Here is a 72,089-nt window from a genome sequence, read left to right on the forward strand (position 1 = left end):
TCGATCATCTATCTGCGCAAGACAGAAGATATTGGTATCAATTCATAATCCTGTTATATCTCGATCCTTTACTTGATCAGAGCATTGGAGTCATTAAGATTTGCTAGGACTTAGAATTTGGGTCAAACCATGTAAACTTCATTTAAATATGGTTCTATCAACTCGTGATCCCAATTATTCTGGACCCTTGAATGGCCTGTAATCTTATATTCTCATAAAGGACAAGTCTAGGCGGCCCTTTACGCTTCTGCTGTGCCACTCTGATCATCTAAGCTTAATGCAAAAATTTTCAGGATCGGGGTCTTTTACGTGAAATCTAATTTTTTACTAAATCTATTCTAGGATTTCAATTCTAGTTCCAATATGCTAACGCTAAGATTGAAAATCTAACAAAATTTTTTTTATAACTTTGCCTCTAGTCAATTCTAAGTACGAAAATTTTTGAGAGATACCGTCTCTAGTTGAAGAGATGTATTAATGAGTTCGATTTATCATTCCTATGTATGATTCTTAAGCTTATGGGGTTTTAAGTTTGTCCTAAGGTACAATATGGTGGGCAAGGAATTTCCTACAATGCCAAGTCTGTTTCATTTACTAAATGTTGTGACAATGTTCATTCTATCTAAGGAAAATTTTGGAGAGGTATGAACTTCTAAGTTCCTAAAGATCATTCTTTAGGAGTCAAGTCCAAGGAAGGTTCTTGTCAGGTCCTATTTATATTATAGTGTGTATTTATTCTCCCAAGATACCTAGGTTTAGTTTCTAATTTCAATCAACTAATCTGAAAAATTCAAGGGAACCTATGTTCATTTATAAGTCTTACAATCATTCAGACAAGTCTACATGGAGCTTAGAATATCAAGTTTCCACGTCCTCAATTTCTCCTAGCTATAAGGAGATTTCACCTAAGTTCAAATAGTTGTTCTAATAATTTTTAAGGGGACCTAAGTTTGGGTTTCTATATTCACAATCATTCTTCTAAATCTAAGGGAAGTTCACCTAAGTTCAAATTTCTAATTTCAAACATCCTAACTTCAGACATTTAAAGTTTGTATAAGGTCATTTCCCAAGGACAAGTTTGCCCAAACTATGCTCTGATACCACCTGTAATGCCCCGTGTTTTTAGGACCCAAGTATATGACACGTTTCCCAAAAACCCGAGTGTTAACCTTAAAGGATGGTCAAATTCACATATATATATATTTTTCCTTATCAGAGTATGCAAATGAGCGTAAAGTAGATAAATCAACATAAGGGAATTTCATTATCATTCAATTATACAAGCAGCCCATAATGACTTATACAACCCAATGTCTCAACATTAACGATTACAAGATTTGTATACATAAGAAATAACAGAAAGCATATAAATGTAAGCCGCATGACCACACAACTCCTCTTAATAATACAGTCGTGCATTCATGGCACCTGTGCACAGCTCCTCATCAAGTCTGAACATATATATCATCTGGGCCACCTGTTCTACCTGTACGGTTGTATATTTGATGGATGAGTAGCCAGCTCAGTGTGAATTTCCCTCAAGATCACACACCGCCGCATTAGGTAAGCATTGTTATAAAACAACATAGTAATTAAAACAATACATGCTGCAATCTTTTTAAATGCATGGATGCATGAATGCACATCGGCCTGGGGATGTACATCCAGCCGGACTTAGGCTCGTCACCCATGCAAATCATCGACCTAGGAAAATCATCCAGTCGATAGGGGTCGATAGTCGGTGGTCTGGGAGCTAGCGAAATGATACCCCGAAGATCCTAAGGGCACGTGCTACAGCATCCAGATTAACGACCTGTCATCGCCAACATGCTATGGATGCATGATTAGCCAAACCGTTATTAGTTCAGTTACAATCAACCAATTGAGGTAAGCTCAAGGTCACTATAGGGAGTTCAGAGCCCAGCGTAGGCCGACAGCTCGGGTATAGTGTCCCAATACCACCATCCCCGGTTCATGAGGCTACCACCTTGGGATGCTTAATGGAAAACCGCCGACTAGTGGTCAGTCATGTTACAACATATGGGGCTTGCCATCGCATGGTTACATAGTATAAAAACATCGATCCCATATAGAGAAAATACCAGGATAAGGACACATGAGGTGATATCAAAGCAAAACACATAAGGCAAATATCAAAATAAGCCACATAGGGCGAGTATCAAAATAATGCTATAAAAGACCATCCTTAAAAACTGTTGGATACAATAACCCTAGATGGTAGGCCCACATCACTGGTTAATTTAAACCACCATTCAATAACCACTAAGCCGAAGGTCCATTACTATCACAACCAGTCAGGTTACATCCTAAGTATGGGTGTACACATATAGGTGGGGGTTTCCCACTGGTGTACCAATTCAAGTTCCATAAGCAATCCACAAATAATCCATAAGCATGAATAAATATGCAGGATAAATATTAAGCATGTAATATAACAATTTAATTTCAACAATTAACACATGTGACCATGAAATAGATATATTAATTATAAGTTAAAATAAAAACTATAACTTAAGCTAATAGGAAAATGGAAAGGTCAAGGGGAAGAATCATTACCTTATACTTTGAACTGCCTACCAGTGTTGCTAGAGAATGCGTGTTTCCTTATAATCAAACCCTATCATGAATTGTAAAGTTATACACTTAGGTCCAAGCTTACATGCTAATTAGGATTAGGGTTTTAACTTAGGATTTGGATCACTTAGGTTTAAGGTTTCACCCTACGGTTTAGGCTTATGCTAGATTTTTAGGTTTTGTTTATAGGATTTGAACTCTTATTTGTATGGTCATGGATGATATTACCAAAGGGAATAATAAGTGAATAAGATTAGTCAAATAAATTGGTTATTAATTTAGAAATATTAACCATGGCTACTATTATATTAAATTACCTAACAACAGCCACGATGGATCATATTGCTAATAATTCCAAAACAATTAGTAATATTAACAATATCCTTAACATTTAGCCAATGTGGCACTAATAGTCATTCTAATGAAAATAAATAGTTTGTTCTAGAGTTAATAATAATATTTTAAGAATGACAAGGTGAAATTTTAACTTTTTAATAATGAAGATTTTTATATGAATCAACTAATACCCATATGAATAATCTTCTAGTGATAAATCATATCTAATTTTAATAACCCAAAAAAAATGGTAATAACAATAGCTATGATAATTAAAATAAATTAAATCTGGACAAAAAGATGTGGGCTCAACTAGTCAACTCAGTTCGAGTCGAGTTGACTCGGTTCGACACAACCGCCCATCTACTCTCCTTCTCTCTTTCTTCTTTCCCTTTTTCTATCTCTCCTTTTTCTTTTTCTTTTTTCTTTTTTTTTCCTTCCCTTCTTCCTTTCTTCCATGCTGGAAATCGAGCTACAATGCCTGAACAACAAGCCCGACTCGGTCAGCGCCTCAACTCAACCCGCATGAATCGAGTGGACTCAGAGGGTGCAACCACCGACTGCCCTCCCTCTCTTCTTCACTTTTTTCTTTATTTTCTTCCTCTCTTTCCTTCTCCTACCAATTGAGACGTCCAACAGCAGATGTTAGGCCCGACCTGACTCAAGTCTGATAGGGTCGGGTTAGAGCGGTGCGGTGCAACGGCCGCACCCCACCATCCTCGCCTTCTTCTTTCTTTCCTCTCCTTCTTCTCTTTTCGTTCCTTTCTCTCCCTCTTCTATTTCCTTCCTCTCTTTTCTCCTTCCGCTGATCTACAGACCTGATTCCATCCCAACTCAAGACGACCTGGAGCAGCTCCCAACGAGGAAGAAGAAGCTGCCATTAATGGCAGATCTCAAACGGAAGCTCTTCCTCCAATCGGCTCCTTTCAGATGGTCCATATGGATCCTAGAGAGCTTAAGGTTAGGCTTTTTCGAAGCTCTAGGGCGATTTGATTGGTGGGTTCGTCGGAGGGGGGGAAACGGCTGTTTTCTAAGTTTTTTCGAAAATGAGAGAAGCTCCCATTGTATTCGCGATCCTAACCTTCTTTATAACACTTTCCTAAGCCTCTCAGCACCATCAGATGAGCCACGAATGGCCCAGATTGATTCCACTGACTGGCTTCTCAAAACAGCTGGTGCAATGGTGGTTTTAGCCACTGCTTTTCTCCCCTGGTTTTGAGGAACTGACGCCCTCAGTTGGACGGCTAAGATTCACCTTGAATGGACGCCTGAGATCAGAGGAATCCTCCTCACTCGGATCGCTTAGCTGGAAAAGAGACGGCTTCCATTCTTGGAATTTTTGTGTTTTTGGGCTCACTTGCGGCGAGGTTCGTGTGCTTGTATATGCGTGAAATAGCATGAAACTTAGGGGTTTTGGTCTAACATCGGTCCTCTGTCAGATGGACAGTCAAATTGTCCCAATGGGGCTAGATGGTGGGCCACCAATCCAAACGGACGAACGTCTGCCCATCCGCTATCTAAACCGAAGAGAGAGAGAGAGAGAGAGAGATCTCAGTTCGAGAGAGGGCGTGGGTCAGCGCTGGTCGGCCTGTCTGGCACGTCTGATGCACACCAGGTGCACTACACCATGGTGTATGTGCACAGCAACATAGGGCCCATAATGATGTTCACGATAAATTTACTCCATTCATTAGTCTCGGAGGCTCCACCAAGGGATCTTGGCCGTTGATCAGACTGATCTATGGTCTAGGTGGGCCATATGGGTCGATTCCTAACTCTAACAGTGGATTCTCGTCGATCTAATGGTTGGATTGTTCTGAAATGGAATGTCAATGGCTAAAATAGTCCCTGGAATTTACCAGACGATTGGGTCCACATGTTGTAGGGACATGGTGGTGGAAACCACAGTCACTTTCGATTTCTGCATGTTTCTTCACGTTGCTGTTCAAAATAAGTGGGGTCCACCTGTGATGATCTTTCAGAGAATCCATATCATTCACCACTTTTGTATCTCTATGTTAGGACACGTGATCAAATATGAGATGATTTGGTTAGTCGAGTAAGTTGTACAGTGTATCCAATAGCAACCAACACTCACTGTTAAACCCCATGCATGAGAGACATAGCTTGCTGTGAAAATTTGAATGAATTGAGTTATTTTGTGTGAAGTCTACTTTACTACTTGTAGTTGTATGATCTACTCTGTTTATTGTGCCCTACTAAGATTAAGGTCCAAAAATGGGGCAGATCTGTTGATCGGGTGGGCCATACTATCTGATCAAGCATCAATGGTGGCATGTAGTGGCATTCACTATTTACGAACTCATCATCCATTTCTCAAACGGCATCTGATGCCCGTTATGTCGAAATGCGTCGTTCGAATGTCTTGAAATTTGGCGAACATGCATCATTTTTCGTGCTCTTTCCTGTGATCCAGTTTGGGTCCTGATCTCCCGAGGATGAATAAGATATTCTTTTAATGGCTAATATACTTCAAAATTCTAAAATAATATTTGTACACCTCTAATCAACAAGTTACCAGGCAGTTTGGACTTAGAACCTAAGATCTTCATGATAATCGGTTTACCGTGATGTTCTTGTGGCCCATTTGGCAGATCTGAATATGACTGAGGGTCAGATGACTAGCTAAAAATAAGGAAACTTGATGGTTAGCACTCTTACTATGTATGTAGGTGGGTAAACGGTCAGTTTCATAAACGGATAATATGTAAAGCGGGTTTCAGGAGGATTAGGGGTAAAGCATGTGTATCGTCGGATTAGAGTATCTTATTCACATGTGTAGGTTTCTCAGATTATAATTGTAATGGTGGGTTAAGCATGTTCATATGGTTTGAACAAGATGAACGGATTAGAATCTTGGTCTGATAAGTATACGGACGGATGTAGGGATCAAGTAACTAAATTAATGTGATCTAAGGGCTGAAATTTGACGTGTGCAGTTAATTTATGATAATTAGGCCTGCTATAAAGTTTCACACGAAACGGATGATGAGAACCTTATGAGTTGGAATTCACGGTATAGGTTGATGGCATTTTCGTAATTATTGCTGATCTAAGATTTTTTGTGAAATCTAATGATTGTATGTGGTTCTATGCCCATTTCTAAACAATCCTTACAAAAGAACTTATATTCAAATCGTTATGGATAAAGAGTTATTCACCGATTTAGTCAAGGGAAGGTACGTATATCAGACCACATGATCAGCGGTCAGATGACTTGATTTATGGATGAAGATCATTCTTAATCGGTTAGATTGATGTTAGAGGATAGATGTAGGGTTAGGTTAGCTAGTAGGTTAAATTTACGGTAACACTTGAGGACTTTCAATACTCGGTATTAAAAAGTTCGGGGTGTTACAGAGAGAGAGAGTTGACTTGGTGGTTGCTTGACTTAGGGAGAAAGAAGCATTGATTGATTGATTAATTGATTTGAGTGATTAATCGATGGGACATGTTATAGAGATTCTCTTGGGATTGCAAACATGTGGCGTTTTTCTTCGAAATAAACGTCGGCCCACATCTCCCTGCTAGGGTATCGGATCGGTATGCAAGACGCGGCGTTAGAACCGCGGCGACAGTGCGATCACAATGGTAAAAGTTTCAGATTAAGCCGACTCAAATCTATAGAATACGACTCAGGGTCGCACGCAAACGTTGATTATAGGCTGCAGGTTGTCGAAATTCGACGGGAAGGATCGCGACCGAAAGTTTCCCTATTTGTCTGGAGGGCTCTCCATGGAGCGGTTCTTGTGGACATGCACATTAAGGAGAAAGGGATTAGCTTAGCATCTTGCTGTGATTGCTGCCTCCTCCATTCTAACCACCAGCTCACTGAGGAATCGCTAGACCACCTAACATCTGGGGGTCTCACCATGGAGGTTTGGTCTTTCTTTAGAGTTCATTTTAGCATCCCCATTCTACCAAACCAGTCCATGTCTTCTTAGGCGAACCATTGGTGGAGTATGGCCAGATCATCTAACGCCTTCCAGCTACTACGCAGTTTCCTTCCATGTTTAATCTTTTGGGAGCTATTGCTGGCTAGGAACAGCTCCAGGTTTGAGGATAGGCTGGTAAGTGGGGCTCGCATGATTAGCTAGGTGACCCGTTAGATGCAAATTATCGGCCCTTCTCTTCCTAATCCACATAGAGTTAATCCATATCGTCATCAGTCATTGCAGTTGCTTGGTATCAAGTGCGTCCCCACTCAAAGCAGGAAACCAGAATTTGTTAAATGGTCCAAGCTAGATGTTGGCTAGGTAAAAATCAATGTGGATGGATCAGCCAGGGGTAACCCGGGCCAATCTGGTGGTGGGGGGATTTGCAGAGGTAGCAACGGGGACTTCATATTCACTTTTGCCTCGAACTATGGGATAGGAACTAACTTCATTGCTGAAGCACAGCGTTTGCGGACGGGTTGGGTCTGGCAGTCTCGAAGGGCTATTCCCACATTGTTGTGGAAAGTGACTCAAGGAGCTTGGTATATCTGCTCAACAAAGACGGTACCTCGGGCTGGGCCCATTGGTACCTATGGATAAAAATCTTCTACCTCAAGAAGCAGGCCTCCCTAAGGATCTCCTTCAGGCCCAGAGAAGCCAATGGTGTAGCAAATGGGTTGGTCAAATTGGTTAGTGGTGTCATCGGCCGCACAAAATTTCAAACACTTGCTGTTCTCCTGCCCCTTGTTCGGGATTCTTATTTCCTCGACAGGGTGGGGCTTGACACAGTTAGGTTGGTTTAATATCACATGAGGATTATTTATGTAAGTATTTGAGGGATTGCTCCGTCATAGGATAGGTGAGGCCTTCACCATTTTTGTGAGTCCTAGCTGAATTACTTGTACTTTCCACACATGAATATATTAAAGCTTTTTTTTATTAAAAAAAAAAAAAAAAGATGTTGCATGTTGTTTCTTAAGGAAAATAAAATAAAACTTTAAACCCATTTAATTAATTACATGGAGGTTATATGTATACACTACCTGCATAAAATTAAAAAAATAAAAATAAAAATTGGAGTCATTATATTCTACCCCCTTAAATAAAAAAAAAAAAAATCATCCTCAAAATTTACCAGAGGTACATCATCGAAGAGGTAGGGGAAGTTTTCTTGAATCTCTCATTCTTATTCCCATGATGCTTCATCAGCTCCATGATAAGTCCATAAAACTTCTACGAGCGGCACGATCTTGGTGTGTAAAACATGTTCCTTACACTCCAATGTGCGTACAGGCCTTTCCATATAAGCTGTTTCTTCAAATAACTCAAGATCTTGCCAATCTATGACATGTGAAGCATACCTTTCACACTTCCCTAACATCAAAAAATGAAAAATGTTGTGGACACTTGCAAGTTGTAGAGGTAACGTGAGCCATTAAGCGACTTCTCCAATTTGCTCCTACACCTCAAAAAGTCCAGTATAGCGAGGTGCAAGCTTTCCCTTCTTTCCGAAGTGCATAAGTCCTTTCAAAGGAGAGACTTTCATAAATATGCGGTGTCGTACAAAGAACTCCAAATCGCACCTTATGTTATTTGCATAACTCTTATATCGGTTTTGTGCGGCTTGGAGGTGCTTCCTTATAATTTCTATCTTTCCCGTGGCCTCGTGAACAATATCTGGCCTAATCAATCTCTTTTCACCAACTTATGTCCTACAATTAAGCGCACATCATTAACTTCCATATAAAGCTTCGTATGGTGTCATCCTTATGCTTGCCTAATAACATTGTTGTAGGTAAACTAAATGAAATGCATATTATGTCACAAGTTTCCTTAAAATCAAGAGTGCATGCACACAACATATCTTCGACTATTTGATTCACCCGCTCTGCATGTTCATTGGATTATAGATGGTAAGTTGTATGTATACCATTGTTCTTACTCAGTGTAACCGAGATCTTTTAGCCACTCATCCCATGGGTATGTACAATTTAATAGACAAAGCTAGCTACTTTTTCAAATCATCCATTTTTATTTTTATTTTTGGTGCACATTGTGGATAAAAAGAAAGAAAGAAAGAAAGAAAATAGGGAAAAAAAAAATGTCCTCTAATGTTTGCTAGTTCTTCGAGATGACAAGACCCACCCGTCTTACATTTCATTGCCGTGTGGAATAAGCGTGGAATAATGTGATGATAATGAAACTTTAGCTGTTTGTTATAATTTATGAACTTGGTATGAAAAGGACAAATGATGACACTCAATAGACAAGTAAGAAAGAAATAAAAAAGTACGTTGGACGTTTTGCATGACTAAATGGTATCACTTGCTTGACCCGCCGTTGGTTGTTGCTTGCTTGACCCGGTGGGATGAGTGATATTCAAGACCTTGGAATGAATGAACATTGATTGTGGACCATTCTCAATATCTCCTAACAGTCCTGTAATTTTAGACAGCTTTAACCAACAAACTTTGGCAATCAAGAGGCATCATCATCATGATCTGATCGTGTTAAGCAACAATACCCATAATTTTCATTTTTTGGAAAATAGCATAAATCTTATGGTGATGTTGAGATTTTTACGCTAGCATTTAAGAGAGCATTGGGAAATTAAATCATGTTGGGCCCACATTTAGTGGCCACTAGCAAAGTCATGCAAATGTATTGTGACCCATGTTTGATGCAGAAGTGCTTCTCTCTAAGAAAATTTGATTGATGGTGTTCGGAAGATAAAGATGGGCAGTGGGGCACTTGATGCCACCTCTCTTTAATCGTCACCACCAATGATATCCGTTCATCGTTTATATAATCAGCTGATAGTGAACAAAAACAAAAAAACAAAAAAAAACAAAAAAAAACTTGATCAAAACACTTTGGAAATATGACAAAGTTCATCCCATCCATCTAGAAAGCCTAAGCCAAACTTCCACATCACATTATGGATACAGGGGGGAAGTGGGCCCCACTCTGTCATGCACCTCACATGCCTCCACCGTAGATCGATGGGCCCCACTGTATACATTTCTTGGCCCAACATAAAATATCAAGTCAGTCAATTTATCATGTGAGCCATGGTACACGAAACAGATGGACAGCAAAAGATCATCTATATGCTTCCATGCATATGCATGCATTTATTTGTTTCAGCAAGTGCACTTGCTCTCCGCACTCAATGCAAACGTGGAAAAAAAAAAAGGCACTCATGTGAGAACGGAACCACTCACTGGGCCATTCTCACGGTGAAGATGCCTTGACTCAAAGAACCGGTATGAAAAGGAGAAATGAGGACCAAAAAACAAAAAAAGTACATGGGACCCTTTTGCATGAAAAAATGATGTCACTTGCTTGACCCACGAATGGTTGTTGCTTGCTTGACCCGGTGGGATGAGAGTTATATTCAAGACCGAAGAATAAATGAACATTGATTGTGGACCATTCTCAGAATTTCTCCTTGACTGTCCTATACGTTTAGACAGCTTTAACCAATAAACTTTCACAATCGAGAGTCATCATCATCATGCAAGGCAACAATAGCCTCAAATTTTCTTTTCTTGAAAATAAATTACTTCTTTTGGTTATGTTGAGATTGTTAAGCTAGGATTTCAGAGAGCATTTGGAATTAAATCATGTTGACAGGCTTCATCACACTACAACAAATGAGAGCTTCAGCGGTGCTCAAAAGCGCCGCTATAAGTCTCACAAAGCGCCGGCGATTCCATTAGTGGCACAAGCGCCAATAAATGAGTATGTCGCTAAAAGTATTGGCAGCGCTAAGTAACTTCTATCGGCGCCTTTCTGAGCGCCGATAATTGTCCATTTTCCGACGCGAAAAAGCGCCGCTAAAAATCACTTAGAGCGCCGGTAAAAATGGTTTGTGGACACTTTTTCCTGCGAAAAAGCGCCGTAAGATTTCTACACAAGCGCAGGTAGATGCCTTTGTATGGATTTGTGAGGCCCTAGCATGCCAGTAATTTTTTTTTATTATATATAATTCAATCAAAACCTGTATTTTTTAAATATTTGAAACATAAAAATGATGCAATACAAATAAAACTGAATGTTAAACAAAATTTATATTACCACACAATAAAAAAAAAAATATTACAATAAATGGTCTTGAATATAAATAAATAAATAAAAACAAATCCTCTATATGGTCTTACTCCTAGCACGAGTGGCGTCAAAAGGCTGAAGTGATTTGAACTCTGGATTGCCCCACTTGTATGCAACGAGAAGAGTGGATCACCGACCATTAGCCCTTTGAAAATTGCTCCTATGATAGCCAAAACCAGGCTAGTCCTTAGCTGCTCCATGGAAGTTGGTTTTTCGGCGCTTTACGTGGCTTCCCATCAATGGCATAACCATGGTTACAATGTTACTCTACTTATAGTGTGGGGTCTATAAAAGAAAAAAAAATTATTAAAAATTGTCTTGGGACAAGAGAACAAGATAAATACAGTTCTACATAATTTTCAAAAGACCCAAAAAGAAAAAATTAAAAAAAAAAAAAAGAAAGATTACCTTGGATTGTGAAAAAGACCCACTTTGTTTGCATACAAAGGGCTTATACTTGTGATTTGATCCATCTGCTTCCACTTTTGTACTAGAAAAGATGAACAAAACCATCAAAGCAGCTCCCACCAATTTCACTAAAGGGCTAAAAGCTTTCCACCAAAGAACCAAATGGTTCTAAGTCATTCAAATAGTATTAGAATTACATGATGTTAGGCTGGTCGAAAAATAAATTTATTAGACTTTCAACTGGAGCCAATTTAATGATGTTCTTACATTGTTTTACACCCCCAAAAGCATAGGGCTGACACCATTTTCCCTCAGAAAGATTTAATCTACCGAGCATGTATCGAAGTTAGGTTGACACTTCTCATTTACGAAAATAAAAATAGATGGAAGGAAAAGGAAACATATTCAACATCACCGCATCAATCAATACATGGTAAACAAGGATTTCAAGTGATTAATGTCAAACAGTAAGCATGCCATCAATAGAACCATACCTATTACTTCCATCTAAAGCAGAAGCCGCCATGGCATGCCTCATATCAGAACCTGTGAATCTGTGAGGTCTCGCTGGCAATAGCATACAAAATAATGAGAAAATTAAACATGACCATTGATATCCCTCTTGCCAAATGAGAAGACTCACTGCTATCGCTGTTTCAATATAAACATGATGCCCTCCATTTATCACGGCTTTAAAGACCATTTGGAAGTTTGGTGAAATAAGGATTTGTTCTACTATTCCAGCAGAACAAATCTGCCATCTGTTTTCCATGGAGAAGGAAATGGGAACAATGTTAGCCTCCCATTTACCAACCTTACCACTCTAGATTGTAAGTGCTAATAGTTGCTACAACTTGCAGCTAGGATGGAGCATATCCACCTCACCATAAATGGGGAACTTCCAGATGCACCTACCATTAGTTCAGATAGTAGGAACAGAAAACCCATTGCAAGGGTTGGGCTCAACAAGCCCAGATCAAGACTCTCTTCTTTATAAGAAGACCAACACCAAAGAGTGAAAGAACTACAAAAGAAAAGAAAAGAAACGAAATGCAAATGGAACTATATTACCTGCCAACGTGAAATGGGTAACTTCATGCTCAGGTTGTTTAGAGTTCCATTAGCTACAAACAGGTTACCCTCACTGTTTTCGAAATCAATCGGATTGACTTTGTGGGGCATAGTGGAAGACCCAATCTCGCCAGCCTTGGTTATCTGTACAACAGATCCACCACAGGAACAACATACTCACATTTTAGACAGAATAAGACTTCAAAGAAAGCAAAGAAAAGGAGATCCAAGTGAGACTTTTGAAGAGGAGCTTTGCACAACACGTGGTGCAATACAAGAGATCCAGGCCCTTCATCAGGTAGGGCCTATCATGAAACATGCAGTGGCCAACCAATAGGCTGGTCCACTCATCAGGTGGGCCACACATCATACTGAAGATAAACCTATACTATTCAAGAGGATCTTTGTAGAACACATTCCAAGATCTCGGTGCATGGCAGCAAGGTTCTGCCTGATCCTTGCATCAAGTCTACAAATCTGCAGGAATTTCAGTTTACTACAACTGAATATCAGAAAAATGAAATGAAGAATATAGAGAAAGTTTCTTCTTCTTCTTCTTCTTCTTTTCTTTTGCATTGTCTTGAATACACTAAGTAATGTTGTCTTGGAGTAGCTAACTATTCTGTTTGTTGACGTTAAATACCTAAAATGGGGAATGAGTAAAACTCAATTGGGGCACATGTGACATATGTGGGAAACTTCAGCAAAGCTTGGAAATTTGTGCGCATTTACTGCTTTCACTAGCTAAGACCAATCATTGTTTCTGCTGAGACCTGTCCTCGTACAAAAGGTCTGCAAGATCTGGAAATCTGTCTCATGAAAGCAGAAAAAAAGAAGAGGAGAAGCTAAAATATAGTGAGAATCAGCAAACAAAATGCAAAGGAGCTAAAAGACCCTGGTTACAAGTTCCAAAACCCAATTTCAGGTTCAAGATGATGAGACTGAACCATGCACCAAAAAAATCTTCATCTAAGAGATGATTGTCTATAAAGATGAATTGGATCCAGGGACTCTCACTTCTTGCCAAGGAACTGCCCCATACGAGCTTCCCATTGGCCGCATTTGTGCAGTTAAATAATGATGGAAATCTGGACAAAAAGAATATTCACTGGTATTAAAAAAAGCATCAAATAACATATTCACTGTAAGCAGAAAAATAATTACTAAAATATGCTCCACACATTGTAAACTTCAACTTTGCACATGAAGGTATAACATAATCAAGGGCAACTGATTGAAGTATAAGGAAACATAGTACGCATCCATCCAAGATAATGCAACATAAGCATTACCTGCATAATAACAACTCTTCAACACAAGGAATAAAAAAACATAATAAACTTCCAGTTCTTTGCTGGCACCAATGAAGTGTCTGCATTGAAACCAAAGGTACTTCATGGGATTTTAAAATTTTAAAGATGATATACAACAACCCATTTGGTGAAGCAAGGACTCATCTTCAAAGAAAATTCCCCATGAAAACATGCACATGAAACACAAAGCTTCTTTATTTTTTTCAAGTTAACAGCACATACGCACACAAACATGCAAGGCAACCATATCTCACCTGAACATGAGATTGTGAGTATCCACCATAGCTGCTGACTTTACTTTGCTAAACACTCCCTGCAACGAAAAAAAAAATGTAATAAAATGACTTAGTGAAGAGAAAACGGATACAAACTATAGTAGGTCCACAAAAGATCATATTGGGGTGGTCTACCTGATGCACAGCTTAGATGTAGCACATGTATGCCACATTCTCATGTGTTGGAATGTCTGTTGTCTATTGAATTAGCAAACCTTTACAAGAAGGGTGTAGCCATGAAAGATGAAAGCTCACCTTTCCTCCAAAATGGAAGACGAGCAAAGAGAACAACAGTTGGAATTCCCACAATGTAGAAAGCTCCAAGGTTAATGAGAGCACTGGTCTTTTGCCACCCTCATCCTATAGCAGTTCCTAAATGATTGAAGAATTTATAACAGCATGTGACTAATTCAAATTGAGAATCTTCACAAACATGAAAGTGAAAATGACTAAAATCTACTATAAACATGATTGTCATGAGCATAAATCTAGAACTCACTAAGTTGACACATTTGAATTCCCACATTGATGATCAAAGTTTGAAATTCCAATGGGAATACAGAAGCAGTTGGAAGCTGAAAACTTCAACAATGCTTCCAAAGCATCACCCAAAAAGAACATTCAATTTTGGCCTCTATCATGTACTAAGACTCCAATCTAGTATTGTGCTAGGTTGCCTCATTGAGAAACCATCAAAGTTTAATTTCCACCACCCAATCAATGGGTAAAACCACTTGACAAAATTGCACAACAAAAAGCAAGAAGGCCCATCTCAAGCAAAATTAGAGAAATAAAATGAATATCACCTCCTTATGTTGCTTCCTATACATGGTCCAGGAAAGCTTTGACAGCTTCAGCTGGTTGTGGAAGTACCTCTTGCATTTTGAATTTGCAAACAACAGTTAAGGTAGATCCCAAATTAGAAAAGGTGAGAGCAAAAGTGAGATACAGGCATTTGAATGAAATATATAGAATACAAGCTACCATATTGTGATATGCTACATTTTGAAAGGTACTGTTTGCAGGCAAGTACAATCCAATACAAAATACACATTAATATACTCATAATGTGTGCATCTTTTTTTTTCTTTTTAATGGTACAGAAATCAGAAAACCCAAAGCCAATTTAACTTTGCCTGGTCCGAACAGAGAAACCAAACATGTCATTTGCTGCAAAGCTCTTCGTAGGATGATACTTGAAAAGAATCTATAATGACAAAAAAAAACATACATCATCCACATGTTTTATTAGCCAGGCATGCCTGCTCCACAAATGCATCAACATATTTTCATGGCGACAGTTCACCTACAAGATTAATGTAAAGAGGTCATATCTAGAGGTCGTATCCCCTTTGAGAAGGATGAGTATTTCATGTTGTGACGAACAAAAAAGAATGCAGGTTAAACAAACCAAGAGCCAAATATATATTATCTAATCCCCTTAAAATCTTGAATAGTACAAGTATCTGAAGCAAATGGTTTCACACCCAAACTCACAAGTATCTGATGCAGATGGATTTGTAGCCACAGTGGCATGTTTGGATGCTCAATTATATTGTATTGAGATAAATAAAGAGTGAATTTCCAAATTGGCATGGCACCATTCTAATTCATAGTAATGGTGGAAGCCCAAGTTGCAATTCCATGCAATTCGAGTTGTGTACCAAATAATTTTAAAGGTCATAGCAGCAGATATGGGGCCCAGTTCCACAATGTTCAGTTCCTTCTTTATCAGCTTGATTTATTGCAATGCAGTTATATATATATATATAACTAGCCATTTCTCAGACGAACATCATACATATTCTACTATGAAATGGTTGGTTTTTCTGAGCAAAAACAAGTATTGCCCTTTTATGCACAAAAAAATAAAAATAAAAACAAACAAATAAACAAACAAACACAATACAATCAAAGTAACAAAAAAGAGGGATGAAAAGGAAAAACAGAGACAATCATAGATCCAGAAAACATCAAGTACCCTGATTATATTTCCACGCCTGAGGAGCAGAACAACCTAATTTTCAAGGTAGAATCGTGGGCCCTGGAATACGATCTAATCAGTGTGGTCCACTGGATGCAGAATCCGGACCTCTCATGCATGTGCCCACGTGCAGATGGGTAGGGCGCTGTGTGCGTATGGAGAATGCAAATTCAAATGAAAAAAAAAAAAAAAAAACCATTTTCTCATTCTAATCTTCCAAAATGCAGACCCTATCTATATATATATGAAGGTTTTAGCTAATACCTTTGAACTTGTGAATCAGATCAACACCATCAACAACCCTGATTTGAGAATCTGCAGATGTAATAAGCACTTCTAAATTAGGGATTAGACCATGCAAATCCCTAAAAATGGATTCGACAATGCAAATCCCTAAAAATGGATTCTACAACGCAAATCCCTAATTAGGGATTTGTATTTAACAAAACATATTCCTAATCAAGTATTTTAAAATAGATTATACCTGAGAATCTGAGATTCACCAGCAGCAGAAGACCGAACTGCACCAGAGTGTAGAAAACAGATCCAAAACCCTATGAAACAAGAGAGTAGCAGATCTAGATACTACGGAGAGATCCCAAAGCAGCCGTGAGAGAGAAAGAGGAGAGAGAGAAGGAGAAAGTCGTGGAGTTGCAGAGAGAGAGAGAGAGAGAGAGAGAGAGAGAGAGAGAGAGAGAGAGACGGGTAGGAAATAGGAGATTAGTGGAGTTGCAGAGAGAGAGAGAGAGAGAGAGAGAGAGAGAGAGAGAGATGTGAGAGAGTTTTTTTTTTTTTAATATGGTATAAGAGAGAGAGAGAGAGAGAGAGAGAGAGAGAGAGAGAGATATGTGAGAGAGTTTTTTTTTTTTTAATATGGTACGATATCCGTCGTTGGGTCTTCATTACCGCCGATAAACGTGCAGCGTAAATGCCGTTTATACCACTTTTTGTTGTAGTGTCATCATGCAAGGCAACAATATCCTGCCGCGTGCTACTGATTTCTCAGTTTTGTTGTCTGTTTTTAGCTTTTATATGATAGGCTTGCCCTGGGGATTATTCTCCCCCGGGTAGCCTGAAATGAGGTGTGTTGGTTGTTCATGGTTTTTCAATTTTTGTGCGTCCCGATATCTTTTTGTTGGGGCCCATATGAAATTGCTGTAAATTTTCATGGTGTTGGTATGATAGAAATGGGCAGTGGGACACTTTATGCCAACTTTCTTGAATGGTCACTATCAATGATTCCGGTTCTTTTCTTCACTTAAGTAATCAGTTGATCATGAACAATAAGGTAAAAAAGTGTGTGTGTGTGTATGTATATATATATATATATATATATCACTGTTTGGAAATAGGGCAAAGTTCATCCCATTCATCTAGAAGGCCCAAGCCTTCCCCATCACATCATGGATAAGGGGAAGCGGGCCCACCATGTCATGCACCTCACATGCCTCCACCATAGATCGGTGGGCCCCACTGTATATATGCCTTGGCCCAAAGGAAATATCAAATCAGTCAATGTATCATGTGGGCCATGGTACACGAAACAAACGGATGGCAAAAGATCATCTCTATGCTTGCATGCATGCATTCATTTGTTCCAACAAGTGCACTTTTTCTCGAAACTCAATGCACGAGTGAAGAAAAAGGTTCGCATGTGAGATTGGAACTGCTTAATAGGCCATCCGCATCTTAAGATGCCTTGACTCAAAGAATCGGCCCACATTTGTATACACAATGTGGTGACCATAAATCCTTCACATCTTGGCTCACGTCTGGGCCTGATTTGTCAGACAAGGGCGAATATAAAGTTGTGACCGCCTGATGAAAGGTTCTCATCTTTGTTAGGCTGGCTGCTCATCAGATAATCATGATGGCGCAGATGCGTTGCTTAAAAGAATCAGGCCCATCTGAATATCAGAATTCAGGACCCGGATGTGACAGGAAGTTCATATGCTCGGAAGGTAGGTGGTGCGGATTGTGATATTCATTAGAAATCCACCTTGTCCATCAGTCTTTTCAGACCCTGTTAGAACATGAGTCTAAAACGAGGCAGACTTAAAACTACAGTACACTGCACAACAAGAAAAGGTGGGTAGAAAAATGCTCCGTCTGAAACCACCTTGTGTCCACCATAATGGAGGTATTATATCCACATTAGAAGGTAGGGACAGCGATGCCCACTGTTGAAACTTTACTAAGGGCTTACCATAATATTTATTTACCATCTAACATGTTCATAAGGTCACATTAATCATACATATTATAAGTAACAACAGTGGGATTGCATCAAGGATGGCATTGGCCTTAAAAAAATAAATAATAAAAAAAAAAAGTCACATTAATCTAAATAAATGGAAAACACAAATAACAGCATGATCCAAAACTTTTATGTACCCAAGAATTTTTCAATGGTAAACATTTAATCTCCACTGCTTTCTGGTGTGGTCCACCATAGCTTTGGAACTTCGTCATTTTTGGACATGCCTTAAAATTATCTTGGAAAATTGACGGACTGCCTGAATATACAATAACACCAACATCACAGCAGCCCCATAGAACTTGGTGACGTCCACACCCCACATAGAGTTTTCTCGGGCGAGGCTTGGGTGGAACAATGGGTCCATCAAGGTCGGTTGATTCCTATCCATGTGGCCTACTGTAATGTATGTGCCTTACATTCATGCTTTCAATAACTCTTCACATCTCATTTAGGGCATGTCCAAAACATGAAGCAGATATAAATTTCAAGTGGACCACACCACCACAAACAGAGGTCATTTAACAGCCACCGTTAAAAACTTTCTAAGGTCCAATTGACCATCTAACCTGTTAATAAGATCACGCGGAACTCCACGAAATGAAAAAACAAATATCTAACTTGATTCAAAACTTTTGCAGCACACAAGATTTTTAATGATCAGTGGCCGTTGTTTCCTGTGTTGTGGTCCACCTGAAATTTTTATCTGCTTCAATTTTGAGACCATGCCCTATAATAAGCCAGAAAACCAGATGGAGGGCCCTACGGTCAGGTTCGCACCCACACAGTGGTTCTCGGGTCGCAGCTGCCCATCCGCAACGCTATCTCTTCCTTTGATGACTACTCCGGCCTGTTCCAAGCTCGGACATGCGCTGAGGGGCCGCCCTTACGTATAGATTTTATCTACATCGTTTATCCATTTTTTCATATCATTTTAAATTATTAGCCTAAATATAAGGCATCCAAAGCTTAAGTGGACCACACTATGAGGAAGCAGACGTGCTAAGGACGCCCGTCCCTGAAACCATCTTAGCCCACCGTGTTGTTTATTTGCCATCCAACCTGTTGACATGGTCAAATGCACATGGATGAAGTGAAAAACCAAATATCATCTTGATCCGAAACTTCTATGGTCCCCAACAATTTTTCAACGGTAGTGATTTAATCCCCACTGTGTGGTCCACTTGATTGTTGGATCTGTCTAATTTTTTCTCTCACAATTTAGATTGATATTCAGAAATGAATGGACGGTGTGGATGAAGTTAATACATCACGGACGCCGCTCGAAGCCCAGCCAGTCTCGAGATCGTAACAGGCGAGGGTAGTACCTAATCGGCTTCCGGAACAGGCGGGGGTCTCCCATATTCATACGTGCGAGTCGTTAGTAAAAGCTCTTTACTTTAGCTATAAATAGACCCTACGCTTTCTCTTCCTCCACATCCCAAATCCCGATAACCAATGGCTCTCCTCTCTTCTATAAACCCATTGTTCCTCATCCTCTTCCTTCTCCCTTCTCTTGTATTTGCAACCCAACAATGCAACCATCATCACTTCTCTGCTTTGCTCCACCTCAAGCATGGTTTTAACTTCACTGATTCCACCCTCTCTACTCTCCCCTCTTGGAATTCAAACAATACCGATTGCTGCTCTTGGGAAGGCATCACATGTGATGGAGCCACTGGTCACGTGATGAGCCTCGATCTCAGTAGCCTCTATATCTCCGGTCGGATTGATTCTGAAAGTCTCTTTCGTCTTCGGAGCCTGCGGAAGCTCAACCTCGCTTACAATGAGTTTGATGGCTCTACAATCCCTTCTGGTTTTGAGCAGCTCACTAGTTTAACCCATCTCAACCTCTCTCATTTGAGGTTTTATGGCCAAATCCCCCTGGAAATCTCCCGCTTGACCACTTTGGTTTCTCTCGATCTATCTTACAATGGATATTTCGATGGTCCGTACATTGAAAACCTGAAACTCGAAAACCCAAGCATGGGAGCACTCGTCCAAAACCTGTCGAGTCTGAGAGAACTCTATCTCGACAGGGTGGACATCTTAGCGCCAGGTAGTGAGTGGGGCCAGGCCTTATTCTTGCCACTCCCTCGTCTTCGCAAGTTGAGCCTACAAAATTGTGGTCTTTCAGACTCCATCTATTCTTCCGTTTCACAGCTCCATTTCTTATCTGAACTCGACCTCAGCTTTAACAATCTCTCCTCTGCAGTGCCCAGCTTCACTGGGAGGCTCCGCAAGTTGATATTACAAGATTGTGGTCTTTCAGGCTCCATTCATTATCCCCTTTCACAGCTCCATTTCTTATCTGAACTCGACCTCAGCTTTAACAATCTCTCCTCTACAGTGCCCATCTTCCCAAGGAGACTCCGCAGGTTGATCTTAAAAGATTGTGGTCTTTTAGGCTCCATCCGTTCTTCCCTTTCACAGCTCCATTTGTTATCTGAACTCGACCTCAGTGAAAACACTCTCTCCTCTTCAGTGCCCGATGGCATAGGGAACTTCTCTTCCTTGACATCACTCCGCCTTGAAGGTTGTGAATTGTATGGAAAATTCCCCGAGAGCATTTTCCAGCTGCCAACCCTTCAATTCCTTGACATTTCAAACAATCCACTTCTGACCGTCTATTTGCCAGAATTCCCTCAAAACAATACTCTGCAGCAATTGATCCTATCAAGCACGGGATTTTCAGGAAAGTTACCAGATTCGCTCAATAATCTCTTGTTCTTGACTCGATTAGACCTCAGCAGTTGCAACTTGTCTGGATCATTACCATCCTCACTTTGTAACCTTACCAAACTGCAGTACTTGGATCTTTCAAACAACAGATTGTACGGCCCAATTCCTTCCTGTGGAAACCAACTTCAGAATCTCCAAGAGATCATGTTATGGAATAATTTGCTTAATGGGAGCATTCCGTCATCTTTGTTTTCCATCCAATCATTACAAATGTTGGGTCTCTCAATTAATCAATTCAGCGGTCAACTTGGCGAGTTCCACAATGCCTCTTCTTCACAGCTGCAGATCATCTATTTGCAGGACAACAACTTGCAGGGGATGATACCGAGATCTATCTTCCAACTTACAAGGGTTCAAGTACTTGATGTTTCTTCCAACAATTTCAGTGGTGTTGTGCAGATAGGTTTATTTCAAAACCTCAAAAAACTTTACAATCTGGAACTTTCAGATAACAACCTGTCAATCCAGGATGGTGGTGTTAATTCTACATTTGTTTCCACCCCCCAGTTTGCATTGTTGGGGTTGCGGTCTTGTAACATTAGTACATTTCCAAATTTCTTGAGAAATCAAGAACGGTTGGGGGTATTGGACCTTTCTAACAATAAAATTAGTGGTGAAATACCGAAATGGATATGGGAGGTTGGGAATGGGACTTTAAGCTCTTTAAATCTTTCTCACAATGCTCTGCAGGGAATAGAATCACCATCTCCCCATCTTTTGTCAAGTGCCTTGCTTTATCTTGACCTTAGCTCCAACATACTTGAAGGCTCACTTCCCATTCCATCACCCTCCATCGTTTTCTTTTCAGTTTCAAACAATAGCCTCGTTGGAGAAATCCCTCTGTCAGTTTGCAATGCAATATTCCTATTAGTCCTTGATTTATCTGACAATCGCTTCCGTGGTCAGATTCCACCGTGTTTGGGTGAGATTGGCGATGCCCTTATTGTATTAAATCTTCAAGGAAATGCTTTCAATGGACCCTTGCCTCAGACATTTAAAAAGGGATGTAATATACAAACTCTTGATTTTAGTCGAAATCAATTAGAAGGCCAAGTACCAAGGTCTTTAGCTAACTGCAAAATGTTGGAGCTATTAAACCTTGGAAACAATCAGATACAGGACACTTTCCCCTTATGGTTGGAAGCTTTGTCTCAAATGCGCATCCTCGTCTTAAGATCCAATCAATTTCGCGGCACCATTGGGCATCCTCTAACAAATCACTCCTTCCCATTGTTACAAATTCTCGACCTCTCTTCCAATAGCTTCGAGGGTAAGTTGCCATCAAATATGTTCAAGAGCTTGAAGGCAATGATGGAAGAAAACAAATCCCAATCTTCGTTCCTTGGAAAAAAGATCGATGATTCATATTATCAAAATAGAGTGTCTCTAGTCAGTAAAGGGCTGCAAATGGAACTGGTAAAGATCCTTACTGCCTTCACTGTAGTGGATCTCTCAAAGAACAAATTTCACGGAGACATCTCAGAATCAATTGGAGTTCTAAAGTCGCTCCATGTGCTCAATATGTCCAACAACTGTTTAACAGGAAGAATTCCAACATCATTTGAGAACCTAAGGGAATTAGAGTCATTGGATCTCTCACAGAATAAATTGTCAGGAGAGATCCCTTGGCAGCTAATAGAGCTAACATTCCTTGCAGTATTGAATCTTTCGCATAACCTCCTCATTGGAAAGATACCACAAAGTCAACAGTTTCTTACATTTAGCAACGAATCATTCAAAGAGAATTTAGGATTGTGTGGACCTCCACTGTCAAGGAAATGCGAAGATGCAAAGGATACACCGCCGCCCGCTCTGTCAACATTAAAATTGGAAAGGAAATACGATTGGGAATTAATGCGGATTGGATTTGGAGTTGGACATGGAGTAGGAGTGGGAATGCTTTTCTGGACTCTAGCACTTTGGAGGAATGGAAGGAGAGAATTCTATATATTTATTGATAGAATGCTTTCCTTGATTTTTCCTTCCATGGTGTTTTCTAAATAGCAATTAAAAAAGGTTTTTGTTATTTCCTCCTTTTTTGTAATTTGTGTTTGGCTTGATCTATATGATGTATGGCAGTTGTTTCTTGTGTTTGCACCTGCCCTAGTGGCTGTAAAGAACCATTTTCATATTAATAAAATTACAGGTGGTGTGCTCAATATATATATATATATATATATATATATATATATATATATATATATATATATATATATATATATATATATATATATATATATATATAAATTCTTAGCTGTCTTGTTTGTTTTCACATTTTAGCCTACTTCAGCAACATGATAACCTAATTTATGAGGTGGATGATCTAATCAATGTAACCTACCTAGCTAAAAGTCTTTTTCCCCCTTCTGTCTTTCCAATAGTCTGAACAAATGTGGGCTAAGCCAACATTCAGATGAAGAAGAGAGGTGTTTTTCCTATTATATATTTTTATACTCGGTATTCATTAATGATCACACATGTAGAGTTCTTTCACTTTCCCATATCTATGTATGCAGTGTGTAAGCGTAATCACTTGTTACTATGTGGAAATGATCATCTACTCCCATATCACAATAACTTGTAGTTTTCTACTTGTGAGGGGAGACTTCGACAATCTAACTAAGCAAAATGGGTTGTGCATTAGGTTCCAAACATATTTCATAGACCACCATGTAAAAAAACCAACCAATAAGATGATTCATGTCATCAGAACAATAACTATTTAATGGACAATCAACATAATTTAATGAGAAGGTAGGCCGATTCAGCAACGAGCCTTACATTTGTTATGCCCATCATCTATTGCTTAGGGTTCTAAAGAATCAATTTTATCAAAAAATCCTAACCATCCCATCCATGGTTTGGCTATAGATAAATATTAAAAAGAAGTCCCACATATGGATGGATTAGATCATCCAATTGATCTGATTTTCATATTGTAATCCATTTTATGTTTGCTAAAACTAGTAAACACCCAGTACAATTGATTGGACCGTGCAAGTATTGTCACGCCCCAAACTCGGAAACTGGGCTCACAAAATTTTCGATCACCAAATCCGGTGCCAACAGCCTCCGTAGTACCCCATTCTCAGCTCCCGGCACGCACAAACCAGGTTCCAATCCTGAGATCCTACAAGAAGGATTTTTCAGTATGAATTTATTTCGTAACAAGCATAACCATAATCATAACTATAACCCACGAACAATAACCAAGACACCATCACAAAATCCACTATGATCAAAAACTTTAAGGTACAATGTGCATAAAGGAAAATACAATGATAATAATAACGGAAACTCCTGAAGTTCGATTGTACGCTCCTACTCCTACTAAGTTATGGCTGCGTCCTGACATCACCTGCATGCATCAATCGTACATAAGCTTATAGAAATCTTAGAGGGTGGTTAGAGTGTGTGCACAATATAAGCATGCTCAGAATGCAATATCAGATTAATGCAGAATATGCTGGCGAATCCATGAATACTATCAGTCGTACCAAGGCTATACGATGCAAGGCATGAATGATATCGGTTATATCAAGGCCATGCGATGTAAGGCGTGAATGATGTCGGCCATACCAAGGATATGCGATGCGAGATGCAACTCAAGCATAACAATCCTCATCTGAATCCACATATCAATGCAGCTCATCACTAGAGCATCAAATATCAATACAAATCTCACTCCGAAGAATCACTGGGGTCTAGTACACTCTACGCCAGCTTGTCGCCCTTGTCCAAGCACACTAGGTAAGTTGAAGAGACTTCACTATCCACCTACCAATATTGGGCCCGGCTCATCGATAGCGGACCCATTCCTCAAGCTAGTCAAACTCAACCTAGATATTTTCCTCTCACTCAGGTGGGTAAGGTCACACCCATTTCCAACCGACCATGACATAGTGGGATACGTGGCCTACTGGTATGCGGCCCTCGTGTGCTCATGTATCCACTCGGTCTCGACGTTGGAGTCATCCTTTGGTACCATCGAGTTTACGAATTTTCACCTAGGGACATTTATGATGCCCCAATGCTAGTAACAGTATTTTCGGTGTCCAATGCAGCCATCCACGATATGCTTGTGGAGGCTATGACCTTAATGTCACTAGGGCGTAAAGAAATTATATCACACAAATGCGAGATGCATAAATCATACTATCCAGTCATGCACCAATCCTGCGCGTACCACGCACTCATGTGAGCAACTCCTCTTATTAGGGAGTCCCATAGTAATCCGCCTAATGGCATGTGCGATGATCAATCACTCCTCATATCAAGCATACATATGATGTGCATGAGCATGGATCGTGAAGCTATACTAAGCATGTTATATGATGATGATGTACTCTTCTCATAACAAGGATGAGCCTAGACGGTCTACTCATATAAAGAATGGGCCTAACAATCATGGGGGACTAACGGTTTGGGTTAACCCACTAATGAGAGGTGAGAATAGGCCTATCAATGTGCCCTAGGGAGAGTTACAATGTGGACATTTAATCATCATTACTCTTGCAATGTGGACATCAAACCATCATTGCTCCCAAGACATGACCCATCATAATCATCATTACATACATCATGGTTGAATCACACATCACAATGGGCCTTGTATATATCACATTGGGTCTCACACAAAGGCCTCACATACATCTCATTGGGCCACATACAAAGGGCCTCACGTGCATCACATTGGGCCTCACTCATGGGCCTCAAATATATCATAATGGGCCACGTCCTATGGGCCTCGAATACATCACAATGGGTCACAACCCATGGGCCTCAAACACATCACAATGGGCCTCTCATATGGGCTCAATATACATCACATCAAGGTAGGATCCACAGATTATATTTTCATTTTATTATATCTACACCATACATCTATTTTTAGAGATTATTATCGAGCATTACCCAAAAATGAATCATATCAAAAGTTCATCTGAACCATACCACAAATAGAAGTGGAGATAATGATTTCACCATTAGCAATTCACAGGGCCACCATAATGTTAATTTATTTTCCATCCAATCTGTTTATAAGGTCACAAAGGCCTGAGTTAAGAGAAAAAAACAAATTTCATATTGATCCAAGACTTTTGTGACCCCTAACGGTTTCAATGGTGGACGTTCAATCCTCCACTGATTTTTGCAATGTGGTTCACCTGATAGACGGTGTGGATATAGAACATATACATCAGCGGTGGGTCCCACCATCTAGCCATCTGGACGGTGTGGATAAGACCCATACATCTTAGACGGACCCACAGAACTTGCTGACGTTGTTATAGCAGCTATCTTGCTGCTGTAAGGTGGATGAACAGCGTGGATGAAGTCCATACCTCAGGTGGGTCACGTCCAGATGGACGGACGGTAAAACACATAAATCATGTGGGACCCATGTCCCTGTACCGGATGGACGGAGTGGATGTAAAGCACGTACATCATGGTTGGCCCCATGGCAATGGACGGCGTGGAGAAACACATACCCCATGATTAGATCCACGAACTTGCTAATGTCAACAACAGCTACAACTGTTGACGGTGTGGTTACAACGCTACATCATGGTGGGCCCCACCTACCAAATGGATGGATGATTTGAATATAACATATACGTCATGATCCACCGAACTTGCTAACGCTAGACAATAGCTGTCTACTGCTGGCAGCAGACGGACGGTCTAGATATACAATTTATACATTCAAGGTGGGTCCCACGTCGATGAATGGAGTGGATTAAAACCCCTACATCATGGTGGAATCCCACCGTCCCAACAAATGGACGGTGAGGATATACAATACATACTTCAAGAGGACCCACCGTCCCTAGCAGCTGGACGTGTGGACTGCCACATGTGTAGATGGGTCCCACGTCCAAGGCCTGCTGGACGGTGGCATGGATAAAACACATCTATCATGGTGGGTCTACGTGGTGGCCCACCATCGCTGGATCAAGCTGACATTTGTGTTCTCCCTCGTCCAGGCCAGTCAGCAAGGTGGGCCGCTGCTGCTGGACAGTGGGCGGCCCACTGCTGGGTAGGAAGAACATACAATGTACATATCAAGGTGGGTCCACGAGGTGGTCCACTAAGGTTTTGGATCAGCCCATCAAACCAAGTAAAAAAGAGAGAGAATAGTGAGATGGAGGGGCCCCACCACTATGGGCCCCTCAAATACATGCTTCAATACATACATCAAGATGGGTCTCAAATAGGATCCATACCATCAATCAGTAGGCCCCACTTGGTCCATCACAAAAATCATAATCTAATCCAATAAACACCCACCGATTTCGCTCCTTCTTGGCTCCTTGAAATGCTAAGCTCCTAAGCTCTCTCTTTAATGGTAGAAGATAAGGATTGAAGGGTGGAGATGAGAGATTAGGGGGGTAGGAAGTGGGCCTTGATCTTTTCTCTCCTTAGAGCTTCTCTCATGGAAGCTTGGGATGGTAGAGAATAGAATGAGATGAAGAGAGAAGGTGATGGGATGAAAATGATAGGAGGAATGGATGTTGTAAGAACAATGACATGGAGGGTATGGGCTTGGTTGAATTTTGGATGATAGAGGGATGTGTGGAGAGAGAGAGAGAGAGAGAGAGAGAGAGAGAGAGAGAGAGAGAGAGTTGACTTTGAGTAAAGCTTGTGTAAGAGAAGGATGGGTTGTGTACTTGACTTGTAATTGATTGATTGATATGAAAGGTGGTAGAGATTCTCTCGTAATTCGCAATGCGTGACGTTTTCCTCAAAATAAATGCTGGCCCACAACTCCTGGCTTGGGTATCGCATCGGTGCGCAAGTCGTGGCATTGGAACCATGGCGACGGCACGGTCGCTAGGGTACAAGTCTCAGGTCGAGTCGACTCAGATATACGGGATGCGACTTAAGGTTGCACGCAAATGCTATTTACGCATCGCGGATCGTGGGAATTCAACCGGGAGGATCGCGGAAGCTTACAGAACGGTACAGACTAGGTTACGGGCCTTACAAGTATGCTACTACAACATGAAGTCATTGATGAGAATTTGTACCAAGAAAAAAAAAAAGAAGAAAAAAGCAAGGATAGATTCTTATGCTACCATCCACATTCAAGCACTTGACATATGCATGTATGCCACCATTAATCTCAATTACATGTGCCACATGTATCAATGTGCAAATCCATTGTATTTTAGGGTGCTTTACAAATACTGAACAAAATAGTTAATCAAGTAGCCTATTCAAATGGTAACATGACTTAGAGAGTTTACGTGAACACAACTTGGCTTGCATCCGAACAACCCTTTAGGAATTGGAGTTTCTCTTCTAAGGGGTTTGAGTTCGATCCATTACAAATAACTTCCTATTTTTCTGTACTTGTTATATTCTAATAAATCAAATCATTTTAATTGCATTGTTTCTCATATTGAAATCAATCATCCTTAGCTAGTCGTAACTAACAAATCACCGGGTTCACTTGGTGGGTTAGGAATGCCCGACTAATCAATTTGTTTGGTATACTACTCAGAGCTCACATAGCCCATGCCAGATTAATTGTATTTTGGGCTGGAGTATTGAACGTACTTTAAGTAGCTCATTTCATACTTAAGAAACCCATTTATGAACAAGGATTGATTTTACTAAGACTACAAGAAATCTCGGTATCAGCGGCGGACTACCACTGGCAGCCACAACGAACCATCAATGTATATGTAAAATGAGTGGCGTTTTTATTTAGCCGCCAGTGTACGGATAAGCAACCGCTGCTGGAAAAAAATAAAATAGGGCTTTTTCCCTTCCCGAATAGCATCCCCAAATTGCGCCCGCCAAATCTCTCTCCCAAAACCCCTTTTCCCTCTTCTCTCCCAAATCGCCCCATCCCCAAATCACGCGCGCGCCAATATTTCTCTCCCAAAACCCTTCTTCCCTCTTCTCTCCCAAATCGCCCCATCCCCAAATCCCGAAAGTCTCTCTCTCTCCAACGTCCCTCCACTCCGGCCTCTCTACATATGGCTTCCATTTCCATTGCTTGTTGAAGACGTTGAACTCTCAGCCGTTGCCCTCCTTGCTGGAACACGCCAAAGTCCGAGAAGGCCCGCAAGAGGAAGAAGCACCTGCAACAGCCGCAGCAGTATGCTACTCTCTCTCTCTCTCTCTCTCTCTCTCTCTCTCTCTCTCTCTCTCTCCGGGTTTCATTATGTCTGAAATATCTTGCAGAGTGTGATAGATGATACGCTTATACGTCATATATGGTGGAAAAATCTGATCTGCATCTTGCAGGTGGTGGTAGTTTTTGGTTTTGTTCTTTTTTTTTTTGTGAAAACCACTAGGAGTTTTTTTTTTAATTATTATTATTATTTTTTATATAAAGTATAAAGAAAAGGTAATGAAGATGATATTAAAGTTGAACCTTAACAAGTATTTTGCATTATCTGGGGAATTGTAACCCCATTCCTCATGTCCATGTCCAAAATAGAGAGTCACTTTTAGAAAAGGTGAAACACCTTTAGCATTTAGGTGAGGCTGGATGTAGAGGACATTGAAGCTTTTGTCAAAGCTCTTTATCTATGCATTTAGTAATTAGATGTCCGCATTTTATGTAAATTCCATGCCCACAATATGCTCGACTATTTGACTGATACTTTTTTTTTTTTTTTCTTTCTCTATAAAGTTTATGCTAGAGCAGAGTAGGCACTAGCTCAAATAAATAATGAGTTCAATTCGGCTATTGCTCATTGAGCACACATGCCATTTTGAGCTGGTTTGATGGAGAAATCAGAGTGAGCACGCATCCTGAGGTGTATTGTGCCTTTTGCAATAATGTGAACAATTTTAGCACAATTGGCTGGTTTTCAAATGGCTACAGATTGTTGTTTTACCCTACTATCTAATCTAGGCTTTGAGTACTCTTTTGAATTTTTGGAACTATTGATCAAAATGTTAAAGTACTTTTGACTAGGTTCTTCAGGTTTAGAGAAACCCAAGTTAGCTTGCTGCAAGTATTGACTGACTCAATTTGAATTGACTTGATCAAGTGATTTTGCTTATTACAAGTGAATCAAACTTACACCCTTTTTATCTGCAGGAATATTACCCTGTAGAAATTTGATACCCAGTCTGTTTTTCATCACCGAATCCCCCGGTGGCTGGTGAGTCTTATTAGTAAACACCTTCTTAACAAGTGCTGGGATTCGGTGTCTAGGCCAAAATGGGTATGATGGACGAGTTCGAAGCTTCTTTGCAAGTATACTATGGGGATTAGATACTGACATTTCTTTTGAAGTGAATGAAATCAAGGAGTGGATTTGAACTGCCTTAGTTCTTTTATTTTTTATTTTTTATTTTTCTTTTTTGCCTTCTTTTTTTAGGTCCATCAAGTCATTCTTCTATTTTTGCACTGTACTTTTAGAGCTGCTCATTTATTGATGACAAATATGTGTATCAAATGAAAAGCTTGTGGATGACGTGTAATTCATATGTTGGCAACCTTAAAGCTACGATCATTTTTGAATTTGCTTCATGCAGAGATCTGTAGCTTCCATAAGCAGGAGAACAGCCGTCTGATTTTCTCATCTCAAGCAAAGAAGATATTGGTTTCCTCTAATGGTATTGTAGCTTGCCCAGTTTTTTATTTATTTATAATTTTTTTTTTATACACACTGTTATTTTCACATAAGTGAGTAAATGTCAGAACGTAATTTTCATAGTATCCTGCAGGTAGGAATTGGGTTACTAATATTGCAGCAGCTAAGTGGAGTCAATGACATTCTATTTTATGCGAGCAATATTTTCAAAGCTGCTGGTAGGTTTAGTTATCAATATTTTCACCAGTATTGTGCTTTTTTTTTTTTCCAGTTGAATGTGGACAGTTGCTGTTTTTACCTTCTTAGCCATCTTTTTGTAGGCTACTAAATTCCATCTGGTCCATCCCAAGCCTAGGTAGAGGGTTGATGTCAGGTTTGTTGATGGGCATTGAACCTTTGCCAAGCAATCATAAAAAAGATCCCAAATAGCTGGGACAAGGCTATAATGATAATGATAACAATATACCATCTAATTGAGTCCAGATTTGAAATAACAGGATTCTCCTATCAAGGAGATTTTCTTGACATGGCCCATTATGATGATAATGGTGACAATATACCATCTAGAGTACCATAGCATTTTACTCACCACAAATTGAAACCACTTGTTTTGAAATATCTTATCCATTTCTCAGTTTTCAACATGCACAACATAGGCAGTCTGTAACTGTTTCCAATCTGATACGTTCGGTTAGTCTACAATTCAATATTGTCAGAATTTGCTGGCCATTGATTAGTGAGGAGACAGTTCCAACTGAATTGATAGTTCTGCATTTTAACACTTCACAGAGGGAGGGAGAGAGTTAAGGATTTCTTCAAACATGTTCAAGTTGCCACTGTTTGTCTTACTACTTTTCACCATGCCATTTGATTCATCAGCTGGTTAAGGATCTCTTCAAACAAGTTCAAGTCGCCACCGTTTATCTTACTACTTTTCACCATGCCATTTGATTCATTAGCTTGTTTTGAAAGGTTTTTGGAGGTCCATCTTGTATGGATCTGTTCATAAGCTTTGTTTTGTCTTACTTAATGGCTTGTTACTACTTTTCACCATGCCATTTGGTTCATCACAGTTTTTAGTGTTTTCAGAATGCCCTGGGAAAGGAATTGTGGTATTTGGCATGATCATCCAGGTGTATAATCAAATGCTTATAAAAAAAACAACAGCACTAACACAGAGGAGTCTTTTTTGCTGCTCTTCTATGGTGATTTGATGGATTCATGGATTTAAATTTGCTTGCATTTGATTCGATGTTTTAAGGATGCAGGGGCCTATAGTGGTCCTTTTGGTAGTCTTGAATTTTGAAGTTTATCACCTTTCAAAAAAAAAAAAAAAGAACAAGAACGAAAGAAAAGAGAGAGAGAGAGAGAGAGAGAGAGAGAGAGAGAGAGAGAGAGAGAGAGAGAGAGAGAGAGAGAGAGAGAAGTTTATAATGTTATTTTGTGGGGTTTATGTGAGGTTTTGTGGGCCTGATCTATGGCATCCCTAATGAAATGTTAAATAGAAGTGATTGGCGGGGAAGTGAGAAGTTAACAAAAACAAATGCAGCAACTGAACATTGGGTGATAAACAAATGAAAAAGAAGAAGATTTGAATGCAAACATTACTGCAATAGCTACACCATTTCAGATTATGTTTTGTATTTTAAAGTTACCACTAACAAAAAACAGGCATTATGATAAACCAAAGATCTAGGAAATATCATATAGAGGATTAAGAGAAATGAAGACTTGCCAACCATCAGCAAAAACAAGATGTCAAAGACAAATACATAGCTGAATGAAGCCAAAACAAACTTACCATTGCACAAATACATAGCTGAATGATTTTTTTTTATTTTTTGTTTCTTTCATCATAGCTCTCTCTCTTTTTAGAAGTTCATATAAAATCAAAACCATCATGGAATTCAGTTTCTTTTATAAGCTCTTCTTGCTAAAACTTTCTTTTTATCTTTTTTTGGTAGTTCAGATTGAATCAAAACCATATGAGTCTCAATCTACCTCATTTACTTTTTGTGAGCAACCTATGATTATGATAGAATGTGGTGTCAGAAACAACAATTTCTACTATGCTGAAAAATTGGTCAAAGTCTTCACCATCTTGTGGAGTTTCTGATAAACCAGACGGCTGTCCTTTAAATTACTCCATAAAAGAAAACATTGTTCTTGATTAACTAGTTTTTTATCCAAGGATATGGCTAGTTCTATTGTATGAGATTGGGAGCCTACAACTGAATGAATGGCACCATTCCAGTCTATGCACCTGCTTCACCAGAATGGTGGCATCTTAGTAAAGGCACTGGTAAGTGTTAAATATAAACTTGGTTATGAGAAAATATGAGAAATTGTGATCAAAGGGCTCTACCTTGCAAAAAAAAAACAGTTGCATTTGCAGTGTATTTTTCTTTTTTTTTTTTGCAAGGCAAAAGTAAATTAAAGAGTAATTAAGTATAGCACTATGGGCTGGTTGGCAACTTTGCAAGATTTGTTTGATTGCAATATTTACTTAGATTGGAAATGTTCAATTTTAAATATTTAGCTGTCTTTTGGGAACACAATTGGAGCTGAATGGGTCTGTTACTAATCATGTGTGTTTTGGTTTCAGGTTTCTGAGGAGTATAAGCTTGTTCCAGATACACTTTACCTCACGATATATTTCATCGACCAGTTTCTCTCTCAAAACTACATTGAAAGACAAAAGCTCCAGCTGCTTGGTGTTACCTGCATGCTAATTGCCTCGTAAGTTCTCTTTTCATCCCAGATTTTGACGAGATCTTTAAGTTCGAATAAGCATCAAAATTGTAGAATTGAACATTTTCATGGGACGCTTGTTAACAACTGAGACGCTTTTCGAGTTACTTGTTCTATTGTTTGCGTGAATGGTTATGATGAGAAGATATTTTCTTCTGAAATGTGATGGAGTGACCTTAATGCATTGTAAATCCAATGTGAACTTGCTGCTTATTTTATGTTGTTTCTTTCTTTTCGTAGTTTGGAAAAGGATGCAGAGCATAAGGTACATGGAAAAATGAATAAAGAAACAAGAAGCTCCCAAATCTTTACTTTTCTCGTAAAGTTAACTCACTTAAATACCGAAATCATATAATCCCATGCAAACTAGAAAGCTGTCACCATTAAGTTTGACCTAAATGAATTTGCTTAAATATCCATCTGGCTATATTCTTCTTACTCTTTATCAATTTCATCTGAAGTCGTTGAAACCTTCCTGTAATGGAACAGGTCTGAAACCTCTCTATTTTCGTCATTTTAGACTGTTTTTGGGAAATGTTCTGGTTCCATTTCTTTTATACTTTTCTGATTAATATTAGCTTGTATTTTTTGTTCATTTTAATTAAAAGAGCTTCCCAATAAAATGGGTGACTTGAAAAATAAAAACTTGTTATATCCTCTTCATGGAAAGGACAGTTTATTTATTTATGTTGATTTTCTCTTTTATGCGTCTTTTCCTCAATCGAACACCAGAGCAGTCAGTTGAGCTACCATGTAATAGACAAACATGAAATAAGTTTCTTCCATTTGTAGATCAGGGACGGGTGTGGTTCTCTACATAGAGAAGGCATCTTCTCAATCCAGTGTAGTTGGTGTTGTGGAAGTCGTTGTGATCATACAAGTAATTAAAAAAACCCCTAATTTACAGATTTATTGACTGAGTTTCAATCTGCCAGATTTTTGGATTCTTGTCCTAAAGTGAGCATGAGAAACAAATGGACAGAGTGGTTTGAACATGATATGAAAAGAAGGAAAGAGATAAGTGTCTTGAATTACAGTTAATAATTGTATCTAAGTTCATCAGAGATGCATTTACATGAACAGATCAACTGAGTTGTTGAACATCTAATTACAATTTATAGTTGTTAATTCATCAATTGCTTTATTTATAGTTGGTTGGATGATGAATATACTTGCGATTGAGAATAGAAATAAACAACTTACAATATATATATATATATATATATATATATATATATATATATATACCCTGGAGGATTTATTTTTTAAGGGGACATGTTATTATTGTAACTTGGCTTCCTTTGCTAAATGAACGGATGATAATGGAGCTCGTTTAAATTATATTAGGAAGCTTTGTTAGGCCCAGAGTGTATTTTCACTAACCTGTCCGAGTGGCTAAGGAAGATACTTACGGATAAGAGTTGGATTCATCTGCCAAGGTACCCATTTAGAAACCTCTCATTTTAGTTGTTGTGGCTTAGTGGTCAAGATACATTCTTTTGACATATCCTCTAATTTCATTGTCTGATTTAGGGTGAGCGACGCATACTTAAATGGAGCTGCGACGCATCGTCCCTCCCTCTCTCACTCCCAAAACCGACGGCCTCTCTCTCTCTCTCTCTCTCTCTCTCTCTCTCTCTCTCTCTCTCTCCCCGCCCCCCATTCCATCCTCCCAAAACCGACAACCTATATCTCACTTTAAATGCTAGAGGAGAGAGCTCCCCTTTGGAATTGCAGGATCCGACCCAGCAGCATCCAAAACTGCCTGCAGGTTGGCTGGAACACAGCTTTGAGAAGATCCAACTAGTAGGGGATTCCAATTGGATTTGTGCTTTAAAATTTTTATTATTATTTATCATTAGTATTTTTCTTCAATATTCTATTGTCTAGTTTAGCGTCAATGTTTTGTCTGCCTTCTTCTTTTCCTAAATTTATAACTGGATATTGTGATACGTTGGCATTAAGGCTTTAGATGACGACGACAATGAAGGACTGGATTTTGTGACTACTTGAGAATCTACTTTTAGAGATTGTTGAATGATGATGCTGTCACAAGATAGAATTAGGAGGGGGCTTAGATCTTGGAAGGTTGGAAAGGCATATGTATTATCATACATCATTAGGAAGGGTAAGTAGGAAATGCCCAAATGATTTTCAAACTGATATGTATGGCTTCTAATAGAGCTTTGAATCAGGTTTTGATCAGAATTTTTTTTTTTTTTATTATTATTTTTTGGTCTGTTTTTCCTTGTTTTTTACCCTTTGTTTCAGGTTGAGAAGTTTCTAGCGATTTTAGAGGATAATGCTGGTTGATGCTTCAGTTGTTTTAGTATTTCCAAAACAGCTAGAAGAGATAGGTAAAGTAATCATCAATCTTAATTTCCAACTTGTATTACTGTGTCTGCATAAGATTCGAGTATTTCCATGTTTGCACCCAGCATGAAGCTTGTAGTTGGCTGTAAAATATCGATCATGAATAGAGTAATAGATGCTTGCCCCCCTCTATACATGAATCTGCTCCGCTTCCTGTCATATTTTGTGCAACCATATTTCAGATTTTTCTCCAGGTGGAAATTAATTTAGAAGGTTCTCTTGCAAGCACCTTTATTTCTTTCTTTGTTTTAGAGTGCATCCTAGAGACATTTGTATCAGACTGAATTGATGGTAGGATTGAATGTCATTAAAACATCTCAATAGGCCCTGCATGTCAATTTGTATGTTCAGCTTATCCTAGAGACATTTGTATCAGACTATGAATTGAATTGGCTCTAATGATCCTAGCTTTCTTTCACTGTTTGGATTTTTAGAATTTAATGCTAGATGGCATGTATTTTAGATTTGATGGGTTCCATATTAATGAAGATTATAGATGCAAAAACTGGAAAGGAGGAACATGTTACAATTTCTGTTGATGATGGAATTCGACCGAACACATCATTGTCTGATTTAGCAAGGCTCAAACATGCATTTAAGGAGGGTGGATTTCAACAGGTTGTTGAGGTCCATGATTTCAACAGTCTGATTCAAGTAACCATTTAAGGAGGGTGCAAAAATTACCATCACTGAACCCAGACCTGGAGCAACAGAGACTGTGATTATAATATTTGGAACACCTGAGCAGACATGCTGCACAGAGTCTTCTTCAAGCATTTGTACTGAGTGAACAGGGCACTCCTTGACTTGTTGCATTGGACTGGTAAACTTCGAAATTCTGCTGCATCTGACCTGTCTTTGAGTATATATTCAGCTAGAAAGGAACAGTATGATTTGCTCCTTGTTAGCCGCTGATGGAATCACTAGCATCACAACTTCATCATCATCATAGCCTTGTCCCAAATATTTGGGGTCAGCTTTATGTAAGTCCCTAGCCTAGGTTAGTGAACAATCTTTAAAATTTTGTTATGGAAATCTGTACTCATGCATTATTGGAGAATCTGACAAACCTCTACATTCTCAGATTGCATTGAAAAGCACACGAGGGAAAGGAAATGGCTGGTTATACACAAAGGGTTTTTTTGGTTGGAGTACTGTGTTCTAAAGGAGAGGAGAGTAGAGGGAATATCAATGCTCTGATTTTTGGATTGATGGATGCTCTGATTTGAAGTCACTTCTAAAAGGACTACAAGAAATTGGAGTTGTGGAGTATCAATGCTCTGAACAGTATACGTACGTAGCCAACGCCAATTAATTGGAATATGGCTTAGATGACATGAAGGCAATCAATTTGAAATTGAATTTTTTTTTTTTTTACCCATGCACCAATGCATCAGATGGAGCAAAATGCAATCATGACCATCCATCTTCTGGTCTGTACTATATATGGGCCATGGACCAAAAGTTGTCTCAATTGGACAACTGTAAGTATCTGGGGATTGCACTTTTACCCAGTTGCCCATCATTTTGCATCAGTTTTTGCCTGTGACCATTTGTTTGTAGATCAAGAGGGTGGTGCAATTTCTTGGGCTGAGACCCATCGATGCTATGCGCCACCAGATAGATAGATGTTTTGTGTCTTCTATACACCACATGCATAGCGGTGGAAAATAATGCTTACGGCTTTTTTGTTAAATCTAAAGTTTGAAATTTGAATTTAAAGTATGAAAAGCTATTTGGTAACTACCCAAAAGAGAGGCTAAAGTCTAAACATTAAGTATTGAATTTGAAACAATCTGTTTATTAACAAATGTCTGAAATATATTAATTTGATACATTTGCTAATTCTCTAACTGTGGACCCACTATAATTTATTTTCTTTACATTCACACTGTTAATCCATTTTGACAACTCATTTTATGGCATGACCCCAAAAATGAAGTAGACCCAATCTTAGGTGGACTAAACCACATGAAATAGTGGTGATTAACCATTAAAAACTTCTCACGGGCCATGAAAGTTTTGGATCAAGCTGATATTTGTGTTGTCCCTTCCTCCAGGTCTTTGTGACAGTGCTAGCAGGTTGGATGGAAAATAAACATTACTTCCCAAGATGTTCTTAATGGTGGGTATTCAATCCCCATTTTCTCCCTAACGTGGTCCACAAAAGATTATTATTATTTTTTTGGTCCACAAGATTTGTATTTACTTCATTTGTTGGATCTTGATATAAAATTCCTGTGGTGTGGTCCATGAAATATTAGCTCCTTACAACTTCACAAGTGGGTCCATTGTTTCATACCAATTCTAGCTCTTGGTGACCCCATAACTTGGTGACACCAAGACATCATCGAGGTGGTATCTGGCACACCACAAAATCCGCTTCTACTAAAATTAGATGCCGACTCCTACCAAAGGCTTCAACTAGAATTTTGTGATGTCACGGTCCAAAAATTAGGCAAGTCCACTCCATGTAAGGATCACCAAAAGCAAGGGCCCCACACCCTTGGCTTTTTATTATTATTTTTATTTTTCTTACCAATCTTCATTGCTTCAATATAACGAAGGGTTTCTATAATGTTTGACTTGTATTATGTATTTGTCTTTGGTTGTAAGATGCTTATTCAAAGTGGAAGTAACTATATAGAGTGTAGGCTCAGGGGTCCACAATGCTTACATGGATGCATGATCAAAGCTGCTCATTAGGTACAAGCCACTATATGGCTTTCCTTGTGCTGAATTCAGGTCCATCCACATTGAGTTGCATGCTAGTTAATGCTTCTATAAAAATACTCATATTGAGTTGCATGCTATGGTGCTTATGATGCAGTTTTATCCTTGAAGAAAAATGGAAGAAAAATCTATCCACATATTTATAAAATAAAAATAAAAAAATAAAAATTCATAGTTATTTCTCCTCCATCTGCTAGTTACAAGTATTTATTGGTTCCTTTTATTTTATATCAAATTTATTTTTTGGTTATTTTATTTTGTTTTGTAAACTTTTGTCTTTGCATTGGTAACTGAAAGTGGAGCATTGGTATCAGAGGGGGGCTTTGCTGCTTCATATGGGGATTGATATGGACTTTATTCGGTATGGTTGTTTTTGCAGGAAATATTTATGACGGAATATTTAATTTTAGATAGTGTAACTCAAATTATGAGTGTATATACTGTTTTATTACCTGACCTCTATACATGACAAGGTGGTGCTGACAAAGGTCCTCTATATGGCATGAGTTTTTGTTCTTGGGGTGCATTTGAGAAGTCCCGCCTCGAGCGTCGCTGAAGTCCGTTGATTTTTTTTTTTTTTCCTTTTGTTTTTCCTTGTGTCTCAATCTATAAATTTTCTATCTATTATGTAACCTTTCATTCTCAGGCGCCCTGTAGATGAGGCTGGTTGTAAATGATTTACAGGTTGTGTTTGAATGCTAATTTAATCTTGTAAAGGTCTTTTGATTTTGTAGATTTAGCCTAGCAGAATTTTTAATTGTTTCTATTATTTATTCTTTTACACTGTAAATGATTTACCAGCGTTTTAAACAGATTTTAGCGGCGTCTTTTAATCTCTCATTAGCATTGTTACAACTTTTTACCGACGTTTGTTGTTACTTTTAGCGGCGTTTGTTGCAAATTTTACATGCGTTCCTCCTATCTTCCGGTGTTTCGTACAGTTTTGCGGCGCTTTGACATTTTTACCGGCAGTTAGTAGAGTCGCTGGAAATGATAATGAGCGCCGGTAAAGATCTACCTTTAGTAACGGCCGCCAAAAACGCCGCTAAAAATGAATGAACGCCGGTACAGAGCAACGCCCTTTTTGCGGCAGCCGCCAACCGCCGCTAATTCTTATACCGCGGTTTTTTGGACTTTTAGGGGCGGTTCTGGCCGCCGGTAATGCCTATTTTTCTTGTAGTGTAAGAAGATATATATATTATGTTGCTTTAATTAAGAATATAGAAAATACGTAAGTTTTCTTTTCCCTTCCTATCTTCTCTTCTTCTCTATACAATTGCAAGTATAATGCTTAGATTTCATGGTATTTAAGCAACCAATAATAAAAACTTTATCACTTCTTTGACATATAGCAATCATCTTGCAAGCCACATCAGACTCAAAGAATATCCTTTCTTCTTTTCATCCCTAAGTTTCACTATGAAAGAATAAAAGAATAATCTACAATTTCTATACTCTTCTGTTTTTCCAACTTTCTTAGATATTCTATTTTCAAGATTTTTAACATGACCTCTGCTTCCTTGTTATCTACCATTTCTTCAAAAATTACAGTGCATATCTTCTTATTAGCTTAAACTAGCCCATGAAATTTCGATTGCAGTTCTTGAGATGTTCTCACAACAGTCAGAATCCCATGCAAAATCCATGAGCAACAACCAAAATTGTAAGTAGGGAACCACATATATCAGTTAACGCTACAAAACAACGAACCTTTACCGGCGGCCAAAACCGCTTCTTTATATCGGCGCTTGTATATATGTCGGTAGAAGTTTTCCGGCGGTAAGCCATTTTTAACGGCGCTTATCCGAGTGCCGGTAACAGTAGTCTTTGCGGCGCTCTCACCAGTTTACCCGGCACTTTTGCTGGGCACTGGTACTTCTGACAGAAGCGCCGTTAAAAATTTATCCAAGCGCCGGTAAAAATAGCTTCCCAGACACTTTTAAACACGGAAAGGCACCGACAAAGATCTATACAAGCGCTGGTGAAAATTCTTGTACAAATTTGAGTAGCCTCAGCATAGGCCAGTAATTTTTTTTAATTATATATAATTCAATTGAAACCTGTATTTTTTTTTACTATTTGAAACATTAAAAAATGATGCAAAACAATTCAAACTAAATATTAAACAAAATCTATATCACTTCACAATAAAAAATATATATAATATTTTTTACAATAAATTGAAAATGGTCTTAAATAATTTAAAAAATAAATCCTCTATATGGTACTCCTAGCGCAAGTAGCATCAAAAGGCTGAAGTGCTAGTTTGTGGGCCTAAATTTAGGCACAATTGATTAAAATCCTGCACACAAGGAAATAAAAAAAAAAAAAAAATCAAAATAGGGCGGTATATTTATGGAAAACATTAGAAAAATGATGCATTTTCTCTTTCAAAATCCTAATAGATGTTTACGACATACGAAAGAAAATGAGAAACCATGACCAAAAATTAATGCAAACCTGTTAATGTGTGTCACTTACTGACTACATGCCCATGAAGTTTAAGATAGGCTTTGCAGCAAAAATGAGGAGAACAGCTTGTAGAACGCCAAGCACTCCATCGGTAACCAGTGCTGAAGACACTGACGGTATATACCTTCTCTCATACCTACTACCTGCCATATTTTGATTTTCAAAAGCAATGGATGGGTGGTACTCATCCTTGCCAGAATCTAATAGAGCAATGATGAAAGAAAGCATGTTGATTTTCTAGGTGGTTGAATTGAACTAAGAAACTCCAAATGGATGTGAACATGAAAAAATCAATATGAAAGGGATCAAAAGAAAATTCAGACACTTTCTAATTTCATCACTTTATCTGACCTACCATTTCTTCTTATTAAGAACGAGGCTGTATGGATGTTGGCATACCAAGATGTGAAGGCAAGTTTTTCATTTCACTGCTTAAAGGTAAAGCCTCTTCCAGATTTTCATTTCTTCGTTCTTCAGTGCTCATCATCTTACACGCAACATCTTCCTCTGCAACAAATGATGTTGTAACACTAACAAGTGGGAAGATAGCAACCTTGATACTTGATTAAATATAGCAATGGAAACTCCTACGGCAGCAAGCTCCACTGGACCTGCAAAACAAAACAAAATGGCAAGGATACATGACTTATTCTTGCAGGAGTGGTGGTACTGGGGGCCCAATTGATGTTTGCATCAAAATACCCTGTCAATTGTGTTAGCCCCCTCATGTTCACCATAGAACTCAAAAATTAGGCCGATCTAAAATTTAGGTGGGCCACATCACATGGGAAAATCCAGATTGATGAACTGAATTTCTTGCTATTTCACAGAGATCACAAGCAGTGAGCTTCCATACTTGAAAAAGTATCACTCTTTAAGTGACCTGACCTTGGATGTTTGGACAAAATACCAGGAATTGAAATCAAATAAACCTGTGCAGCAACACTATATTCTAGAAACAAGGAGTTGTTGCTCAATGGAGACATCGCCAATCCAATCTGAGAAATAAATGTAATAGATACGCATTAATCACTTTGACAGAAAATGGGAATGGTGATTTAAATAACAAAACTATAAAATAGAGAATATTAACATTTGTAGGATAATCACTTGTGCAAGCATATAACCTGTATCATCATTATCTGCATAAGTCCCAGTATGCATCTCACTCAGATGAGATTATGGAAAATGACCCATATGTGCCATTCTATCATACGTGTGTCAGATCATGAACATCCACAAGGGAGACTAACCACTAAAATGCATTTGCCTCACTGTAACAATGTTTGAAGTTCCAAATGTAAATTGAGCAGCTAACCACAAGAAACATTTTGAAAACTAGAGTGCGAAAATCAAAAGAAAAATAGTCATTGACCAATGCAGATAAGCAACCACAGAAACAATAATATTAACACCCGACATGCTATTAACAATGCTGAAGTAGAACTGAGAAACTTTATTCTGGCATTCCCAATGAGAGTTGTGTGATGCATTAGGATCATGAAACCTTTGAATACGAAAACAAGTAAATATACCTAAAGGGCAGCTATATCATCAATTGATAGGAGTGCTAGAACCTGCACAAAGAGAGATTACAATAGGTTTATGTTGTTCTGCACATCGCAAGATTTAAATAATTCGGGGGCTTCAAAAGACAAGGCTTCATGGAGGACACTAATCTTGGAAAGTACAAGAGAATTTGAGCCTCACTTTTTCAATATTTTCCATCATAACTCCTTTAACTTCTGAAACATGAGCTTTCTCAATCAGAGATGCATCCTATCAATTGATGACAACATTAGCACCAACAAACAGGCAGTGTATTCACATAGATTGAATCCATCACATGGCATGCTCAACACAAAGAACTTTACCTATAGAACTCGGCAAAAGGTCTTTATCACTGACATACGTGAGCAATTTTACAACTTGCAGATTATTTAAGAACTTAATGGAATATAAAGTGCATGAAGAAACATAACACTAACAGTAAAAAATAGAAGGAAAGGTAACATTTGGGAGTAGACAAGATATCTGAAGCAATAGAAAGTCATCTATCTAGCTAATGCATGACAAACAATCATTACATCCCTTCCCTTCCCCCTACCATCTAACATGTTGAATTTGGAATAAACTAAAAGCATCCTTGGCATTTTTGACAGTAAAGCATCCTTAACAGTTAACATGGTCCAATCTCGTGAGTCATAATTGACATCAATGTACCATCTCATTTTTTATAGTAAAAATGGTTGTCAATAATAATAGCCCTAGAGATGGATTTGCTCTCAGATTCCAATGTCATGAAACATCCCATAAATCTAATCAGTCTTTTAGCAACCTGGGGCTAGGACAAGAGACAGGATGCAAAATGTTTCAGACTAAGAAAATGAGAAGAACTCACTTTCTTGTTACTTGCTGCATCTTCTACTTGTTTAACCACGGTGGTTCCTTCAGTAGTAACATGCTGCATCACAAAGCACTCAGTAACCATAGAGAGGCAGGATAAACATAAGAGGGTAGTTGCTATGTTCTATTTATAAAACCAAAATGCAACTTTGGAAGGAAATGCACCCCACCTGCTTAAATATTTGAGAAACAAGATCTAAGCCTCTAGTTATTCTACAAAATAGCCTATACATCCTTGAGAGATCATCCACCTAACACGGTGAAGATAACAAGAATATTTTTTGCTCACTAAACTGAAAGACAATGCATAATCTTCACACAGCAACAACAACATAACCAACAACAAATTACATTTGCATCTCAGTTCATACCTGGTGGCTATATGTAATATTCGTGAATGCTTCCACAGGTTGTTCTACTGCAGTATAATCCTTAGCCCTGCAATTTAGAGGAGAAATATACACTTAAAACTCCAGAAAACAAAGTTAGACATGGCCTATAGTTGCATGAAGAAAGAAAGGAAGCGCTAACAGATTCACGTGCAGAAGCGAAGCAACATCTATCTCAAATATTAGCAAGTATAAATGGCAAAGAAGCAGGAGCCAGAAAACAAGTCCATAGCACAAGTTCAAAGCATGAGCAACACATAGTAGAAGGAACCTGCAACTAAGATGATCTCTACTCTTTTTCCAACTTGAAGAGCTCATGGACATCCCTCGTACCATTGCCCTAATTGAGATTTGGCCGTAATGATGAAACATTACAAAACGCGGTATCGGCCATATCAGATTTTTATTATCTACCTGTACTGGTAGTTAATAAGTTACTAGCCCTTAGATGTAACTGCCGATCCAAAGAATGCCTTCTGTAATTGAAAATCCCACAAAGTGAATTTTTGTGGGTGAAAATGACCAAAATGCCCTAATCTATCTCTTAATTTTTTTTCTAAGAAAGTGGTAAAATCAAGCATTGTGGCGCACATATCATGTGTGTATGATATCCAACCCCTCCAACAGTTGTAATGCAGAATGATGATCAAATGAACCAAAAAAGGCTGAGCCAATTATCAGGTGAGCCCCATCCAAAATCCTCCAAATTCATGTGTCACCCACCTGATGATTGGATCGGCCTGTTGCAATTGTTGGACAGGCTGAATGTAATACACATGATGTGGGCCCCTCAATGCTTGGCTTCACCACTTTTTTAGAAGGCCAAAACAATAATAATAATAATAATAATAATAATAATACTGATAATAATAATGAAACATGTGAGGACATTTTACTCCCTAAAAAGCACTTTCGGAGATTCTTAATTTTCATGAAATTAGTATTCTCAAGGAATGATATGGACAAATTCCAAAAAGAAAAAAAGAAAAGAAAAGGTAAGAAAATTGTTAGGATCTTGAAAAAAATTAACAAATTCAACATGATTTGGTTATCATGTTAATAATGGCATGTTGAGTATATTCAAGTACCATCAAAGATGAATTATTGTATCACGGATGTATAAAATATCCACAAGAAGAAAAAGAAAATGCATTAAAGAGATTGTACAAGTACATTTTCTTCTTCAGGACTTGAGATGATGGATGTTGAAGCCATCTATAATTCAAATGTTTCATCTATCAAAAAGATTCACATGTTTTTCTCATCACCTGTCTCCTTTCTTTACTTCAAGGTAATAACAATAGAATTCAATATAGTTTCCCATCACATGTGATACAGGTGTTCAAATCGGATCTAATGTTTCATTGTCCACCAGCGAGACAGGACTCTGAAGCATGCTTTGGGCATCGTGTCAATCATACTATGAAAATATGCAGGGGCTTATCTGAGAAGGGAGCTGTGGAGATAGGGCAGTGTAACAATTCAGAGGGTGGTGATTTCTGTAGCTAGAAGGTTCAAATTTAAATGTGTGAATCTTTAGCATGCGTAAGGGAAATAGAAGAGGCAAGAAATTCCCAAAACCTAACAATTGAGAGAGCCAAATTCATCACTATTCACCATATTCTACTGTAACTGAAATTTGAATCCAACTGCAACACTCCGTCTTCCAACAACAAGACCTGAATTCCCATGGAAAATATTGAGACATCCTAATCTACCTTGGTAGGATTGTACATTGCACCAAATGAATGATCTTTCATGATTATTTCAGAAGGGCTGATTCCTACCCATTTACATATTACACACTCTCTTCACATTCATGATAAATAATCAAAATTGTAAAGAAGCTTCACCAAATAAATCTCTCAAATCCCAAAAAAAAAAGTTTATATTTTTATTTTTAAAATTCTTTTTCTTTTAAAGAAACATGTAGATAATAAAAATCAAGATACTAGGAAAAAAAAACCCAGAAGGGAGAATTCGACAAAACAATATGGTCAGTTAATAACTACGTGGCTTTAGAAGCAACTGTCTCCCATTTTCCCCTTCAATGCATTTGCTAAATTCGATTAAGGAAAAGCCATTCTGTGGTTGTTTTAAAGAAGAATGGTGATGCGTTCATTTCTAGAAATCCAAAGCATGTTGATTATTGTTATTTGATATATTTTGGGATAAGAAAGCCTGAGGATGATGAATCTGTTCATGTAGGAATGCACAAACGGGGAAGTTAACCACAAAGTCAGATGTTTACAGTTATGGGGTGGTTCTTCTAGAGCTTCTAACAGGATGAGTACCTGTCAATAACAAAAGGCCTCCCGGAGAGCATATCCTGGTTTCATAGGTTGGTAACCAAAACCTACACTACAAATTTATTCAACAGCTTTTGTAAACTTGCCAAAAAAAGAAAAGAAAAAAGAAGCTTACTAGCCCCCACAAAAGCCAATATCTTAATTGGCATGAACTCAACTGCTCAAGCTAAGACTCATAATCTAATTACTCTTTTGTGTGAAAAAAAATAAAATAAAATAAAACTCTATTTGTTGTGTTTGAAACAACAATTTCTAAAAGATTATTGTGTCTAACACCCATGTCCAACAAACATCTCAGATACATTTCGACTATTCTATTGGGAAGAAAGACTCTTCTATAGGGAAGAAACTCAATGTATCTTCTCTTCTTGTGTTTTAGTAGTATTTTGTAGTCTTTATACAGTTCTTACTCTTGGTTTATTTATAGCTACAGAGATATAATTTTCTATATCTTCTGCAGACATACAAGGAAAACTTACATAATACTTAACAATTTTCAAGGTCATGGTCTGTTTTCCAGGGTCGCAGTCTGTGTCCGTGTCCAAGTTATGCAGATGATGTCCAAAATGAAATACTACTGGTTTACATCATTCAGAAAGAGGACCACCTACAACCTGTCCTACGCTGCAACCCAATTTCTTGTGCCTTCAGAAATTGTCCAAAATGATATATTAATGCTGCCCACACTGTCCATCATGGCCGCTGACTTTAGAGCCTTCATTGAAATCGTGTTCCAAAACAACGAAAACATAGCATACATATAAATTGAAAACTGTTAGAACAGAGACATTTCATCAAACACATGTTGTGCACACCTTAAACATTCACAACAAATGATGAATGGCAAGACTATTCTATGTCTGCATCCATTGTATACATGGCATACATCTATAGCAACCCAGGCCATCTAGATCATTGGTCCCATTGTTTACCAGACATGGCCAACGAACCCCCACTGATCGGAAGATCTTAATCATAAAAATATCGATGAATTTGAACCACTAACAGATTAATGAAAATCAAACCACTGATCGGAATTTGAACCACTAGCGATTTGAGCCATGGATATATGGATAATGAGAAATACACAAGAAAATCAAACCAATAAACCATAAAAGTGATTTTTTAGGAAAGCCCTAATCCTTTTCCCATTACAGAGTTTAGGAAATCCCTAATTCCAATATTGTATCCTCTGATAATCTGCGGATTTACAAATCTAAAAATAAAAAACCTAAATATCTATTTGAGAGAAATGAGTACCTGGCTAGGGAAGAGATGAAGGGCAGGGGCTACTGGCCGCACCAGATCTGGATATGATGCAAGTGAGGAAGAGAGGGAGAGAGGGGGAGAGAGAGAGAGAGAGAGATCGTTTTCGATGCTAGAAATGAAAAGAAGAGAGAAGGAAACCGAAAAGAAAAGAGGGAAAGGGGAGAGAGAGAGAGAGAGAGAGAGAGAGAGAGAGAGAGAGAGAGAGAGAGAGAGGCAGATGGAGAGAGAGGCGCAGGGTCTGGGAGCGAAATGAGTACTGTAGGGTTTTATATATATATGGTAAAACATCAGTGGGCCCTGTTTAACACAGCGCTAGTGCAAGAGGCACCTAAAGTGCCGCTGTTACTCTTATTTGTTGTAGTGTAATTTGGCAAAACTATGTATGCACTACAACAAAAAGGGTCTTTGTCGGCAGGCAAAAGCACTGGCAAAGGCCAAAAAAAGTGCCAACAAAGCCTTTGTTGGTGCTCCATAAGTGCCAGCAAAGGGGTGCGTCCACAAATCATTTGTCGACGCTAATCACCCTTTACCAGCGTTTTTGACCGCCGTAATTTAACAATTTGTTGCCGGCACCCATTCTGCTTTTTGCTGGTGTATTATACTGGCCACTTGTAATAACTAGGGAAGTGCCAACAAAACTAAAAAAAGCACCAGCAAAAGTCTGTCAAAGCACCGGTAAAAATATTTCAAAGCATGGTTTTAGCAATGGAAAAACGTCGATAAAAATCTATGCAAGCACCTGCAAAGGTCTTACAAAGATTTGAAAGGCGAGCATGGTTTTTAGGCCAGTAATTTTATTTTTTTAATTCAAGCAACCAGTATTTTTATAATATTTAAAACCTAAAAAATGTTGATTACATATTCTCAAAAGCATCTCATTCTCTAAGGCACGAATTTGATCCAACATATAAACAACTTGTACATGACTAACCAAATCTAAGATTCCAGTCCAATAGCCAAAATGGATCAGAAGACTGTCAAAGAGAGAAAGAGAGAGAGAGAGAGAGAGAGAGAGAGAGAGAGAGAGAGAGAGAGAGAGAGAGAGAGAGAGAACAAAATACAGCCGTGTTTCTTTCACTGTGTACCTGCCTGACAAACATCCTAGATCATTAGCTCCCACGATTTGATTAATTAAAAAACCAAGCATTACGAGTGTCATTAACAATTCTCATTTCTTCAAAAAATGGAAATAGTCCATAGCAATTGAGTAAAAATCATCAAACAAAGATCCAAAACTGAGTTTCATAAAATGTTCAGTACATTGACTTAATGTCACCAAAAAAAATAAAAAAAATAATCTATTGCAATGTATTATATCTTGTCATTAAAGGATTCGTCGCAGGCTAGAAAAGAGACACCTACTGGTGATTACGAAATAGGCCATATTTAGAACATCACCACCAGCACAGAACGCACTTCCTTTCCCTTGTAACAATTTGAAACAGAACAATTAAAAACATGTCAGTTAAAATTTTAGCAAAGGAAAAAAAGTAAAGAATTTCTAGTCATTTTCCTGACTTGACATTATGATATTAATGGTATGTGATGAAGAATTTAACCATCAAAAATGAAAAAAACAATGAAAACTATTCATCAACAAGCCCCAATAACAACAAGAACAACAACAGCCATAAAAAATGTTAACAATTGTTTTGTGGAATTGATGGTTCTTTGCCATCCAAATAACACAAAAGCTCACATCGTGACCAGTCACAGGTTGAGAACTTTGTTTTTGGTTGGCGTCCCAAGCATGGAAACATGAAATCCTCCATACATGGGTTATACCCTAATGACTTGAGTAATATTAAACCCAACTTCCAAGTATAAAGAAGAACAGAAAACGAAATCCACTCTTCTTCTTCACTCAGTCAAAGAGAAAACTCAACAGGCAGGAATTTATTAAACATTACAGTTCAAGTACTTAAACTATGACATGACAAAAACTAAGAAGGCGACATACCTTAATATGTTGCTATTTTGAACTCCATTTTAGGGGATTCTGATAATGAAACCAATTAAAAAGATCAGGCTGATGACTTCAACTAAAAACAAAAAATAAAAATAAAAATTCTTTCATAAAAACAAAGATTCTAAGTTCATATGAACTGCCTAGCTTTTTAAGAAAGGATTTCTAACCTGTCCTTGTAGTCAACACATAAAACTGTTTTGTAGTTCACATAAGTTTGTTCTTTAAATCATCACAAATAATTGTCACGTGAATGACCCTATCCTTAGAACAGTTCCCATTAGCTATCAAACTCTTTAGTTGCCCACTTGCCTAATCATTTCTTATTGAACATTTTGGAACTCCGTTATGAGCATCATTTCTTTGATTCCAGCCATTAACCAGCTCCGATTCATTCCCCCTTAGGATTTCATAAGCAGTCCTCGCGATGACTGCAACAATCATCGCAAAGTATTTCAGTCAGTTGTATGCTTGCATTACATCTTTCTCCTCAAATGTGCGCCTCACACACTGCAATGCCACCAAGACAATCAACAAAACTAAATGAGAGCTGACATTTGGTGCAGTTAAAACTTTATGGATTTCTGTTTTTGTGATACTCAAATATTCATGAGAAATGAAAGCGCATGCATGCATTCATACAGGTACTATGACCTTGACTTGGTAGGAGCTTACCATGAGGTTGAGCTGTGTGGGCCCACTGTGATGTGTCAGACATCCACCTCCATCAATCACATGCACCCTTTAATGGTGAGCCATGGGCCGAAAATCAAGCTAATCCATGACTTAGTTGGGTCACACTACAAACAGCAGTTAAGAGTGGATGCCCACCCATTGAAATCTTCTTGATTGTTTATAGGGTCCATCGAGATGTGGTTCACATATTTTGCCCATCCATTGCGTCTGTCCTACTTGGATGAGTGGTCACACCAACTTTAAGGCCATTCTAAAACTCAGGTTTGCCCCATCAAGTGCTTTTAGATGTTTTAGTCATCATTTCACATGGTACTGGCTACTTGAGCTCTAGATACAACTGATTTTTTAGGTATCCCATAACCTAGAGGGGACCCACTAAATACACGTTGTGGATGTTTGACACATATCACGGTGGGGCACAAAGAGCTCGACACACACGCACACACGTGCTCTTGCATGCACGACCCACTAAATGACAAGTAAAGATCTTTGTCATTTGTGCCCAAAATCTACAAAAAAACTGCCCTTTTTAGGATAGTCAAGACCATTGATCTCATGGGCCGCAACCATGTGCATGCACTGTAGCTAAAAATCAAGATATTGGAATATATTAACATTTGCACTAGCAGCTTGCAAACAGACAGTTAAAGTAAAATGGGGAAAAGAAGAGGAAGAAAGGAGCAACAGTCCTGTTTCAATTGATGAAAAACTACACAATTGGATGACTGGGATTCTAGAAGCCCAAAAAATGAGACCGTTCTAAGTGGTAGGCTGGTCTGACGAAGCCTCAATAGTATATAATTTCTATATTTATGGACTATTAAAAGAATTTCTAATGGTTTGGTTCACATGATCATCTGATCTACCTCATTGGAATGGACACAACGGATCATCACAAAAAAAAGAAAGAGTGGCCCTTACATACCTTGAAGCCAATGACATGACAACTCACTGGGAATATGTGACAGGTATGTGGATTAGGTGTTATTCGCGTAACACCTACTCGATATGACCCTTACCGTCACTACACCAAAATTACTGTTTAGGAACGGCTATAGTTTTGGTTCAGAAACGGTTTCAAGCCCTTTCTAATACAAAACGGTTTCAAACCGTTTCTGAGTACAAAGATACAGTGCATTTCTAAATACTTAATTAAGATCAGGCCCACCATGATGTTTATGAGAGATCCACACCGTGCATCTGTTTTGAAAGATCATTTTAGAACATTAGGGTAAGATTGAGTTGGATCGAAAATTCAAGTGGGCCTCACGGAAGGAAATGTGGGGATTGAGTGACCACTGTTTGAAACATTCATACGGCCACCAAGTTGATTAGTCAGGAACAAAAAAATAAAAACCCTATGGACCTCTCTCTCTCTCTCTCTCTCTCACGAACCCTCTCCTCTCCAAAAGCCTCTTCTCATGAATCCTCAAATATTTTCCTCTCACGAACCCTCTCCTCACGAATCCTCAAATATTTCCTTCAGCGCCTCCTCTCTGCATCCCGCTTGCAGAAGAAACCCTGAAAATCTAGGTTTTACCACTATTCCCTTCTATATGCATTGGATTCAGGGCATTCTCTTCCTCCAATCAAATAGACCAAAGCCCTATGTAACGCCCTGAATTTTCCGGGTCATTACACCCTAGAATCAATCCTTCTAGAAATCAGCAACACAAAACTAGAGAAAATCATGAGCACTAATGAGATCGTCCTGTGCATTATGAAGTCCATGTGGTATCATGGCGGGCTCAGAGAATCCAAGCCTGGGCATTGGTTGCTGCCGAACTTTGAAACCATGTGAACGGTACATCACCTACAGAATGTTCAATTTCAATGTCTTTTTTATTTTAAAAAAATATTATATATGAATAATGGATTAATAAATATGTATGCAAGGTGTGAAGATTTGGCACATGCCCATAAGCTATTCGACAATATGCCTGAGAGGAACATTGTCTCTTGGACTGCATTTTTTAAAAATATTTCTATGGTGTGGGCCATGTGATGGTTGGATAGGCTTGATTTTCTTAGGTGGCTCACAGCTGGCCATTGTTTTCTCCAATGTGCAGGGGGGGTGGTAGCATGGCATGCATGCAACCCATTCAACTATGACGTGGGCAGAGTGCACTCTTGATGCTTGTAAAAATGCCATAGTGAATGGGGAGGTGGAAAAGAATACAGAACGTAGTCCAAATAGAAATGAGACAGTCTCAAGATTGACATTCCTAGAATCCCGAAAATGAAGTCTCTGATTGCTGCTATGGAAGCTGCAGATGTGAAGAACAAGTGGGAGAACAGCTCATGGGGCCGAAAGCTGATTGTGCAGAAGAGGAGAGCTTCTCTTACAATCATGACATTGCATGGACGATAGCTGCAAGGAAGCTTATCTTTAAAATCTCATTGCCTTCATAACATATTTTAGATTTTGATTCTCGAATGGTGGCTTCTGTCTTCCACAGTTGCGGTAGGGCAATCAAGGTGAACTGGGCATATGCCAGTGGCCAGAGGGAGGATACTTTAGGTTAGTATTTGCTTCCATACTTGTTTCCTTTCTCTTTTACTGTTCTTTATTTGTTGTTTCGGTTGGCACACCGTGGTGCTTCTCTCTACTAATCTTTCTCTGTTGTTGTTTTCATGTGCTTCAGGCCACTTCAATATCTTTGTTGGCGACCTAAGTCCTGAAGTCACTGATGTGACTGTGTTTGCATGCTTTTCAGTGCATTCCAGCTGTCCGTGAGTTCCTTGCTGCTTTTCAGAGTACTGCATTTGATAGTTTATATTGTTTGCTGTTTTTTTTTTCCCTGATTTTTTCTTTTCTGGAGGAAAGATGAAATTCCATTTTTTTTTTCTTGTTTTGTTGCACACTTTTGAAGCTTTAAGCATGATGCTTGAGAAGGTGGCCTTATGAGTGAGTAACTGTTGAGAATGTCAGTTTGAAGGTTCACCTGCAGTGAACCAGATGATATGTCACTTTTCTGTGATTCTAGCTGTGCTGACAATGCCAGTTTTAATGTTTCAACAATATGCATTACCATGCAAAATCATGGCTTTGAAGGGAACCTTGTTTTTTCTAGAAACTTTGTGAAATTAATGAGTTTATCCACCTGAAGGAGCCTCTATAGAATTCGGGAATTTCAAGAAGTAACCAAGATATTGCAGTTGGATCTTTTGACTTCATGTTAAAACTTATCAGAGATAGCAGTGAGGGACTGAGTGTGGAGGCCTGGCTCCAACAGTATGGAAGTACCAAGGTCCTCTTTAGTAGTATGGCTGGTAGCAAAGACAAAGCTCTTACAGTTGAGCATATAAAAAGAGTATGATCATAGTGAATGATTTCATCATGAAAATGCTGAAATGGTGGACGCTTGCTTATAAAATTGTGTATTTGTAATGCACGTTTTGGATATGTTCTTAACATAAAATTTGGGATAACATGCTTGGAAGAACGCCAGAGCTCTTCCAAGCATGTGACAAGGGTAGGATTGGCTTCAAGTAGTGGGTGTTATGGTATGGGCAATGCATGGATTTGTTGAGCTGATATTTTGTTTGTTTTTATTCTGCCAGCTGGCTCTGTTTCTCTTTAGCTACTTGTTCACCTGTCGTTGTTCTGGTTATGGCAAATCTTGCCATGTGCTGGGTTCACAGGCAGTGCTGGTCATGCATAGCTACTTATAAAATTGTGTAGCATGTGCTGGTCATGCATAGGGTAGTAAATATGTGTGTCCAGCTGGGTTAGAGAGCAAGCTCTCTAGGAAAGAATATTCTCCCCGTTATTCTCATAATGGGCTCTCTCCTTGTGTGCTTATGCTACAATGAAATCCTTAGAGCATGCTATTTGTCACTGCCAGAGATTCACTTTAACAGATTTATGGCATGATTCACTAGCTCGAATTTTTGGATGGATGTTCTCCTCTTTATATCTTCTTCTGTGCTTCAATAAAAAATTTCAGCTGTCTATTGTGCAAAGTGAGAAACACTGTTAATATAGGTGCTGTTATTCCTGGGTGGACAAGCAAGAAAACATTTTCATCTTCTCATGTCCTTCTACAATTCCATAAAATGTTCTCAAAATAATGAGTCCAAAATGAAGAGGATGGTCTTGAAATCAAATTTAAGTGCTGTTTGTCTCCGTGATGTGCAGGAAAGTGAAAGTGAAGAGGATGGTCTTGATGAAGATGACGATGATGTTGAGGAAGAGCATGAACCGGAGCCTGAGGTTCCTGTAACTACTGAGCTGGTGGTAAAGAAGCCTCCATCAGCTTCTCTGGTACCCAAAGATACAGAAGGAAGCTTTCAAAGAAGGAATTGAAGAAAAAGGAGCTTGCATATCTTGAAGCGATCTTGTCTGAGTTGGGGATCCCCAAGGAAGAGACAAATGGCCAAGCTGGTAATATTTTTGAACTGGAAGCTGCTGTTATAAATCCAGGTCTTGCTGTCATTGATTTCCGCAACTACCTTGATTGGGTTTGCATACAACCATTTACATTTTGGGATTTGAGGTAGTATATATGGGGTTTATGCAAATCAGCATTGGTGGTGTGCAAAAATCAATTTTGCATACTCTTTTTCATATTTGTGCTGTGTACCTTTGTTTGAAATTGTTGCTGAAATTTATAGATAAATGGTCTGTTCATTACAGGTTTTTCTTCATTGGAGGGGAAAAACGAAGAAATGTCAACTTCTGAACTTTCTGGTGGAGCAAGAATTCACTATAATTTTCAATCTATCTTTGTGAAGAGTTTGGAGGTGCATATCATTACATTACATTTACATGTACAAGCAGCAGTCATTTTTCAGTCAATTTATTCCTTCCCGAATGCTTTTGACCAGTGACCATGTCAAAGTTTTTGGTGATTCTATCTTCACATGTCATTGTCTAAGGTCTTAGTGTCTGTTTCTCTTGTTAACTATCACATATTTAGTGCAGTAATTGTTTATTTAATTTATTAATAGGCTCCTCAGTTACCTTTGCACTTACATGCACTACACCAAAATCATTAATCAGGAACGGTTGCATCTTTGGTTTAGGTACAACATTAAGCCGTTTCTAATGCTAACCATTCCTACACTATCAAAAAACCCCCAAAATTGTGAAAAAGAAAACCAGAATCTGTATTTTATTCCCGTGGGTCTCCCTCTCCCTGCGATTTCCAACCCTATCTCTCCATCTCTCTTGACCTCTAACTCTCTCTTTCGCCCTCTCCATCTCTCTTTCCTCTCACTATCTCTCTTTTGCCCTCTCCATCTCTCTTTCCTCTCACTATCTCTCTTTCTCCCTCTCCCTCTCCCTCTCACTTACATACTGTAATATTAATTGTAAGGACATGGAAGACATTGCTTGCAAAAACATTAGCTCGCTTTGTGAATGTGCCATTTGTCATTGCAGATGCAACAACGTTAACACAGGCAAGTTCATTTCTCATTTTCTCATTAGCTTCGTACATCTACAAAATCACTCTTTCAACTGTTTGTTGGCATTCTGATTTTTGCAGGATTGCAGTTTATATGGTTTGACTCATTGTTGTGAACTCAGCTGGTTGACTTGGGACACCCAAATCAACTCAGAACAGCCATGTTCTGAGTTAACTTTCATTTGCATTGACTTGGTATTACTTGGCTGGCTCATGCCAACAGAACTCAGCTGTCATCCAGTTTTCTACTTGAATATCCAGGGCCGAGGCACAGCATGTTACACGACTTGCCCTGGTATTTTAGTGACTTGGCCACATTGCAGCTCTCTCTCTCTGTCTCTCTGCCTTGTAGTATGTCATTATTGTAGAAGGGGGTTTTCTATCGTTGTGCTTTGTTTATGTTTATGTTGCGTTTGCTTATTTGTTGTATCCATTTGATATGTTTTCGCTCTCTCCGTCTATCTCCAGCTCAGCGATACCTATAACATTTGGTAGTGATACCAATAGCACCCTTTGATATGACACACTCTGATGTTTTGAAACTAGACAAGTGCCAGATTTGGCAAGTGTTCAACTGGAGACATATTGAATGAAGAAGAGTGATTATTATTATTATTATTTTTTTTTTGCTATCAAGACTTTTGCATCAACAGGTAAAATGTAGTTGTGTGGTATTTGAATTATAATTGCAACACTAGTATTTTGCTAATATAAATTTGATGTTCTTTAATGTAGGCTGCATCACTACCAAAGAACTGTGTACTATGACGAGATCTCTTTGGCGAAATCCAACTGAAGCCGAGCTCCAAGATCTCTTTATTATTATTTTTTCTGTTGTCTTTTCTGAAGAATTCTCAACGTCATGCTCAATTAATGATGGCTCATATATGACATTTTCAACTTGAAACAGAGCTGCTTTTGTGAAATAGATTGAGGGGTTATCTTTGACTTGATTGAACTGATTGATTACTATTTGCAGCTGAGCATATTTCTCTTATTGGTAAATTGTACAAAGCACAAAACAGTTTTCTGCATATAGTTTCTTGTTTCTACTCTTCACTGTATGTGGTCTTAATCTGTTGTCAATGCATATCTGTTTCCTCTAATGATGATTGTGTTGCCATCAGCCACATATTATTGCCGATGTCAAACACTATTACTGATTTTATTATTATTTTAAAGAGCATTACAGGATCCTGACGCATCATGACATGACTAGTGTCCAGTACGCCACTTACGCCGGTCTTTACAAGTGGGGCTTATGCCAGATATCCAGACTTTTGATATGGTGGGCTCCATTGTGGATGGGGATGCCCTAAGTTCTTACAGATTGGAAGAAATGCAACAACTGTTTGGGAAAAAAGGCTATAAAAGGCTAAAGATTGGAAGGCTAGGATCTTCTGATGTGAAGATTTTGAGGCCTCTTCCTTGCACTGTACGGCCCATCAAGTCAGTGGTCTGGATCACAGAAACATGGATCCAACTTGTACAGACAGTCTCATCTGGACATTATGGATGTCATGATGCATCAGGATCTGGTACTTCTCTCTTGTAAAAAAATCCATTTGTCAATACTCTCAGATGTCTATTGAACAAATTACTTATTATCTGATTGGTTATATTGTTCTTGTAGCTTGGTTTCGATTCTCTATACTTTGCAAGGATTGATTACCAGGACAGGGCAAAGCCTAAGGTGGATAAAACACTTGAAGTTATATGGCGTGGGTCAAAGACTTTTGGTTCTTCTTCTCAGGTATGAGACTTCAAGTTCTTGTTCTGTTATTTATTTATTATTTTAAATTTCTATAGTTTCCTGACATATCATGTTGTCCAACCACCAGATTTTCACAAGTGCCTTTCCTGTTCATTATAGTCCTCCAAATGGTTTCCATTTTGAACTCAATGATGAATCTTCACCTATACAGGTACCTACTTCTTATGATAGTTCTCATGTATTCATCTGGATTTTGTTGTAACTGTATCTCCTCATTGCTATCATGGAACAATTGTAGGATGATCCTCGTCTATATGACTACAATGTTGAACAATGCATATATGAAGTGTCCTAGTGGTTTCTGATAAGAGTACAATGCAGCCCATGCATTTAATCTAATACTTCTATGCACTCCCTCTATTGTAATTTTATTTGGCTTTGATGAACAGGCAAATGTGACACGTACAAATCACATCATGTGGACAATGGGTGATGATTTTCAGTACCAATATGCTGAATCTTGGTTCAAACAAATGGACAAGTTTATCCATCATGTTCAAGGTAACACACTAGGACAAAATTCAAAAATTCAAACTGCCCTTCAAGGTAACACATGAGTACCATACTACCATGATGTGTAGCTAATTCTAGTTTCCCCCCTTTTCAGCCTGCCAGATCCTGTCCATTCTTAAAAAACCAATTGCTCAAGAGAGTCTTTCCCCTAGAAAATTGCGAATGGAGCAGGCCTATCCTTCCTAATCTTCAGATTTGCTTCAATCTAGTCTTCAGGGTAAGCTTCCAAGACACAAATCACTGGGGATAAAAGATCCAAAGGGAAATGCAGAAGACAACCATGGGGATGATTTTCAAAATAACGAAAAAGAAAGTACTACTAAAATGAGAAGTGATCTCTTGCAATTCAGAGCTGCTCAGGCGATCCTATCTTCGGACTTTACCGACTTGATGGATCCTGAACATAGGGGAACTACCACCAGATAGTTTTTCTGCTTCATCCACTGCATTTCCTGGGTATGTATATAATGCAATATCTCCAAGATAAGCCAATGGATATCAAGCTTCGCACACAGCAACGAGCTTCCCTACGGGCAGGATTCAATGATCTGGTGAGGCCCACTTACGAGAAACTCCCATCTCCTTCTCTATTCTCATCAATCAATTTCACTCATCTTTCACAATGTGTATAGGTTGCATACAAGATGAGTTGGCTGGAGTATCAGCAAAAACAACTAGAGAAGATGAAAAAGGTAGGGATGGTAGTGGCAGGACATGTCCAGGTCTGGCCCACTTCTAGCTTTCTCGGGAGGCTAATGGCCCACTGGCAGATCTTGTTGCAGGGACCGGTGACTGCGGATGTGGTGGTAGCATCTTGTGGTTTTTTTTTTTGTTACAGCAGCCTGCAACTGTCGCTGCTCTCGGCGGATTAGGGGCGATTTCACCCGTTGTATGGCAGATTTCATGTACAGCGCCTTCTTTTCCGACCCAAAGTGGGACTTTTCGTAATCATCCAGATGGTGCAGAAAGTGGGGCCATACCGCAAATGATTGTCTACAGGGAAAACCAGGATGGCTTTGTTAATTTTGTTTCATTTCAAAAGTGGGGCCATACCGCAAATGGTTTGGAAGTTGTTTAGTACCATTTTCAGTTCACATGGCTTTGTTAATTGTTTTTCATTTCAATCAGTTAAATCGGCTGTGATGGTTAGACAATGATATATTTACTGTAACCATTGGGTGCTCCTTGATATTCTTTAAATCTTCCTAGGATTGCATAAACTCAGTGAATTTGGTTTGTACTTGAAAAGCAAGCTGCTTTTATTCTTGTCATGGATGATTTGTTTGGATGCACATAGTTAATTGCAAGAATATGATGTTATTACAAAAATCTCATCTCTTGATTGAGCTGAATATTTACATTCATTTCTTGTGTTTGTGTGGAAAGCATTTGACATATGGATGTTCAGTTGAACATAATTGCAATAATTCAATCTGTTGGGTCATCCATGTAATCGACAATTACAGTTAGTCTACGACTCTAAATTGCAATATTTGCATTCTTCATCTACTTTGGATGCTTATAGATAAACCTGCTTTTAGATAAAAGTTGTTTCCATTCTTGGTTATAATCCATCTGATAGTCTCCTAAGAAAAATGCAACTTGATTGTGTCACATTGATTGCAATTAAAATTGCACTTGATATATATTTGTTACTTTTTTGTGTTTCTATTCAATCATTCTGATGGAATTAATTTCTTCTGTAATTTTAGAGCTTGTTGAGGCTGAAGTGGTTGTGCTTGTGTCATCAAACCATCTGAACTTCAGGTGCATGTTGTTTTTATTGATCGTTTCCATCAATTCATCATCATCACTATAGCCTTGTCCCAGCTATTAATTATCAGCTTTACAAATCTTCCACCACTACTGTCTAAAAATCACCATAGTGGATGATCAAATTTCATTTAGATTGACCAAACTTAAAGTGCCAATTGAATTGAACTTGCCAGTTGACTATATTCTCATTTAGAACATGTTTATCGAGTTCTTGGCCTCGTTTCTCTATTCTTTTTTTCTTTTTGGTTAAATGTGCAGTGGATTCATGGCCTTGATGGAGACTAGGTGCAGGTCAGTGGCAACTTGATTTTTCCCCAATTTTATGTGCATTCATGGCCTTTTGATGTTGGTATGGTGATGTCTTAGATTGACTTCTTTAGATCTTGGAAATGAACCAGAAGATGAAGCTGAGGAAGATGGTGCCAATGTTGATATTGACTCACGAAGGGTAAGTGTATCGTTCTATAAACATCTACAAGCCAAGTGAGTTTGGATTTCTTTTTTAATTGATTTTGTATCTCTTGGATTGCTTTATCTGGTTTAGACTACTTTTTTTTTTTTTTAATTATTGGATGGCTGCTCAAGTTAGCTATTTGAGCTAACTTTATTATTGGTTGGTTTTTGTCCTTCACAATTAGCTTTTCTTTGTCGAGTTTTATATGATGTATTGAGATCACGTTTCAAATTAATGAGATTTTTCCCACCATTTTGTTATGATTTCTTTAGCTAATTGATGACACGTGTGGATTGAGCAATTTTCTTACTTCGTATACAAATTAACAAACCTTTCGGATGCACCTAGTGCCTGATTGATCGATGGCATCTTGCTCACAAAATTTGATACTATCGTAGATATTTATAGATAAATGAACTTAGTTGCGGTCTTTAGACGAGCATACCTCTTTGCTTCTTATGTTTTTCTTTGGATTAATGTCTATTTTGATTGAATGCAATAAACTAAAGTTAATTTATTTCCCTTGACCCTAAATTTCGAGTGTTTATCAGGGTTTGGAATTGTTCCTAAAATTCTGTCAAATTTGACCGTTGGCAACATTAAGAAGAGTTTAAAACCGTCCCTAAAATTTTGTTTCTAAAATGTGACCGTTGGCACTAGAACGGTTTAAAACCGTTTCTAAATTTTGAAATGGTACCCTAAACAGTTGGGAACCGTTCCTTTTTTTGCGATGCCTCATTTAGGAACGGTTTTAAACCGTTGCTGAAGCTTTTAGGAACGGTTTTAAACCGTTCCTAAATGTCGATTTTGGACCATGAGGAACCTGACTATATATATCAGCTCCATAAAAAACTAAGATTTTATGTATCTTTTTTGGTTAGCTTGTCAGTACACACCCCACCGTGGATACATAATCCATTGTTAGCCACCCCTAGCTGAGGAACCGATACTAAGACTTCTGTGTTGAAACAAGGTATCTTCACTCTATCTACCACTTGATCTATTGATTTGGGTGTAAAACTAAGAAGATCCAATGACCATTGGACAACGGGTAATGACCATTAAAAGCTTTTTATGAGCTAGGAAACTTTTGGATCAAGCCTATGCTTTTATGGTCTATTCATCGGACGCGGATTGCGTCTTACCCGCGCCTGGACAGTAATCCGTCCAGGAAGGGCTTTGTAGGACCTACCATGATGTAAGTGTTTTATCCACGCCATTAATCACTTTTCTCAGATCATATAAGGCAACAAAATGAGCTAGGTCCATGGTGTAAGTGATCATGAATGTGTAGTCCTTCGGCTTTTTTCTAGATCCTCTTATAGGGGTGTTTGGTGCATGTCATTAAATGGGATGTAATTATATTAGTACGGACGTGGACTAGATACTGACAGGTTGAGTAGCCAGACTAGCTACTGAAGTGACGTCATCAAGTTCTGTGAACCCCAATATCATGTATGTGTTGTATCCACAACGTACATTCATTTGGAGATATTATTTTAAGGCATGACCCAGAGAAGGAGGCAGATCCAAAGTTTTAGTAGATCCCACCACAGAAAATTGTGGGAAGATTGATGCCCACCATGACGGTTTTTCAAAATCCAACCTGTTCAAAAGTTTTAAAAAAACATTAAAGAAGGGAAAATGCAAATATCAGCTTGATCAAAAACTTGTGGCTTTTAGAAGTTTTTAATGGTGGTGTCACTCTCCCCACTGTTTTCTATGGTGGGATCCATTGGAGCTTTGGATGTGACTCATTCTTTGGAGCTTACACTAAAATGATCTATGGAAGGAGTGGATACAAAACATATATCATGGTGGGGCCCACAAAACTTGGTGACGTCACTTCAGGAACAGTCTCGCTACTTAACCTGTCAGTAGCCAATCCGTGTCCATATTACTCCAGGCAAATTCCATCTGATGTTTTGGGGTGTGGATTAGATGCTAAACCCTTCAATAACCAAAACGCTACTGAAGTGACGTGGTGAAATACAATTGGTTGAATACCAAGAGCATGTTCCCTTACAATTAATGTCCTTTTTCTTTGGAGTTCCTTTAAGATGGGAGTGGATTAGATACTGAAAGCTTCAATAGCAAAAATGCTGCTGATGTGGTGAAATACAAGCGGTTGAATACCGAGAGCATGTTTCCTTACAATTAATGCTCTTTTCATTGAAGTGAATTCACTACTTTTCATGGGTGCCACCATGATGTATGTATTGTATCCACACCCTCCATCCATTTCGTGATATCATTTTAGGGCATAATCCAAAGAGTGAGAAAGACCAAATTTCAAGTGCACCTTGCCGTAGAAAACAATGGAGATTGAATGCCTACCGCTAAAACCTCTTTGGGCCACAAAAGCTTTCGATCAAGCTAATATTTATGCTTTACCTTAAAAAAGTTGGATCTCAAATAAACATCATGGTCGGCCTGAGGAATGTTTCAATGGTGGCTGTCACCTCCCGATGTTTTCTGTGGTGGGGTTCACTTGAACTTTGGATCTGCCTAATTCTTTTGCTCACTCCATAAAATGATCTCTCCATGGATGGATGGTGTGGATACAACACATACATCGTGGTGGAGCCCAGGTGACGTAACATCCATCTGGTTCAGAAGCCAACCCCCTTCTGTTTCCAATTGCGGCCAAAGCCATCCGCATGAACTTCCTTCGACGGCAAGCTAGGTGAGGCAAACCATGATATTTGTGAGAAATCCACTTTGTCCATCATTTTTTCCATATCATTTGATAATGTAGGCCTAAAAATGAGGTAGATCTAAAACTCATGTGGGCCGTACAGCTGGAAACAGTAAGTGGGGGAATTCCTGTGGTTGAAAATATCCTGGGCCCACCATTTTGTATATATGTCATCCATATGGTTCATGAGGTCATTCCTATTGGGATGAACTAAAATTATAAAAACATTAACATAATCCAAAACTTTTGTGTTCGCTTGAATATTTCAATGTCGGAAGCTTAATCCTCACCTTTTCCTATTGTGTGGCCCACTGGAAGTTTGGATCAATATCATTGTTAGGTCCATGTTGTAACATAATCTAGAAAAACCAATGGTCGGGATAGATTTATCAAAAACATTACGGTGGGTGCCACTTAGACATGTTACTACTTTTAATATTCACATTTTAGTAATTTGTAGGGGATGGGATTTTTAATTCTTTAAATTAAATAGAGTTGGGACGCGGGTTCTTGCTACAGATGTCACGTCACCGCGTTCTTTGGGCTCCACCATGATGTATGTGTTGTATCCACACCATCCATCCATTTGGAGAGGTCATTTTAGGGAGTGAGCAAAAGAATTAGGTAGAACCAAAGTTCAAGTGGACCCCACCAAAGAAAACAGTGGGAGGTGACGGCCACCGTTGAAACCTTCCTATGGCTGACCATGATATTTATTTGAGATCAACCTTTTTTGGAATAAGGTAAATCATAAATATTAGCTTGATTGAAAGCTTTTGTGGCCTAAAGAGGTTTTAATGGTAGGCATTCAATCTCCATTGTTTTCTACGGTGGGGTGTACTTGAAATTTGAATCTTTCTCACTCTTTGAATTATGCCATAAAATGATATCACGAAATGGATGGACGGTGTGGATACAATACATACATTATGGTGGCGCCCATGGAAAGTGGTGATATTACTTCAATAGGGGGTGCAAAGAAAAGAAATAACTTGAAAATAACGTTTACCCCTTATGTGGTCGAGTGTGCACCGGTAAACGGAGAGAGACGTCTAACAGGGGAGCGGATTAGATACAGAATGCTTCAGTAACCAAAACGCTACTAAAGTGACGTGGTGAAATACAATTGGTTGAATACCAAGAGCATGTTCCCTTACAATTAATGTTCTTTTTCTTTGGAATTCCGTCTAGGTTAGACGTCTTTCACCGTTTGCCGGTGGGCGCTCAACCACATAAAGGGTAAACGGTATTTTCAAGTCATTTCTTTTCTTTGCTCCCCCCACTGAAGTGACATCACCACTTTCCATTGGCGCCACCATAATGTATGTATTGTATCCACATCATCCATCCATTTTGTGATATCATTTTAGGGCATAATCCAAAGAGTGAGAAAGATTCAAATTTCAAGTGCACCCCACCGTAGAAAACAATGGAGATTGAATGCCTACCATAAAACCTCTTTAGACCACAATAGCTTTCGATCAAGCTAATATTCATGCTTTACCTTATTCCATGTCTTTTTTAACTTATAAAAAGGTGATTTCAAATAAACATCATGGTTGGCCATAGGAAGGTTTCAACGGTGGCCATCACCTCCCACTGTTTTCTTTGGTGGGGTCCACTCGAACTTTGGTTCTACGTAATTCTTTTGCTCACTGCTTAAAATGACCTCTCCAAATGGATAGATTGCGTGGATACAACACATACATCATGGTGGGGCCCAAAGAACGCGGTGACGTGACATCGGTAGCAATACTGGTTACCGTCTGGTTCGGTAGCCAACCGGGTCCCAACTCTATCTAATTTAAAGAACTAAAAATCCCATCCTCTACTGATTACTAAAATGCGGTCACATGAGTATTAAAAGTAGTAACATGTCTAAGTGGCATCCACCATAATGTTTTTGATAAATCTATCCCGGCCATCAGTTTTTCTAGATTATGTTACAACATGGACCTAATAATGATATTGATCCAAACTTCCAGTGGGCCACACAATAGGAAAAAGGTGAGGATTAAGCTTCCGCCATTGAAATATTCAAGTGACCACAAAAGTTTTGGATTATGTTAATGTTTTTATAATTTCAGTTCATCCCAGTAGGAATGACCTCATGAACCATATGGATGACATATATACATCATGGTGGACTTAGGAAATTTTCAACCACAGGAATTCCCCAACTTATGGTTTCCAGCCGTACAGCTTACATGAGTTTTAGATCTGCCTCATTTTGATGATACGGAGAAAATGACGGACAGAGTGGGTTTCTCACAAATATCATAGTATGCCCCACCTAGCTTACCGTCGAAGGAAGCTCATGCTGATGGCTTTGGCCGCGATTGGAAACCGAAGCGGGTTAGTTTCTCAATCAAATGGATGTTACATCACCATGTTCTTTGGCTCTACCATGATGTATGTGTTGTATCCACACCATCCATCCATTTAGAGAGATCATTTTAGGGAGTGAGAAAAGAATTAGACAGATCCAAAGTTCAAGTGGACTCCACCACAGAAAACAGTGGGAGGTGACGGCCACCATTGAAACCTTCCTAAGGCTAAGGCAGACCATGATGTTTATTTGAGATCCAACTTTTTTATAAGTTAAAAAAGACATGGAATAAGGTAAAGCATAAATATTAGCTTGATCAAAAGCTTTTGTGGCCCAAAGAGGTTTTAGCGGTAGGCGTTCAATCTCCATTGTTTTCTACGGTAGGGTGCATTTGAAAGTTGGATCTTTCTCACACTTTGGATTATGCCCTAAAATGATATCACCGAATGGATGGACGGTGTGGATACAATACATACATCATGGTAGCGCCCATGAAAAGTGGTGACGTAGTTCAATGAAAACAGTAATTGTAAGGGAACATGCTCTTGGTATCCAATTACTCGTATTTCGCCGCGTTTTTAGCTACCGAAGCGCTCAGTACCTAATCCGCTCCCGTTCTCGTGCAGGTTCCCAATTAGCGGGAGTTTAGGCGCTCCGGCGGCAATTTCATTGTTGATTCTGGCCTTCGTAGTCTTTTTGACACCACGAACGTCACTCCCACCACCATGGAAACTACTATCCACAGACTTATCTCCTTCTCTCTCTTTCTCTATCTGGAGTTGTTTTTATTTCGCTGTTTCTCTGGAGTGGTTTTTCTTTGAACGCTCTGCTCCTTTTAGAGGCCAACTGCAAGGAAGCCCCAAAGATCCAATCCGGATCCTCTCATTGACAGGAATTCATGTTTACATGGATCCTATCGTGACTAGTCCACATAACGAGGTCAACAATGATGACGTCACCCCAATCTCAATGTTCTATGTCATCGGGGATAATTCCATCTCACAAAACGCATAGATTTTCTCTCCGCATTCGAGTGCCTACTACACAACGTGCTTTTAAACGTCCAAAACTTATCTACCCCACCCTGATTTATGTGTTATATCCACAATATCTGTCAATTTTTCCAAATCATTATTGAGCACAATCCTAAAGATAAGGCACATCAAATGCTCAAATAGACCACATCACATAAAGCAGTAGGGTATGAACGACTAATGTTGAAACCTTCCTCCGTAAACCGTAAGGTTTATTTTACATCCAACGTTTTCACAACGTCACGCAGAACTTGATTAGAGCCTTCTTTAGTTCAAAAAGTTTTCTACTGTAGGCATCCAATCCCACTGTTTCCTTGTTTCCTTTTACTTGGACTTACCAAATTTTTGTTCTCATGGCTGGAAAAATGGATGAACAGTGGGGATTTTACACACACATCATAATGGCCCCATGAAAGTTTCACATGTTAACACGTTCAATTTTCTACTTCTCTTCCTTGAATGTGATGCACCGCAGAGCAATGAAAGAAATCACTTAGGTGTGAAATTTAAGTAAGCCATACATTCATGTATTTCTTAACTTTATACTATTCATACGTACATTTCTTTTCCAAATCACTCTAGGATATTAACTAAAAAAATAAGGTAGATTCATAGCTAAACAGGATCTCGGGAGATCCTCCATGCGTTTGGTACATGAATCCTACTACAAAATGTCCCCACTAAACAGGAAGATCTCCTTGACGCCATCGCCTCCCCTAATTATAAAGGGGATTGCCTCCAATGGTGAGAGGAATGTACAATCTTTAGCCCAAAATCCTGTTTACGACCAAACCTAGATTCCCTACCTGGCTTAGGCAACGGAGGGTCTCCTGTATGAGTCAGGGTCTCCTTTGTCCGTTCCTTATGCATATACACAAAGGTTCAGGGAAGGCTAATCAGATTCACTACAAGAAAGAGGGTTTTTAGCGACGAAACACATTTTCGTCGCCAAAAGTGTACTTTTAGAGACGAAATTTTTAGCGAAGTAAATTTTCGCAGCTAAAAATCATGGATCAGACTTTTAGCGGCGAAAATTTTCGTCGCTAAAGGCAGCATCCTCCTTTTCCACCAAAATGAATTAGATTACTTTTAGCTACGAAAATTTTCGTAGCTAAAAATCATCGTTGAGACTTTTAGCAGCGAAAATTTTCGTCGCTAAAGGCCGCAACCTAAAAACGAGTGGATTACTTGTAGCTGCGAAGATTTTCGTAGCTAAAAAATGTGGATGAGACGTTTAGCGACGAAATTTTTCGCCGCTAAACGGTGCAAACATTTTACTTGTAGCTACGAAACTTTTCGTAACTAAATATCGTAGATGTGCTTTTTAGCCACGAAAATTTTCGTCGCTAAAGGCTGCAACAAACTCTTCCGCGTAATGGAATGGATTACTTTTAGCTACGAAACTTTTCGTAGCTACAAATCGTGGATGAGACTTTTGGCGATGAAAAGTTTCGCCGCGAAAGGGTGCAAACGATTTATTTTTAGCTACGAAAAATTTCGTAGCTAAATATCGTAGATGAGATTTTTAGCCGCGAAAATTTTCGTCGCCAAAGGCTACACACAATTTCTCGAATCGTTTACTTCTTGCTACGATATTTTTCGTGGCTAAAATTTGTGAATGAGAATTTTAGCGACGAAAATTTTCGTTGCCAAAGGCTACAAACAATTTTCCAAAAAATTACTTTTAGCTACGAACCGTTTCGTAACTAAAAAACCTAGATGTTACTTTGATCGACGAAAAGTTTCGTCGCTAAAGGTCGCAATAATTTTAAAAACAAGGATAAGACTTTTAGCGAGGAAAATATTCGTCGCTAAATACTTTTACCTACGAAATATTATATAACAGGTGTTATATAATATATTTCATCATATTCACATTCACATCCATCTAAACCCAAACTATGTAAATTCATCCAAACATAAACTTCATTCATCCAAACATAAATTGCATCCATCCAAACACAAACAATCTTATGGAAAAAAAACAAATGAAAAGAGAAAGAACATATAAGAGGTGATCCAGACAAATGAAAAGAAATCAGGTTTAGGTTATAGGTTATAGGTTATAGCTTTAGGGAATTGAGAATAAGTTAAGGTTTAGGTTTAAGAAATCAGGTTCTGGTTCAGGTTCGGTATCGGGTTTAGGTTTGGGTTTTCAAGTTTAGGTTTAGGTTAAGGAGTTGAGATTAGGATTAAGTGTAGGTTTAGGTTTAAGGATTTGAGATTGCATTTAGGTTTTAGGTTTGGGTTATATGTTTAGGTTTAGGTTATAAGTATAGGTTATAGGTTTAAGTTTAAGTTACGTTATAGGTTAAGGTTTAGGGAATTTAGAATAGGTTAAGGTTTAGGTTTAAATTAGGTTATAGGTTAAAGTTTAGGGAATTGAGAATAGGTTAAGGTTTAGGTTTAGGAAAATCGGGTTCGGGTTCGGGTTCGGGTTTAGGTTTGGGGTTTCAAGTTTAGGTTTAGGTTAAGGAGTTGAGATTAGGATTAGGTGTAGGTGTAGGTTTAGGAATTTGAGAATACATTTAGGTTATAGGTTTAGGTTATAAGTGTCAGTTATAGGTTTAGATTATAAGTGTCGGTTATAGGTTATACCTTTAGAGATTTGAGAATAGGTTAAGGTCTAGGTTTAGGAAATCGGGTTCGGGTTCAGGATCGGGTTTAGGTTTGGGTTTTCAAGTTTAGGTTTAGGTTTAGGTTAGGGAGTTGAGATTAGGATTAGGTATAAGTTTAGGTTTGGGGATTTAAGAATACATTTAGGTTTTAGGTTTAGGTTTAGGTTTTAGGTTTTAAGTTTAGGTTAAGGTTATAGGTTTAGGTTAGGTTTAGGTTATAGGTTGTAGGTTATAGGTTATAGCTTTAGGGAATTGAGAATAGGTTAAGGTTTAGGTTTAGTTTTGGAAAATCGGGTTCGGGATTGGGTTTAGGTTTGGGTTTTCAAGTTTAGGTTTATGTTTAGGTTAGGGAGTTGAGATTAGGATTAGGTGTAGGTTTAGGTTTAGGGATTTGAGAATACATTTAGGTTTTAAGTTTAGGTTTTGGGATTTGAGAATAGGTTTAGGTTAAGGTTGTAAGTATAAGTTATAGGTTAAGGTTAAGGTTTAGGTTTCGGCTATAAGTATAAGTTTTGGGATTTGAGAATAGGTTTAAGTTAAGGTTATAAGTCTAGGTTTAGGTTATAGGTTATAGGTTAAAGTTTAGGTTTAGGAAATCGGGATCGGGATCGGGTTTAGGTTTGGGTTATAGGTATAGGTTTTGGGATTTGAGAATAAGTTTAGGTTAAGGTTACGAGTCTAGGTTTAAGTTATAGGTTAAGGTTTAGGTTTAGGCTATAAGTATAGGTATAGGTTATAGGTTAAGGTTAAGGTTTAGGAAATCAGGTTTGGGTTCGGGATCGTGTTTAGGTTTGGGTTATAGGCATAGGTTTTGAAATTTGAGAATAGGTTTAGGTTAAGGTTGTAAGTATAGGTTATAGGTTAAGGTTAAGGATTAGGTTTTGGCTATAAGTATCGGTTTTGGGATTTGAGAATAGGTTTAGGTTAAGGTTATAAGTCTAGGTTTAGGTTATAGGTTAAGGTATAGGTTTAGGTTATAGGTATAGGTTTAGGTTATACGTTAAGGTTTAGGTTTAGGAAATCGGGTTCGGGATCACGTTTAGGTTTGGGTTATAGGCATAGGTTTTGGGATTTGAGAATAGGTTTATGTTAAGCTTGTAAATATAGGTTATAAGTTAAGGTTAAGGTTTAGGTTTCGGCTATAAGTATAGGTTTTGGGATTTGAGAATAGGTTTAGGTTAAGGTTATAAGTCTAAGTTTAGGTTATAGGTTAAGGTTTAGGTTTAGGTTATAGGTATAGGTTTAGGTTATAGGTTAAGGTTTAGGTTTAGGTTATAGGTATAGGTTTAGGTTATACATTAAGGTTTAGGTTTAGAAAATCGGGTTCGGGTTCGGGACCGGGTTTAGGTTTGGGTTATAGGTATAGGTATTGGGATTTGAGAATAGGTTTAGGTTAAGGTTATGAGTCTAGGTTTAGGTTATAGTTTATGGTTTAGGTTTAGGCTATAAGTATAAGTTTCGGTTATAGGTTAAGGTTTAGTTTTAGGAAATCGGGTTCGGGATCGGGATCGGGTTTAGGTTTGGGTTATAAGTATAGGTTATAGATTATGAGAATAGGTTTAGTTAAGGTTATGAGTCTAGGTTTAGGTTATAGGTTTTGTTTTAGGTTTAGGTTATAGGTATAGGTTTAGGTTATAGGTTTAGGGAATGGTTTAGGAAATCGGGTTCGGGTTTGAGATTGGGTTTAGGTTTGGGTTATAGGTATAGGTTTTGGGATTTGAGAATAGGTTTAGGTTAAGGCTGTAAGCATAGGTTATAGGTTAAGGTTAAGGTTTAGGTTTAGGTTTCGGCTATAAGTATAGGTTTTAGGATTTGAGAATAGGTTTAGGTTAAGGTTATAAGTCTAGGTTTAAGTTACAGGTTAAGGTTTAGGTTTAGGTTATAGTTATAGGTTTAGGTTAAGGTTATATGTTAAGGTTAAGGTTTAGGTTAAGTTTATAGGTTTAGGTTTAGGTTAGGTTATAGGTTATAGGTTTAGGTTTAGGTTATAGTTATAGGTTTTGGGATTTGAGAATAGGTTTAGGTTAGGTTATAGGTTATAGCTTTAGGGAATTGAGAATAGGTCAAGGTTTAGGTTTAGGAAATTCGGTTCGGGTTCGGGACCGGGTTTAGGTTTGGGTTTTCAAGTTTAGGTTTAGGTTTAGGCTAGGGAGTTGAGATTAGGATTGTAGGTTTAGGTTTAGGCATTTGAGAATACATTAAGGTTTAGGTTATAGGTTTTGGGATTTGAGAATAGGTTTAGGTTATAGGTTTAAGTTTAGGTTTAGGGATTGGAGAATATGTTTGGGTTATAGTTATAGGTTTAGGTTTAGGTTAAGGTTATATGTTAAGGTTAAGGTTATAGGTTTAGGTTTAGGTTAGGTTATAGGTTATAGCTTTAGGGAATTGAGAATAGGTCAAGGTTTTGGTTTAGGAAATCGGGTTCGGGTTCGGGACCGGGTTTAGGTTTGGGTTTTCAAGTTTAGGTTTAGGCATTTGAGAATACATTAAGGTTTAGGTTTAGGTTTTGGGATTTGAGAATAGGTTTAGGTTATAGGTTTAGGTTTAGGGATAGGGATTTGGGTATAGGTTTAGGTTATAGGTTTAAGTTTAGGTTAAGGTTATACGTTTAGGTTTAGGTGAAGTTTATAGGTTTATGTTAGGTTAGGTTATAGGTTTTTGGTTAAGGTTTAGGTTATAGTTATAGGTTTTGGGATTTGAGGATAGGTTTAGGTTATAAGTATAGGTTTAGGTTAGGTTATAGGTTATAGCTTTAAAGAATTGAGAATAGGTCAAGATTTAGGTTTAGGAAATCGGGTTCGGGTTCGGGACCGGGTTTAGGTTTGGATTTTCAAGTTTAGGCTTAGGTTTAGGCTAGGGAGTTGAGATTAGGAATAGGTATAGGTTTAGGTTTAGGCATATGAGAATACATTAAGGTTTAGGTTTAGGTTTTGGGATTTGATAATAGGTTTAGGTTTAGGGATAAAGACTTGAGAATAAGTTTAGGTTATAGGTTTATGTTTAGGTTAAGCTTATAGGTTTAGGTTTAGGTTTAGGTGAAGGTTATAGGTTTAGGTTTAGGTTAGGTTAGGTTATAGGTTTTTGGTTAAGGTTTAGGTTATAGTTATAGGTTTTGGGATTTGAGGATAGGTTTATGTTAGGTTATAGGTTATAGCTTTGGGGAATTGAGAATAGGACAAGGTTTAGGTTTTGGAAATCGGGTTCGGGTTCGGGTTTAGGCTAGGGAGTTGAGATTAGGATTAGGTGTAGGTTTAGGTTTAGGCATTTGAGAATACATTAAGGTTTAGGTTTAGGTTTTGGGATTTGAGAATAGGTTTAGGTTATAGGTTTAGGTTTAGGGATAGGGACTTGAGAATAGGTTTAGGTTTAGGTTAAGGTTATAGGTATAGGTTTAGGTGAAGTTTATAGGTTTAGGTTAGGTTAGGTTATAGGTTTTTGGTTAAGGTTTAGGTTATAATTATAGGTTTTGGGATTTGAGAATAGGTTTAGGTTAGGTTATAGGTTATAG

General features: G+C 38.5%; 2 protein-coding genes and 6 long non-coding RNA genes across 13 annotated transcripts; 5 read left to right on the top strand and 3 right to left on the bottom strand.

The window, feature by feature from the left end:
- Positions 1-19,756: 19,756 nt before the first annotated feature.
- On the top strand, positions 19,757-23,201 carry LOC131255533 (receptor-like protein 7). The gene has a single exon (XM_058256267.1). The coding sequence runs from the start codon at positions 19,767-19,769 to the stop codon at positions 23,052-23,054; it is 3,288 nt and encodes a 1,095-aa protein (XP_058112250.1). The 5' UTR covers positions 19,757-19,766; the 3' UTR covers positions 23,055-23,201.
- Positions 23,202-28,764: 5,563 nt separating this feature from the next.
- LOC131255534 (uncharacterized) lies at positions 28,765-33,317 on the top strand. Its single transcript, XR_009176138.1, has 4 exons — positions 28,765-29,157; positions 30,112-30,325; positions 30,554-30,828; positions 33,216-33,317. It is a non-coding gene; the product is annotated as an uncharacterized LOC131255534 (long non-coding RNA).
- Positions 33,318-34,940: 1,623 nt separating this feature from the next.
- On the top strand, positions 34,941-38,624 carry LOC131255535 (uncharacterized). 2 transcript variants are annotated; one of them, XR_009176140.1, is made up of 6 exons: positions 34,941-35,489; positions 35,633-35,718; positions 35,987-36,557; positions 37,795-37,859; positions 38,351-38,440; positions 38,565-38,624. It is a non-coding gene; the product is annotated as an uncharacterized LOC131255535 (long non-coding RNA). The 2 variants fall into 2 exon arrangements; XR_009176139.1 differs by lacking the exon at positions 38,565-38,624 and having other exon boundaries at positions 34,942-35,489; positions 38,351-38,529.
- A 3-nt stretch (positions 38,625-38,627) lies between these two features.
- LOC131255536 (uncharacterized) lies at positions 38,628-39,224 on the top strand. The gene is made up of 2 exons (XR_009176141.1): positions 38,628-38,828; positions 38,941-39,224. It is a non-coding gene; the product is annotated as an uncharacterized LOC131255536 (long non-coding RNA).
- A 1,364-nt stretch (positions 39,225-40,588) lies between these two features.
- On the bottom strand, positions 40,589-41,961 carry LOC131256364 (protein DETOXIFICATION 42-like). Of its 2 annotated transcripts, XR_009176773.1 has the most exons (3): positions 41,872-41,949; positions 41,339-41,550; positions 40,589-41,139 (listed from the first exon to the last, which is right to left on the bottom strand). XR_009176773.1 is itself a non-coding variant. In XM_058257302.1 (2 exons), exons 1-2 carry the CDS (start codon positions 41,424-41,426, stop codon positions 40,952-40,954), a joined length of 276 nt encoding a protein of 91 aa, XP_058113285.1. In that variant the 5' UTR covers positions 41,427-41,961; the 3' UTR covers positions 40,589-40,951. The 2 variants fall into 2 exon arrangements, 1 of the variants encoding a protein (XP_058113285.1); XM_058257302.1 differs by having other exon boundaries at positions 41,339-41,961.
- Positions 41,962-43,301: 1,340 nt separating this feature from the next.
- Positions 43,302-44,078, bottom strand: LOC131256366 (uncharacterized). Its single transcript, XR_009176774.1, has 3 exons — positions 43,717-44,078; positions 43,516-43,596; positions 43,302-43,403 (listed from the first exon to the last, which is right to left on the bottom strand). It is a non-coding gene; the product is annotated as an uncharacterized LOC131256366 (long non-coding RNA).
- A 4,356-nt stretch (positions 44,079-48,434) lies between these two features.
- On the bottom strand, positions 48,435-50,361 carry LOC131256368 (uncharacterized). The gene is made up of 2 exons (XR_009176775.1): positions 49,273-50,361; positions 48,435-48,737 (listed from the first exon to the last, which is right to left on the bottom strand). It is a non-coding gene; the product is annotated as an uncharacterized LOC131256368 (long non-coding RNA).
- A 636-nt stretch (positions 50,362-50,997) lies between these two features.
- LOC131255537 (uncharacterized) lies at positions 50,998-57,681 on the top strand. Of its 4 annotated transcripts, XR_009176144.1 has the most exons (9): positions 50,998-51,584; positions 51,621-51,778; positions 52,044-52,495; positions 52,620-52,707; positions 54,116-54,361; positions 55,854-56,038; positions 56,121-56,923; positions 57,019-57,078; positions 57,549-57,681. It is a non-coding gene; the product is annotated as an uncharacterized LOC131255537 (long non-coding RNA). The 4 variants fall into 4 exon arrangements; XR_009176143.1 differs by having other exon boundaries at positions 52,620-52,731; positions 55,854-56,923; XR_009176142.1 differs by having other exon boundaries at positions 55,854-56,923.
- Positions 57,682-72,089: the final 14,408 nt, after the last annotated feature.

This window comes from Magnolia sinica, chromosome 9, assembly GCF_029962835.1.
Source record: "Magnolia sinica isolate HGM2019 chromosome 9, MsV1, whole genome shotgun sequence".
Taxonomy (NCBI): Eukaryota; Viridiplantae; Streptophyta; class Magnoliopsida; order Magnoliales; family Magnoliaceae; genus Magnolia; species Magnolia sinica.

Coding starts and splice junctions, on each gene's coding strand:
- LOC131256364 (XM_058257302.1), bottom strand. CDS start 41,426: ATGATGAGCACTGAAGAACGAAGAAATGAAAATCTGGAAGAGGCTTTA. Junction 41,140..41,338: donor AAACTTGCCTTCACATCTTG/GTATGCCAACAT, acceptor TTGCTCTATTAG/ATTCTGGCAAGGATGAGTAC.
- LOC131255533 (XM_058256267.1), top strand. CDS start 19,767: ATGGCTCTCCTCTCTTCTATAAACCCATTGTTCCTCATCCTCTTCCTT.